General features: G+C 49.1%; 1 protein-coding gene across 2 annotated transcripts; it reads right to left on the bottom strand.

Moving 5' to 3' along the window:
* Window positions 1-20,743: 20,743 nt before the first annotated feature.
* Window positions 20,744-63,538, bottom strand: LOC120398651 (fucolectin-like). 2 transcript variants are annotated; one of them, XM_039526207.1, is made up of 4 exons: window positions 63,237-63,538; window positions 29,888-29,979; window positions 29,138-29,435; window positions 20,744-21,019 (listed from the first exon to the last, which is right to left on the bottom strand). In XM_039526207.1, exons 2-4 carry the CDS (start codon window positions 29,970-29,972, stop codon window positions 20,860-20,862), a joined length of 543 nt encoding a protein of 180 aa, XP_039382141.1. In that variant the 5' UTR covers window positions 29,973-29,979; window positions 63,237-63,538; the 3' UTR covers window positions 20,744-20,859. The 2 variants fall into 2 exon arrangements, with proteins under 2 accessions (XP_039382141.1, XP_039382140.1); XM_039526206.1 differs by lacking the exon at window positions 63,237-63,538 and adding an exon at window positions 35,052-35,194.
* Between the last annotated feature and the right edge of the window lie 238 nt (window positions 63,539-63,776).

Genomic DNA, 63,776 nt, shown 5'->3' with positions numbered 1-63,776 from the left:
TTCCCGTGGGTCTGCCAATATAGGAGCACTGCGTGTTCTGTACTGCAAGATTCATGAGAACAGTGCAGAGTTCGGCAGGCTCCATGCTTCTGGCAGAGATGGCAGAGGCTGAAAAGAGCCGCAAGAGTTTCTTGGATTTCGTTTTTAAAAGGTGCAAAACTTATGGGATACAGCTGGCATTATGGGATGGAGAAAGAGGCATGCTGGGAACTTGACTCATAGCCAGGGCCGGCTCTAGGCACCAGCGTTCCAAGCATGTGCTTGTGGCGGCACCTTTCAAGAGGCAGCATTCCAGATTTTTTTTCTTTTTCCTGGGGCGGCAAAAAACCTGGAGCCAGCCCTGCCCATAGCTCCCGGAGTGAGGCATTTCTATCCCAGAAGACACTGTGAACATTTCCCAAAAGCCATCATACCACGTGGCAGCGCGTGGCACACTGGGATACCTATCCATTGTACAGCGCACTTTGCATCGACACAAGCACTCCTAGGGAGCCTGTGCAGCGCCGATACAACCCGCCAAGTGTGCACGTGCCCGAGTGATACACAAATGCAATGGGCTGTACGTTGGCATAACTTGCATTGAGCATGGCTTGCAGTGCAGACATGGCCTAAGTCACCGGGGAGGGAGGCCTCATAGAGTCCACTCAGCTGTTAGGTTTCATGGTGTATAAGGCCAGAAGGGGCCATTAGAGCATCTACTCCGATCTCCTGTATAGCAAAGGCCATTACGTTTCACCCAAACCCCCCTGTATTGAGTCCAATGACTTCAGATAAGCTAAAGCATTTTAGTCCTGAGGACGTTACACTGAGGGGTGCCTCAGAGAACAGGAGAGACAGAGGTGCCACCAGTACCCAAGGCAGCTGCAATGGCAGGGAACTGGTTCGGTGATACCTGCCCGGGTGATCCACACCCCACGCTGCAGAGGAAGGCGTTATGGAAGTGTTGGTGGATTACCAGGGACACGTCACCAGTATCACGGTGGGCAGGTCAGGGAAGGTGCTTGATGCTCGCACTTTAAGAACACAGGACTATTCAGGAAGCTGAAAGCAGGTCCCTGCTGTGGCCTTTTATTCTATTTAATATTAATCAGACTTCAGTGGGTTCAGCTGCGATGGCTACAGTCTCGAGTTCAACAGGGTTATCTCTGTTTGTTCTGGATCTAGAGCTCATAGGAACACATGAAATCATAGCCAAATAACACGGACAGTCACAAAAGTGTCTATCTTTTAGTAGTTCTATTAAAGTTGCCAACAAAGTTATAAATGTCACAGCCTAGACAATTCCTAGAGATAAGTACAATGCGCCCATTATACCTACAGACGTACTCACCTCCCCCTAGATGGTACTGGAGGCTGTTGGTCCTCTTACGGATTGATCATCAAGACGGGTGTGGTTCCTGCTGGAGTTTCCCAGAGGAAGCTCAATTGTCCTGTTCTGTGCACCCTTCTTTATCCTGTGAGTCTGTCTATACGTACATTCTGCGCATGGACATGGAAGTGTCAAGCCTCTCTTTCTTATTGGCCTTTGTCCCCTGGAAATAAAAGGGACTCTGAATTCTAGAGGCTGGGTAGGTTCTTGTTAACATTAACATGCCACCTTTATCTTGCGGTTAAGGCAGGTGCTAGAGACAATATTTGTCCTTACAGCATTATATAATGTAACTGCAGCAAAGAATCCTGTGGCACCTTATAGACTAACAGACGTTTTGCAGCATGAGCTGTCGTGGGTGAATACCCACTTCTTCGGATGTGAGTAGTGGAAATTTCCAGGGGCAGGTTTATATAGGCAAGCAAGAAGCAAGCTAGAGATAACGAGGTTAGTTCAATCAGGGAGGATGAGGCCCTGTTCTAGCAGTTGAGTGAAAACCAAGGGAGGAGAAACTGGTTCTGTAGTTGGCAAGGCATTCACAGTCTTTGTTTAATCCTGAGCTGATGGTGTCAAATTTGCAGATGAACTGGAGCTCAGCAGTTTCTCTTTGAAGTCTGGTCCTGAAGTTTTTTTGTTGCAGGATGGCCACCTTAAGATCTGCTATTGTGTGTCCAGGGAGGTTGAAGTGTTCTCCTACAGGTTTTTGTATATTGCCATTCCTAATATCTGATTTGTGTCCATTTATCCTTTTCCTTAGAGACTGTCCAGTTTGGCCAATGTACATAGCAGAGGGGCATTGCTGGCATATGATGGCATATATTACATTGGTGGACGTGCAGGTGAATGAACCGGTGATGGTGTGGCTGATCTGGTTAGGTCCTGTGATGGTGTCGCTAGTGTAGATATGTGGGCAGAGTTGGCATCGAGGTTTGTTGCATGGATTAGTTCCTGAGCTAGAGTTACTATGGTGCGGTGTGCAGTTACTGGTGAGAATATGCTTCAGGTTGGCAGGTTGTCTGTGGGCGAGGACTGGCCTGCCACCCAGGCCTGTGAAAGTGTGGGGTCATTGTCCAGGATGGGTTGTAGATCCCTGATGATGCGCTGGAGGGGTTTTAGCTGGGGACTGTATGTGATGGCCAGTGGAGTCCTGTTGGTTTCTTTCTTGGGTTTGTCTTGCAGTAGGAGGCTTCTGGGTACACGTCTGGCTCTGTTGATCTGTTTCCTTATTTTCTCGTGCGGGTATTGTAGTTTTGAGAATGCTTGGTGAAGATTTTGTAGGTGTTGTTCTCTGTGTGTGGGGTTGGAGCAGATGCGGTTGTACCTCAGTGCTTGGCTGTAGACAATGGATCTTGTGGTGTGCCCGGGATGGAAGCTGGAGGCATGAAGGTAGGCATAGCGGTCGGTTGGTTTTCGGTATAGGGTGGTGTTAATGTGACCATCACTTATTTGCACCATGGTGTCTAGGAAGTGGACCTCCCGTGTAGATTGGTCCAGGCTGAGGCTGATGGTGGGGTGGAAGCTGTTGAAATCGTGGTGGAATTTTTCCAGAGTCTCTTTCCCATGGGTCCAGATGATGAAGATGTCATCGATGTAGCGTAGGTAGAGAAGGGGCGTGAGTGGACGGGAGCTGAGGAAGCGTTGTTCCAGGTCAGCCATAAAAATATTGGCATATTGTGGGGCCATGCAGGTGCCCATAGCGGTGCCACTGATCTGGGGATATATCATAGAATCATAGAATCATAGAATTCAAGATCAGAAGGGACCATTATGATCATCTAGTCTGACCTCCTGCAAGATGCAGGCCACATAAGCTGATCCACCCACTCCTGAACTAATTCTCTCCCTTGACTCTGCTGTTGAATGCTCCAAATCATGATTTAAAGACTTCAAGTAGCAGATAATCCGCCAGCAAGCGACCCCTGCCCCATGCTTCGGAGGAAGGCGAAAAACCTCCATGGCCACTGCCAATCTACCCTGGAGGAAAATTCCTTCCCAACCCCAAATATGGCGATCAGCTGAACCCCGAGCATGTGGGCAAGACTCTCCAGCCAGACCCGCTGGAAAAGGCTAACAATATCCCAACATTGACCCTTTGTACTAATTACCAGTGTGGCACGTTATTGACCTATTGACTAAACCCGTTATCCTATCATACCATCCCCTCCACAAACTTATCCAGCTTAATCTTAAAGTCATGGAGGTCATATATTGTCATCAAATTTGAAATAGTTGTGTGTGAGGATAAAGGCACAGAGCTCAGCAACCAGTTGTGCTGTGGCATCATCAGGGATACTGTTCCTGACAGCTTGTATTCCATCAGCGTGTGGGATGCTTGTGTAGAGAGCCTCTACATCCATGGTGGCCAGGATGGTGTTTTCTGGAAGGTCACCAATGCATTGTAGTTTCCTCAGGAAATCAGTGGTGTCACGGAGATAGCTGGGAGTGCTGGTGGCATAGGGTCTGAGTAGAGAGTCCACATATCCAGACAGTCCTTCAGTGAGAGTTCCAATGCCTGAGGTGATGGGGCGTCCAGGATTTCCAGGTTTGTGGATTTTGGGCAGTAGATAGAATAGCCCTGGTCGGGGCTCTAAGGGTATGTTGATGTGTTCCGGTGTTAGTGTAGGGAGTGTCCTGAGTAGATGGTGCAGTTTCTTAGTGTATTCCTCAGTGGGGTCTGAGGGAAGTGGCCTGTAGAATTTGGTATTGGAGAGTTGTCTGGCGGCCTCCTTTTGGTAGTCAGACCTGTTCATGATGACAACAGCACCTCCTTTATCAGCCTCTTTGATTATAATGTCAGGATGGTTTCTGAGGCTGTGGATGGCATTGCGTTCTGCACGACTTAGGTTGTGAGGCAAGCGATGTTGTTTTTCCACAATTTCTGCCTGTGCACGTCGGCGGAAGCATTCAATGTATAGGTCCAGACTGTCATTTCGACCCTCAGGAGGAGTCCATGTGGAGTTCTTCTTTTTGTGCTGTTGGTGGGAGGGTAACTGTGTATCAGTGCGCTGTTCAGTGTTGTCCTGAAAGTATTCTTTGAGTCGGAGACGGCGAAAGTAGGCTTCCAGATCGCCGCAGAACTGTATCATGTTGGTGGGGGTGGCAGGGCAGAAAGAGAGTCCCCGAGATAGGACAGACTGTTCTTCTGGGCTGAGTGTGTGGTTGGATAGATTGACGATATTGCTGGGTGGGTTAGGGGTACCACGGTTGTGGCCCCATGTAGCAGGTAGGAGTTTAGACAGCTTACAGTCCTTTTTCCTTTGTAGAGAGGTGAAGTGAGTAATGTAGATCTCCTGTCTTATTTTAGTGAAGTCCGTTTGTATGGAAGTTTGGTTATTGATGAGGGTCTCCAGGTTGGAGAGCTCTTTTTCTGTAATGTAATGCTCTGTAATCTGTAATGTAACTGTAATCTTCCCAGCTATACTTTCACAATATGACCAGTTGGTACGTCTTTCCCATAATCTTTCGGGTTATTTCTCAGTCATTGACTTGCACCATCATTTCTTGTCCCAAGGCCTAAATAGCCAAGCTAAAGCCTTGCAGGCCTCAGCCCAGTTTCTTGCATTTCAGTTTGTCTTACTCATGTCTACTACATAGTTCCTCTAAATACTGATCAGTCTTGTACTTTTATAATCCTATAAATCAACTCCGATTAACATACAACAAAGATCTGTAATATAACATATTGATTAATCATAACAACACACAATGAATGGATACCAAACTAAAATCATCGGCTACACTGCCAGTGTGACCTGGGGGAAAATTCCTTCCTGATGCCAAGTCTGGTGGTCGGTTAAACCCTGAGCATGTGACCAAGACCAGCCAGCCAGACATTTAAAACAGGATCTGCTTTCTTGGTGTCTCCTTCCTTCATGAGCCTTGAGGAGGAACAAGGAGATTCACAGATTCCAGGGCCAGAAAAGACCACAACCAGTGGTGAGCTTGAGCCGGTTCACACCGGTTCGCGCGATCCAGTTGTTAAATTTAGCAGCCCTTTTAGAACCGGTTGTTCCAGGACAACTAGTTCTATTAGGGCTTTATTTAACAAAAGCTCCGGGCCAAGCTCACTTCCCCCTCCTCTCCTGCTCCGCCCCCCTTCTCCTCCCCCTCCCCCTCCCCTGCTTCCCGCGAATCAGATGTTCGCGGGAAGCCTGAACAAGCAGCAGGCAGGCAGGTAAGCTGGGGCCCGGGGGGGAGGGGAGGTGCGGCTGGCTCAGCAGCTCCCGGTCCCAGAGCGTGGCTCCCTCCAGCCTGGTCCCGGCCCCCGCCGAGTGCCCCCAGCTTTGCCTCCACAGCTCCAGCCCGGCCCCACAGAGCCGGTGCTGGTCCCGGCCCCCGCGGTTGCAGCTCGGGCCCCGTGGCACCGGTGCTGGTCCCGGCCCCCGTGGTTGCAGCTCCGGCCCGGCCCGGGGAGTCGGGCCCCGCGGCTCCAGCCCAGCCCGGCCCGGCCTGGGGAGTCGGGCCCGGCTCGGCCGAGCGGTGCCGGCCCGGGGAGTCGGGCCCCGCGGCTCCGGCCCCGGTGCCAGCCGAGCGGCTCGAGCTCGGCCCCGGTGCCGGCCCGGGGAGTCGGGCCCCGCGGCTCCGGCCGAGCGGTGCCTGCTCTGGTCCGGCCGGGCTCGGGGAGTTGGGCCCTGCGGCACCCGTCGTGGTCCTGGCGGAGTGGACCCAGTCCCAGCTCCAGGCAGTGTGGTAAGGGGGCAGGGAGGGGGTGGGTTGTGGGGGGTTGGATAGGCGTCAGGGCGGTCAGAGGGCCGGGCACCGGGTGACGGCCTGGGGGCAAGGGTCCGGGGGAGCAGTCAGGAAATAGCTGGGTTGGATGAGGGGGTGGGGGCACTCAGGGACAGAGAGAAGGGGTGGTTGGATGGGGTAGGGGTTCTGGGGGGCCATCGAGAATGAGAGGAGGGGTTGGGTGGGGCGGCAAGGGGCAGTCAGGGGACAGGGAAGGGGGGGATGGGTCAGGGGTCCCCGGGGGTGTGTGTCAAGGAACATGAGGGGTTGGATGGGGCACGACCCCCCCGGGGGGGGGAGGAGGGAACCGGTTGTTAATATTTTGGCAGCTCATCACTGACCACAACCATTCTGACCACAACCATCCTTACTTAGTGAGGTAAATAGAAAGGAGCATAAACACTGCAAAATTAAGTATAAAAATGTAATAAGAAAAGCCAAAGAGGAGTTTGAAGAACGGCTAGCCAAAAACTCAAAGGTAATAACAAAATGTTTTTTAAATACATCAGAAGCAGGAAGCCTGCTAAACAACCAGTGGGACCCCTTGATGACCGAGATACAAAAGGAGCACTTAAAGACGATAAAGTCATGGCAGAGAAACTAAATGGATTCTTTGCTTCAATCTTCATGGCTGAGGATGTTAGGGAGATTCCCAAACCTGAGCTGGCTTTTGTAGGTGACAAATCTGAGGAACTGTCACAGATTGAAGTGTCACTAGAGGAAGTTTTGGAATTAATTGATAAACTCAACATTAACAAGTCACTGGGACCAGATGGCATTCACCCAAGAGTTCTGAAAGAACTCAAATGTGAAATTGTGGAACTATTAACTATGGTTTGTAACCTGTCCTTTAAATCGGCTTCGGTACCCATTGACTGGAAGTTAGCTAATGTAATGCCAATATTTAAAAAGGCCTCTAGAGGTGATCCCAGCAATTACAGACCAGTAAGTCTAACGTCAGTACCGGGCAAATTAGTGGAAAGAATAGTAAAGAATAAAATTGTCAGATACATAGAAGAACATAGATTGTTGGGCAAAAGTCAACATGGTTTCTGTAAAGGGAAGTCGTATCTTACTACTATTAGAGTTTTTTGAAGGAGTCAACAAACATGTGGACAAGGGGGATCCAGTGGACATAGTGTACTTAGATTTCCAGAAAGCCTTTGACAAGGTCCCTCACCAAAGGCTCATACGTAAATTAAGTTGTCATGGGATAAAAGGGAAGGTCCTTTCATGGATTGAGAACTGGTTAAAGGACAGGGAACAAAGGGTAGGAATTAATGGTAAATTCTCAGAATGGAGAGGGGTAACTAGTGGTGTTCCCCAAAGGTCAGTCCTAGGACCAATCCTATTCAATTTATTCATAAATGATCTGGAGAAAGGGGTAAACAGTGAGGTGGCAAAGTTTGCAGATGATACTAAACTGCTCAAGATAGTTAAGACCAAAGCAGACTGTGAAAAACTTCAAAAAGCTCTCACAAAACTAAGTGATTGGGCAACAAAATGGCAAATGAAATGTAATGTGGATAAATGTAAAGTAATGCACATTGGGAAAAATAACCCCAATTATACATACAATATGATGGGGGCTAAGTCACCTACCCCCCATGAATCTATCTAGCTCCCTTTTGAACCCCAGTGAGTCAATACATGTAGTGCCCCTCTTGACAAACAACTAAACCCACTCAAGGCCCCACCCAGAATGCTGTGGAAATGAAACACAACCTCCCTCAGTGCCCTGAACATACAGAACTTCACCACTTACAAGCTGCCTGAGATTTTGTGCAAACAAGGAACTCTTTATCAGGGGAAGGAGAACAGTTCAATGTGAAATAACAGTCACAGGATAGATACACAAATAAAGAGTAAAATGCCTGCCCTGCCCTCCTTTGGCAGTCGTCCGTCTAACTCCCTTACCACGTGCCCGTGAGAAGCTCTCCCAGGTGAGAGTCCCTTGGCCACACCACCTCGCTCATCCACCAAGCCCTGCTCATGGTTGGCATCAGGGAGTAGCAGTCATCCAAATGCCTGTTTGCAGCTCTGTCTCCAGTTCCAAGGCAGCTGCTCGTGTAAAGGTGCCACCACCTAACCCAGCTCAGTGATTCAGCTTTATTAAGATGCTGGCTGGGTAGGGAGGACCTCACCAGAGTAAACCTGCTCTCCTGCAGTGGCTGTTCTCTGTGTTCTTTCTTGCCATAAAGTCCCTGCAACAACTATTGTAGCAAACTCCTCACTCTTTATTATCTCTCACAGCAAAATCTCCAGAGATGGGAAAACAAGAGCACACGTGATCTTTCAGCAGCCTCCTAGCTGTTGTAAATGAGTTTACTCCCCCTTGTGACCCACTCTGGTTGGGCTCATTACCCCCAAAATCCAAATTCCTAGATAGTTATGGTGACCACCCAAAAGCCAATAGAAGAATTGTGGGTAAGTTGCCTATACAAATGAAGCTCTGTGACAACACTTTTCAACAACAGAGGGACTAGAGAGTTCTTCCCCCTCAGGAGCTCCTGGCCGTAGGGTTTACTTGGAGAGGGGATGTGGTCAGCTGGGATACGAGTCGCTGTCTTTTCACAGTCTAGTATTGAAATGTCTCTTGTGGTTTCAGGATTGTTCACTGTTCAGTGATGCTTTATGGGTTTGTTCCCAACTCATTGTCCAGAAAACACCTTAGACCAGGGGTAGGCAATCTATGGCACGGGTGCCGAAGGCGGCACACAAGCTGATTTTCAGTGGCACTCACACTGCCTGGGTCCTGGCCACCGGTCCGGGGGGCTCTGCATTTTAATTTAATTTTACATGAAGCTTCTTAAACATTTAAAAAACCTTATTTATTTTACATACAACAATACTTTAGTGATATATTATAGACATAGAAAGAGACCTTCTAAAAAGATTAAAATGTATTACTGGCACACTCTTAAATTAGAGTGAATAAATGAAGACTCAGCACAGCACTTCTGAAAGGTTGCCGACCCCTGCCTTAGAACATCCCAGATGGTGCTAAACTGCTTTTGGCTCCAGCTCTGACCTGAGAATTAGAGGTGGGTGATTTATTTTTTCAGCTAACAGTAAATTCACTGAAACATAGAATCATAGAATATCAGGGTTGGAAGGGACCTCAGGAGGTCATCTAGTCCAACCCCCTGCTCAAAGCAGGACCAATCCCCAACTAAATCATCCCAGCCAGGGCTTTGTCAAGCCAGGCCTCAAAAATCTCTAAGGAAGGAGATTCCACCACCTCCCTAGGGAACCCATTCCAATACTTCACCACCCTCCTAGTGAAAAAGTTTTTCCTAATATCCAACCTAAACCTCTCCCACTGCAACTTGTGACCATTACTCCTTGTTCTGTCATCAGGTACCACTGAGAGCAGTCTAGATCATTCCTCTTTGGAACTCCCTTTCAGGTAGTTGAAAGCAGCTATCAAATCCCCCTTCATTCTTCTCTTCTGCAGAATAAACAATCCCGGTTCCCTCAGCCTCTCCTCATAAGTCATGTGCTCCAGCCCCCTAATCATTTTTGTTGCTCTCCGCTGGATTCTTTCCAGTTTTTCCACATCCTTCTTGTAGTGTGGGGCCCAAAACTGGACACAGTACTCCAGATGAGGCCTCACCAATGCCAAATAGAGGGGAATGATGACATCCTTTGATCTGCTGGCAATGCCCCTACTTATACAGCCCAAAATGGCTTTAGCCTTCTTGGCAACAAGGGCACACTGACTCATATCCAGCTTCTTGTCCACTGTAACCTCTATGTTCTTTTCTGCAGAACTGCTGCCCAACCATTCGGTCCCTAGTCTGTAGCAGTGCATGGGATTCTTCTGTCCGAAGTGCAGGACTCTGCACTTGTCCTTGTTGAACCTCATCATATTTCTTTTGGCCCAATCCTCTAATTTGTCTAGGTCCCTCTGTATCCTATCCCTACCCTCCAGAGTATCTACCCCTCCTCTCAGTTTAGTGTCACTGCAGACTTGTTGAGGGTGCAGTCCACAACATCCTTCAGATCATTAATGAAGATATTTAACAAAACCGGCCCCAGGACCCAGAATTAGTCACAAATTTGACATGAATTCACCAATAGGGGGTTTTTTGGAGAAAAGAAGTTCGTACTGAGGCACCATTCACAAAATGAATGGAGGAGCTGACGTCCCTGGCACCTGTCTTATAAACTTGAGGCCAGTAGTTAGGATTAGCATTGTCCTAACAGAAAGGAACTGATCACAGAACTAAAAGTCAATGGTAACTTAGGTACAAGTGATCATGACTTGATCACATTTAAAATGTGCAAACAGAATAGAGTCCAGACCAGTAATATACATACTTGGTGCTTTACTAGGGCCAATTTCACAATGCTGAAAACAATTATGAGTGAAATCAACTGGGAGGAAAAATTTAATCAGAAAAATCTGAATAATTGGGAATCATTTAAGAACATCTTACTACGATAGGTCCAAAAAGCCACAATTCTGCAGTGGAGGAAGAAGGCCATGCTGGTTAAAAAACCAACCTGGTTTAGAGAGGAAGTGAAGGCAGCTGTAAAAAAGTAATAATAATAAAAATATACAACAAATAGAAGAAAGGGGAAATGATAGTAATGAATATAAATCAGAAGTTAGGAATTGTAGAAAATTGATAATGGCAGCCTTGGGATACAAGGAGAAATCTAAGGCCGCCAGCATTAAAGACAATCGGTTGTTTTTTAAATATACTGTATTATGAAGAAAAATAATCTTCACAATGGTATTGGTCCATTACTAGATGGAAATGGGAGAATTATCAATAATAATGAAGAAACAGCAGAGGTGTTCAATAAATATTCTTGTTCTGTATTTCGGGGAGAAAAACAAATGATACACTCTCATCACACAGTGATAACTCTCTTTCTTATGGCTGACCTGGAACAACGCTTCCTCAGTTCTCGTCCACTCACACCTCTTCTCTACCTACGCTACATTGATGACATCTTCATCATCTGGACCCATGGGAAGGAGACTCTGGAAAAATTCCACCACGATTTCAACAGCTTCCACCCCACCATCAGCCTCAGCCTGGACCAATCTACACGGGAGGTCCACTTCCTAGACACCACAGTGTAAATAAGTGATGGTCACATTAACACCACCCTATACCGAAAACCTACTGACCGCTATACCTACCTTCATTCCTCCAGCTTTCATCCCGGGCGCACCACAAGATCCATTGTCTACAGCCAAGCACTGAGGTACAACCGCATCTGCTCCAACCCCTCAGACAGAGACCAACACCTACAAAATCTTCACCAAGCATTCTCAAAACTACAGTACCCGCACGAGGAAATAAGGAAGCAGATCAGCAGAGCCAGACGTGTACCCAGAAGCCTCCTACTGCAAGAAAAACCCAAGAAAGAAACCAACAGGACTCCATTGGCCATCACATACAGTCCCCAGCTAAACCCCTCCAATGCATCATCAGGGATCTACAACCCATCCTGGACAATGATCCCTCACTTTCACAGGCCTTGAGTGGCAGGCCAGTCCTCGCCCACAGGCAACCTGCCAACCTGAAGCATATTCTCACCAGCAACTGCACACCGCACCATAGTAACTCTAGCTCAGGGACCAACCCATGCAACAAACCTCGATGCCAACTCTGCCCACATATCTACACCAGCGACACCATCACAGGACCTAACTAGATCAGCCACACCATCACCGGTTCATTCACCTGCACGTCCACCAATGTAATATATGCCATCATATGCCAGCAATGCCCCTCTGCTATGTATGTTGGCCAAACTGGACAGTCCCTACGGAAAAGGATAAATGGACACAAACCAGATATTAGGAATGGCAATATACAAAAACCTGTAGGAGAACACTTCAATCTCCCTGGACACACAATAGCAGATCTAAAGGTGGCCATCCTGCAGCAAAAAAAACTTCAGGACCAGACTTCAGAGAGAAACTGCTGAGCTCCAGTTCATCTGCAAATTTGACACCATCAGCTCAGGATTAAACAAAGACTGTCAATGGCTTGCCAACTACAGAACCAGTTTCTCCTCCCTTGGTTTTCACACCTCAACTGCTGGAACAGGGCCCCATCCTCTCTGATTGATCTAACCTCGTTATCTCTAGCTTGCTTATATATACACACCTGCCCCTGGAAATTTCCACTGCTTGCATCCGAAGAAGTGGGTATTCACCCACGAAAGATCATGCTCCAATACGTCTGTTAGTCTATAAGGTGCCACAGGACTCTTTGCTGCTAACACTCTTTCTGTTCCACTAGTATCTCTGTAGTATGTTAAACAGAAGCTAATAAAGTCAGACATTTTTAAATCAGCAGATCCAGATAGCTTGCACCCAAGAGTTTTAAAAGAGCTGGCTGAGGAGCTAGCTGCACTGCTAGCATTGATTTTCATAGGACTTGGAGCACTGGGGAAGTTCCAGAAGACTGGAAGAAAGCTAATGTTGTGCCAGTTTTTTAAATGGTAAACAGGATGACCAGCGTAATTATAGGTCTGTCATCGATCCTAGGCAAGATAATGGAGCAGCTGATTAGTCTAAAAACGTAAGTGTGAATGGGGAATTGTTATTGGGTGGCTCTATTTCCAGCAGGGTTCCTCAAGATTGGTTCTTTGCCCAATGATATTTAGCATTATTATCAGTGACCAGGAAGAAAACAAAAGATCATGACTGATGAAGTTTGCAGATGACAAAAGTTGGGGGAGAGGTAAATAATGAAGAGGACAGGTCACTGATACAGAGCGTTCTAGACTGCTTGGCAAACTGGGTGCAAGCAAATAATTTGTGTTTCATCACAGGTACTCCTGGGGGAATTCTGCACCAAAATATAAAAAATTCTAGGCACAATAATTCTGCAAAATTCTGCATATTTTATTTGTCAAAATGACACAATTTTATCATGCCGGTTTCAATTATTTTGGTAATTTATTTCAAAATATCTGTCAGCAACTGTCTGTAACAATACAGACAACAAAAAAAGATTCAGGAAATGTTTTTTGACAAATACATTCCTTACTGGGCATATTAATGCAGAACTTTGAGTAAGAATTCATTTAAACTACACTACAGAAATGTATGTCCCGCACCCCTCAGAAGCAGTGCAAAGGCTTTGGGGAGTCAGGAGTAATTGAGGAGCTGAGGGAGAGGGAAGTAACTGCTGGGAAAGAGCCTGGGTGTGAATTTGGAGGGTTGTTGGGTGTGGGCAGGAGAAGTCTGGAACATTTTTGGGTGGGATGGGGAGGGATTGTTACAGAGCCTCCCCCATGCAGACCCTGGCTGATCCCTAGCCACTCTCATTCAGTCAGGCACATCTGCCCCTCACCCCATGGGTCCCTGCACCCCCGTGTCCTATCCCTATGTGTCCCTGCACCCCCACTCAGCCACCCCTTCCCCTCATCCCCATGTGTCCCTGCACCCCCTGTCATAGGTCTCACCCCCACTTAGAGCTGTTGGGTTCCAATATGGGGACCTGCATGAATTTATCTCTAAACTAAAATCCTAGTTTAGATCTAGTAAAAGCTGCCACCACCCAATCAGGTACGTGGATTGGGACACAGTCCTTCCCCAAAATCCTTGGGGATCCCAAGAGCCCCAAATCCATGGAGTTCTTACACCCAGGAGAAATAAACCATTCCCCCTGCTTCCTCCCCCCTCCCTTTTCCTAGGAGAGATACCGGGATCCACTACAGAGGGATGCTTCCCTCCTCCCCTTTCCCTGAGAATCCACCCAAGGAAAGATCAACCAAGTTCTTAACAGAAAAGATTTATTAAAGAATAAAAAGAAAGTAACTTGTCTCTGTAATCCAGGATGGAACAATACACAGAGTCTAACCTATAAACCTGGAGAGCATTCCCCCTCCCCCTTTCTTTCTCAGTAAAAGCAAAGTAACAGCAAACAGGAATAAAGAATTTCCTTCAGCAAACACACAATTGCAAATGTAGAAATCAAATTATAAGACTAATCCACCTTTCTAATTAATACTCACTATTGATTAGTAGGAACTACTCCAGGAGAACTTGGAGACATGACTGGCCTCTCTTAGATCCAAAAAGAGAACTCTCTAACAAAGAACACAGACAAAGGCTTCCCTCCACAGAGATTTGAAATTATCTTGTCTCTGATTGGTCCTCTGGTCAGGTGGTCATCAGGTACTGCATGTTAACCCTTTACAGGTAAAAGAGACCTTAACCCTTAACTATCTGTTTATGACACCCCCACTCCAACCTGTCCCCCCACTCGCCCTTCTGAACCCCAGTCTGTGACTCCCCAGCAGCCCCATATGCCCCATGCTCTCCATCCCCGCATGCCCCATGCCCTCTGACATGACCCCAAGGGCAGGGCACTGTAAGGGATGTAACGTCTTCTCTTCCCTATCCTCAGCTGGGGCTGCTCGTGCCCAGGAGTGGCTACTCCCTGTTCTGGTGCCACGGTGGCCCCTGGTGGGCGAAAGGCGTAACTGTAGCACTTCAGGGCAGAATGTATTTTCTGCTATGAAAAAAAATCTGTGCAGCACATGAATTCTGTGCATGTGCCGTGGTGCAGAATTCCCCCAGGAGTGTACAGGTAAATGTATACATCTGGGAACAAAGAATATAGGCCATCCTTACAGGATGGGGGTCTCTAGCCTGGGAAGCCGCGAGTCTGAAAAAGATTTGGGGGTGGCTGAATATGAGTACCTGGTGTTATGCCATGGCCAAAGGAGTGAATGCGATCCTGGGATGCAAAAAGAGGCAGTTACTCACCTTGTGCAGTAATGAAGGCTCTTCGCAATGTGTCCCCGTCCTTATGGGTGCTCCATTGTAGGTGCTTGCGTCTTGGCGCTGCTGATTGGAGAACTTTGGTAGCAGTGTCCGCTCAGCCTGCACATGAGCTGTCTCCCCTCATGCCCTGCCTTGAGGATAGCCTCCATGCATGGGCTAACCCACCTCAGTGCTTTCTCTGGCACCAGGGAGTATGTTTGGACATTGCCAGGGCCCCCACCATGTCAGGAACCATGGGATGAGAAGTTAAATTTCAGTGACAGGAGATGGGGTTGGGGCAGGTGACAGAGGACGGGTGGAGTTTGATAGGGTGGGATTCAATGACAGAGTTGGGTTCAGTGATGGGTCGGGTTCAGTGATGGGTGGTGTTTGGTGATGGAGGCGTGGGGATAGATGAGAAGGTGGGGTTGGGTGATGGGGTCAGAGTCAATGACTGTTTGAAGGATGGGGGATGGGGTGGGGTTTAGTGATGGGTTATGATTGAGATCAGGCTGGCCTCACCCCTTGCCTGGTGCCTACAGCCAGGAAAGGGTAAATACCCCATATCACACCCACAACATGTGTGATGGTGCTGTCCATGGGAGCCAACTAAGGTCACTCAATCAAGGTGAACTGCAACCCAAATGAGGCAAACAAACCCCAGAAGCTGGTGGTTATTCCAATACTTAGATTTACCAAGCCAGCACAAAACAGCTTCTATAGTACCTCACTGGTTACTTAGAAGTCCAAACCCCGCAGTTCCCTTAAAGTACCCAGCCTTAGGCCTCCGTCCAGACACACCTGTCAGATATGATGATGATTCCTGAAAATCTTATCTCATCATATAAAAGAAAAGGTTCTTCCAATCCCAAAGGATCAGCCACATACCCAGGTCCAATTATAACTTAGATCTTACCCAAAATACATGCTATAGCCAATTCTTATTAACTGAGCTAAAATTTTATTAAAAAAGAAAAGAGAGAGTGTTGGTTAAAAGATCAATACACAGACAGACTTGAATTCAATTCTTGAGGTTCAGCTACACAGTAGAGATGAGCTTGTAGTTGCCAAAAGTCCTTTCAGATATCGTTCATAGGTTATAGTCCAATGTCCATATTCAGGGTGGCTTCAGTCAATGACTGGGGATCTCAATCCTTGTGGCTTAAGGTTTCCCCCTCTTGAAACCCAAAGCAGATCTGAGATGAAGCAGGATCGTGTCCCAGGCTTCTTATACATTTCCAGCAGCCTTTTGGCCTGAGAAAACAATAGGCTTAACTCCTTCTCCCCAACATCCTGGCAATTAGCACAGAGTAATTTATCCATTAAACAGTTCAGATACAGGTTACCACAACCTTCAAAGAGACACATAGACAATAATACTATTTCCCTCAAGTATCATCATAAATGTTAATATTCCTTTTTTGATCTTTGAATTAAAACTATAGCAATAGACAAGACTTGTTTGCTTACATCACAAGACCTGAGCAAACATCTACCCTTGAGATCTCTAACAATGCAAACTTACATTTCAAAGCTCTAGTCATTTACATATCTTCCTAACCAGTCCTTAAGGTTCACCCATGGGTCAGGTCAGTCTGTGAGTTGATTAACTCTTTCTGGCCCTGTCACCTTTCAATGAAATATTATGTAACCCTCCTGCCCCTCTGAGTTGGCAGCAACAAGGGCCGGGTTCAGTATCCAGAGGTTCCGTTTCAATAACACAATGCAAAACCGGCTCAAGCCCCCACCCAGTGACCTGGGACAATTACATACCCCCGCCCCCCGGGCGCCTCTAGGAGGCAATACTTCCCCTCTCGCAAGCACGGAGTCTGAGTGTAGCAAAATCCTTTTAATAAAGGAGGGAAACAATGCGGCATCACCATTGGAGAAACACCACAAACCGGATTATAACACAAACCATAAGCAAAAAAAAACAACCCAATCCACCTCCAAGTACATTTGGCACTGTCCTTTCCCCCTTAGGGTCTTAAGTCCAATCACCCCAAAGTCCAACAACCCAAAAGTCTCTGTCTCTGGTCAGTGCCACCCCAGAGTTCAAAAGTTTATCTGCAGAGTTTTACCCTCACCCCAGCCTGGGTGGAAATGGGGGGGGGGTGCACACAGGGTGTTAAGGGGCACCTTACGTGGGCCAGGGCCGACTGCTCCACCTCTCCGTGGAGTTCTGCTGCAGCCTTCACCACAACTGGCTCCAATCCACCAGCTGTGCCGCTCCTCCAGCCAACCCGTGAACCACGTCAGCCGTCCCTGCAAACCGCTCCACTCTGCTTACTATTCCATGGGCTGCTCCAACGTGCTGCAAACTGCTCCACTCTGCCAGCCGCTTAGCGATAGATCTTCAGGCTCCCCCACTAGTTAACACAGCACTCAATGATCTCAGCTCAGTAAGCTTAGCTCTTTTAGTGATTTCAGCTTGTAGTAGGGGAGCCCCGGTGCTGGTGCACCATTGGCCCAACGTGAATTCAGGTCAGCAGCCTCTAGATGGACTCCTAAGGGATTCAAAATTAGCTCTGCTCTTCAACAGTGGAGAGAGACCAATGTGCAATTGGTGTTCCAGACCCTCAAAAGGGGCCCATACCATCAGATACACACACCAGTCCCCAACTTCTCTCTATTCACTGGCTTTTGGCACCCATGTCCCTTGTCTAGCAAGTGCTACTTAATGGATAGTGAGACATCTCTGTCCTAACGCAGTCTCATAGTTCCTCATTCACATAATCAGGGTGACAACACTTTATTCCTCCTGCCCCAATAATCAAAGAAATTGGGGATCCCAGAGCTGTCAAAATAACCATCCCAGGCTGCCATGAACTATGCTAGGTGGGGTGGGTGTGCCAGTGCAAATACCTGAAATTCCTTTCCACACTCCCCATACTTCACCACCAGATGTCAGGGTAGAGCTCATCCTGACTCTGCTTACAATTATATTACACTTATAACGTCACAACATGATCCTTTTTCAGGGTCACATTCAGGCTTCCCCATGGATCAGGCCCCTCAGACCCTGTGCCACAGGCTCCTGCAGAGCCGAGCCCGCCTGTATCCCTGTACTGGGGCCATTAGAGATGGAGAAACACCAGCAGCACTATTCCTGAAGAGTGTGTGGATGTGTTTTTGCCCAGTGAATAAATGGAATTAATCACATTACAAGATCAAGCAGCAGAGGCCTCTGCAGATATGGGGTGGAGATGAAAGATAAGCTAGGCATGGCACAACTCCTAAACAAATACTTTGCCTGAGTTTTTAATAATCGTAATGAAGAGCTCACAGGTAGGGGCTGGGTGGCTAAAGGGAATAAGGATACAGAAGTCAAAATTACCACATCTGCGATGGAATTAAAACTCAAACAGCTTAATGGGACTAAATTGGTGGCCCGCATAATCGCCATCCAAGAATATTAAAGGACCTGGGTCATGAAATTGCAGGCCCAAAAGCAAGGATTTTTAATTAATCTGTAAAGTCACTGGCTTGAACACTGAGCTTGATAAGTTTCTGGAGGGGTGTGTGACGTTATTGATATAAATTGGGACCATATAGAACATGGGTTGCAACCAGGTCCTGCAGTGGCACCAAATCTTAGATAAAGGGGGTCATCTAAGGTGTCTAAGACCAGATTATGGGTTGCTGATTATAATTATGCTGTCTATATGTCTGTATCATTTGTAGTTAAAGTTATAAGTATTGGCTCTGTAATGTCTATAGTTTGTATTCTGCTCTGCCTCTGGGAAGTGTCCCAGACAAGCTGATGTTAGCCCGGCATAGCTGGATTGATGGCCCATTAAAGGGCCATCGGCTACACAATTGACCCATGGAGAGAAGGCAGACATGCCTTGTGACTCAGCAAAGTATGCAGGGACTGGCCCATGTGACTCTAGGCTCCATGTTGCTGTAAATTTCCACAGTGAAGACAAAGGGATTCTTACACCTGGAAAAGTCTATATAAGGCCAATGCCTCATCTCCATCTTGTCTTCAATCCTGCTTCTGACCTCTGGAGGGACTTTGCCACAAACTGAAGCTCTACACCAGGGACTGAGGACCCATCCCAGCGGGGGATGTTCCAGAGACTTAATCTAAACCTGCAGTTTACTCCAGCACTGCTGCAAGACTGAACTAAGAACTTTGCCATTACTGTATGTAATTGATTCCATTTAACCAATTCTACCTCTCATCTCTACCTTTTTCCCTTTGTAAATAAACCTTTAGATTTTAGATTCTAAAGGATTGGCAACAGCGTGATTTGTGGGTAAGATCTGATGTGTATATTGACCTGGGTCTGGGGCTTGGTCCTTTGGGATCGAGGGAACCTTTTTCTTTTATTGGGGTGTTGGTTTTCATAACCATTTATCCCCAGGACGAGTGCACTGGTGGTGATACTGGGAGACTGGAGTGTCTAAGGAAATTGCTTGTGTGACTTGTGGTTAGCCAGTGGGGTGAGACCAAAGTCCTTTTTGTCTGGCTGGTTTGGTTTGCCTTAGAGGTGGAAAACCCCAGCCTAGGGCTGTAACTGCCCTGTTTAAGCAATTGGCCCTGATTTGGCACTCTCAGTTGGGTCCCGCCAGAATCGCTCCGTCACAGGGTGGTATGATGGGACTGCCTACAATGGCACGTAGCTGAGCTGCGGCTGCCAGCAGCAAATATCTGCAATGGCCGGTGATGGGACACTAGCCAGGGAGGGCTCTGAGTTACTACAGAGATTCTTTCCTGGGTGTCTGGCTGGTGGGTCTTATCCACATACTCAGGGTCTAACTGATCACCACATTTGGAGTCAGGAAGGAATTTCCCCTAGGTCAGATTGGCAGAGACCCTAAGGATTTTTCACCTTCTTCTGTAGCATGGGGCCTGGGTCACTTGTACGTGTAACTAGTGTAAATGGTGGATTCTCTGTAACATGTGATGTGAGGACGTCAGTAACTCAGCCAGAGGTTAGAGGTTAGTTCCAGGAGTGGGTGGGTGAGGGTCTGTGGCCTGCGATGTGCAGAAGGTCAGACTAGATGATCATGCTTGTCCCTTCTGGGCTTAAAACCTATGAGCCATTTGCCCACAGCAGAGTCACAATACAAAGTGCCAGGAATGTCTGCGTCTGCTCAGCAAACACGGCTCTCTGGGATAGCAGGAGGCTGGGGGCAGGACTGAGGGGCATCGGCCGAGCTGTGGGGGGGACGCCAGGATGATGACAGCAGACGTACATCATACTGTTACCACGGGAACTTGGCCGGACTCTTCCACACATTGACAGTCACCTCGCTGCCCAGGCTCGGGGCTGGGCACCGCTTTGCTGCTGCTGCCTGGCTCACGTTCACTGTGCACAATATAAGGGTGAAATTCAGCCCTGGCATAAGTGGCTGCAATCCCAGGGCCACCAGTGGAGTTGTGCCCAATTGCACCCGCCTGGCATCTGGCCCCATATCAGCTGTCAGCTCTGCTCTTCCACACTCCTGGGGCTCCTCAGGGTCAGAGGCGTCCCAGCATGGCCCAAGCAGCTGCAGAGTTTGTGGATGGACAGGCCAAAGCCAGCCCCGCTCTGCTGATGGCCCAGGGCTAGCAGTGACAGCAGGGCAGCTGGAGTTCGGGGGAGGGCTGTGAAGGAGCATTGGGTTGAAGGGGGAATGGAGAACAGGCGCCTCAGCCCCAGGTTGGAGAAGGGGCAGGGGAGCGGGTTGTACTCAGAGGGGGGAGCAGGCTGGGGAATGGGCATGGGAGGAGGGAAGGTCTGGAAGCAGCAGCAGAAGAGCTGGATTAACCCAAAGCCCATGTGGGGTTTGGAGCCAAGGCTCCACTGGCTCATGTGGGATCAGAATCACATGGCCTGTAGGGGCAGGGAAGGGGAGGGGAGACATGGCCAGAAGGGTGCGGGATGGAGACAAACGACAGGAGAGGCAGGAAGGGACCAGTGGAGTTTATTAGGTGACAGCGGCTCATTCGTGAACCAACCTCCCCTCTCTGCTCCGAGCACAGGGCAAGGTGCTTCCCCGCACCATGGACTGTCACTCCAGCTTCCTAGCACTTATCCCCCAGCTGGGTGCCATAGACCTCGACCTCACACACGGTGAGATACTCTGCCCTGCCCGGGATGGTGACGGTGACGTAACGGCCCTCCAGCCCGTTGCAGCAGATGGTGCTGAGGGATCCTGGTCTGGTGTCGGTGATGGTCCCGCAGCTGCAAAGAGCAGAAGACAAGAGCGAGAGGCTGAGATTAGGGAGCACAGGCGAGTTGGCAGCAGGACTGACGACCCTTTAACTCTGAGCCTGCAGAGGCCAAAGCACGGAGTGAATGACGGACTGTAAGAGACGGGGTGTGTCCCTTTCCCGTCACAACCCAATTCCCACTAGAAATAAGGTTCACATTTCATCAGCCAGGGTCATTAACCAAGGGAGCATTAACCGAAGGACATGGTGGATTCTCCTTCCCTTGGAGTCTTTAAATCAAGACCGGACGTCTGTCTAAGGGCTTGTCTACACTGGCAAGTTTTGTCACCAAAAACTATCTTTTGGCGACAAAACAGCGATAGCACACACACGTCAATGGGCCTTTTTAAAAAAAAACAACGCCCGGTTTTGGCGACAAAGAACTTCCACCCCTGCAAGATACTTTTGTCTTTTCCCCTCCCTTTACTGTCGACAAACAGCCAGTGTAGACACCGCAGGGTTTTTTTTTTTATTTTATTGGCCTCCAGAAAGTGTCCCACAATTCCCATGCTGCCACTCTGGTGAGCTGTTTGAACTCTACTGTCCTGCAGCCAACCCGCCACCCCCTTGCAAGCCCCAGGAATTTGAAATCTCATTTCCTGCTTGCTGGCTTCCCAGGTGGCTTTCCACGTGAGCATGGCTGGCTATCGCACCAAACGCGCTCCCGCTTGGACCACCACCGAGCTGTTGGATCTGATCAGTATATGGGGAGAGGAGTCTGTTCAGTCACAGCTGCGGGCGAGCCGTAGGAATCAAGTCACATACAGGCAAATTTCTCGAGGCTTGTGCGAAAAGGGCTCTGATCGGGACACGCAGCAGAAGATAAAGGAGCTGAGGCAGGTGTACCACAAGGCGCGGGAGGTGAACCATTGCTCTGGTGCCGCACCTAAGACCTGCTGCTTCTATAAGGAGCTGAATGCTATCCTCGGTGGTGACCCCACCTCCATCACCGATAGCCCCATGGATACTTCGGAGGCAGCAGAAAGAGGGGGTAACCCGGAGGCTGAAATTCTGGATGAAGAAGTCGAGCTAGAAGAGGATGTGGAGCTCCCAGCGGGGTCGCCCGGTGAGGCAGGCTGCCAGGAACTTTTCTCCACTCCAGAAGTGCTCAACGGGGAGCAGGAAAGAGATGAGACGCTAGGTACGTTGCTGTGGCTTGTGTAGGGAATCAAAACGTGGGAGGCAGGTAGTGTTTTCTGTGAGCTGGACATTGCCCTGTGTAGCTAATCTGCATGGCCAATCAGGGTGTCGATGGACATGGAGACCTGCAGGGGATCCTCCAGAGAGAGGCTCTGGAAAGTTTCCAAGAGGTATTTGTTAATCCTCTGCTACCGATTCCAAGGGACTGCAGCCTTGTTAGTTCCCCCATTGTCGGAAACTGTCCCCTGCCATTTAGCAACCACTGGAGCTGGGACCAAAGCGGCACATAGTGAGCTGCATATGGAGCGGGGTGAAAGCCACAAGCATGCAGTAGTTGGGCCCTGGTTTCCCTGGTTACCTGCAGCGGTGAGATGTCAGCCAGCAGTGACAAAGTGAAAAAATGTAGGATAATTTTAGGATGCATTCCCTGCAAAGCTGCCCTGCAAGCCGTGACCGTTTTGTCCATACGCACAAACGCCTCCCCCCACTCCCAACACTCACCATGATTGGGGTGCCTGTGGACAGGGCCGGCTTCAGCTTTTTTGCCGCCCCAAGTGGCAAAGCGGAAAAAAAAAAAAAGATAAAGCCGTGATCGGTGGCACTTTGGCGGTAGCTCTGCCACCGCCGCTTCATTCTTCGGTGGCGGGTCCTTCCCACAGAGAGAGACTGAGAGACCCGCTGCTGAATTGCCGCCAAAGACCTGGACGTGCCACCACTTTCCATTGGCTACCCCAAGCACCTGCTTCCTTCACTGGTGCCGGCCCTGCCCGTGGAGCCGTGTGCCTGCCTAGAGTCTCAGGGTATGGCTACACTTGCAGCTGTGCAGCGCTGGGAGTTAAACTTGTCTTCGCAGAGCTGAGTAGGGAAAGCGCCGCAGTCTGTCCACACTGCCAGCTGCCAGCGCACTGTCATGACCACATTTGCAGCGGTGCATTATGGGCAGCTATCCCAGCGTTCAAGTGGCTACAACATACTTTTCAAAAGGGGGAGTGGAGTGTGACAGGGATTGTAGGGGGAGACAAAGTGGATTTTTGGAGTGCGGACACTGTGTCAGCTCCCTGCCTTGCCAGTTCCGACCCTGCTCCCTCCTCCACACCTCCCTCACTCACTGAAAGCAAGCAGCAGCTGTTTGTTTTTTCTCACCGACCAGATAAGCAGCCGCTCCCCGAAGGGGACCCTTCCCCTGCCTCCCCCTCCCCCGCACGCCGCCTCTCTCTTCAAGCAAACATTAGCTGTGGGCGTTCCAAAGGGAGCACCCCTGCCTGCCTCTGCTCATTCACAGCAAACAGGAGCTGGGTTTGTTTTTTTGATAAGCAGCTCCCGGGGCCCGGAGTTCACAACAAAACAAACAGAGGCAGCACAACAAAACAAGGAGAGGAACTTTCACTTAAAAGGATTATGGGGAGTTTCCAGAGGTCAATCACTGCGTAATAAGGTTACTCCCCGTTTACACTGGAGCACCAGCGTCTCAGCCACTCCGCAGCAGCTGTTAATCCTCTCGGGGAGGTGGAGTACCTGCAGCGCTGTAGCCACGGAGATACAGCGCTGTCTGTGCCTTGCCAGTGTGGACGGGGAGTGAGTTACAGTGCTGTGAGCGGCTTTATTGCGCTGTAACTCTCAAGTGTAGCCAAGGCCTCAGAGAGAAAGTGATTTCTGCGAGCAAAAGGCCCTTGTTACTGAAATGTTTCAGCCGTTTGCTGGAATGTAACAATCGCTCTTCTGTTCAGCACAGACCTTGAGGACCACACCGTGCACCCCCGCCGACAAGCTTCGGCAGATAAGAACACTAAGCGCAGCAGAGAAGACATGTTCCAGGAGGTGCTGCAGCACGGTGAGAGACAGACCCGGGAACACAAAGAGTGCTGGGGAGCCGAAAGGCAGGACAGAAAAGAGAACGCTGCATTTGCTAGGCGAGCGACAGAGTGGATGATAAAAGTTATGGAGAGTCAGACAGAGATGCTCAAGTCTCTGATAGAGCTGCAGACTGAGCAGATCCCTGGTGCTCCACTGCAGCACATGCAGATGCACAATTCTGTGCCAACCCCACCCTCCTCGATGCCCACACATTCCTCTGCACTGCACAGCACTCCTGAGTTTCCCCGTCACTCCACCCCCTCTCAGCTTGCACAATGAGAGCTGGAGTGACACACACTTGTGAGGTTTTACCTTTTTTAACAATAACCAAAGGCCGAGGTATTTAACGGTCCAGCGTTTTTATTCTGTGTTCTACAAAAGCGTATAGCAATCAATTCACCCTCGGGAACAGGCTTCTAAAGCATTTTGTTGCATGGATTTTGGGCCCCAAAATTGTACATGGATGCACCAGGGAAGCAACTTCAAAGCACACATGTTACTGCCCCTCCTTGTGAAAGTGGTTCCTCAAGGCCTCTCTGATGTTAATAGCAGCCCTCTGGGCTCCTCCGACAGCCCTAGCATCTGGCTGTTCAAACTGTGCAGCCAATGCTCGGCCTCAGTGCTCCACCCCTGAGCAAACATTTCACCCTTAGGCCTGGTCTTCACTATGACTTTAGGTCAAATTTAGCAGCGTTACCTCGATTTAACCCTGGATCCATCCACATGATGAAGCCCTTTTTTTCGACTTAAAGGGCTCTTTAAATCGATTTCTGTAGTCCACCCCCGACAAGGGGGTTAGCTCTGAAATCGGCCTTCCTGGGTCGTATTTGGGATAGTGTGGATGCAATTCGACAGTACTGGCCTCCGGGAGCTATCCCAGAGTGCTCCATTGTGACCGCTCTGGACAGCGCTCTCAACTCAGATACACTGGCCAGGTAGACAGGAAAAGTCCCGCAAACTTTTGAATTTAATTTCTTGTTTGGCCAGCCTGGCAAGCTGATCAGCACAGGTGACCATGCAAAGCTCACACAGAGCTCATCAGCATCATGTGCACGTTGCCAGGGCACATTGCGCGGTCCGTACTTTGTGAGAAGTTTGTGACCATGTCTATATCCTCATCACTCTTGTCACTGTGCTGCCATCACATCCTTGCCTGGTTTTGTGCGAAACAATCGTCTGCCATTGCTCTGATGGAGGGAGGGGCGACTGACAATGTGACTTACAGGGAATTAAAATCAACAAAGTGGGTGGCTTTGCATCAAGGAGAAACACAAACAACTGTCACACAGAATGGCCCCCTCAAGGATTGAACTCAAAACCCTGGGTTTAGCAGGCCGTTGATTTCACAAAACAAATTGGGTCAATTTCTTGTTTTGATCCACTCCATCTATCTTTTACATCTTGGCTGGCAGCAGACAGTGCAGTAGGGCTGCTAGCCATCGTCATCTCCTGGTGCTCGGCAGAAGATGGGAATGACCTGGCTGAGTTACTCCCATGTCTGCCCAGGCGCCCCGACTGATCTCATCAAGGTCGGCTAAAAGAGCACCCTGGAGTACGATGACGATGGCTACCAATCGTAATGCACCGTCTGCTGCCAAAAGGCAATGAGCTGCTGCTGTGTAGCAATGCGGTCCCATGTGTGCCAGCACCCAGGAGACATACGGTGACAGTGAGCTGCACAGGCTCCGTGCTTGCCATGGTAAGGCGTCTGCTCAGGTAACCCAGGAAAAAAGGCGCAAAACGATTGTCTGCCGTTGCTTTCGCGGAGGGAGAGAAGGAGGAAGAGGCGGCCCTGACGACATGTACCCAGAACCACCTGCGACACTGTTTTTGCCCCATCAGGCATTGGGATCTCAACCCAGAATCCCAATGGGTAGTGGAGACTGTGGGATAGCTACTCACAGTGCAACGCTCTGGAAGTCAACGCTAGCCTCGGTACTGTGGACGCAGTCCGCCGACTTAATGCACTTAGAGCATTTTGTGTGGGGACACACACAATCGACTGTATACAAATGATTTCTAAAAAAACGACTTCTATAAATTCGATCTCATTTCATAGTGTAGACATACCCTTAGAGTCACACAGATTGTGCAAAGTGCAGCACACGGCTATGACCACGGGAATATTATCCTTGGTAAGGTCTAGCCTGACATTGAGACACCTCCAGCGAGCTTTCAAACAGCCAAAGGCACATTCGACTACCATGCGGCACCTGCTCAGCCTGTTGTTCAAACGCTCCTTGCTGCTGTCCAGGTGCCCTGTGTAAGGTTTCATGAGCCAGGGCTGTAAGGGGTAAGCCGGGTCTCCCATGATTACTATGGGCATTTCCACATCCCCCACTGTGATCTTGTGGTCTGGAAAGAAAGTCCCCGCCTGCAGCTTTCTGTACAGGCCACTGTTCCTGAAGATGTGTGCGTCATGCACCTTTCTAGACCAGGCTGCATTGAGGTCCGTGAAACACCTCCAGTGATCCACAAGTGCCTGCAACACCATGGAGAAATATCCCTTCCTACAGATGTATTCTGAGGCAAGGTGGTCTGGCACTAAAATTGGCATGTGTGTGCCATCAATCGGCCCACCACATTTAGGGAAACCCATCTCTGCAAAGCCATCTACTATTTTATGCACATTTCCCAGAGTCACGGTCCTGCACAGCAGGATGCAATTTATTGCCCTGCACACTTGGAGTACTACAGCTCCAACAGTGGACTCTCCTACTCCAAATTGATTTGCAACTGACCGATACCAGTCTGGATTCACCAGCTTCCACACAGCGATTGCAACACGCTTCTCTACCGAAAGGACAGCTCTCAATCTGGTGACCTTGCACTGCAGGTCGGGAGCCAGCTCGGCACAGAGCTCCAGGAACGTTGCTTTACACATCCTAAAGTTCTGTACCCACTGGTCTTCATCCCACGCCTGCATGACAGTGCGATCCCACCAATCAGGGCTTGTTTCCCTCGCCCAAAAGCGATGCTCTACCGTATGCAGCTGCTCTGTGAATGCACGAAGTACTGCTAAGTAGCTGCTGTCCATATCACACTCGGGTGCCTGTGATTCATTCTCTGTCAGTAACTTTACGAGTAACTCTGAGAGTAACTGTGCTGCCATGTGCGATGTCCTCACAACAGCTAACAGCGCATGCGAGAGAAGTGCGGGATCCATCTTCTCTCACTGCAGATGCTGGTGTGCACTACAAAAGAATGACAGCTGGAAAAACGGCGCGAAAGGAAGCCAGAAACCACTGGAGGGCTGGGACACAAAGTGGTGCATGATGGTACATTTTGCACGTCCCAGGATGCACCACGCTCTGTTTCCGCATTCCCACAACACCTAGCGACGGATGGTGTCGCCAGGCACTGTGGGATATATACCCACAGTCCTTTGCTCTCGCTGTTGCCAATGGTGCCCCAAATGTGGACATGAGCTCTTGACAGAGGGAGAAAATGTCGACACACTTTGGCAACTTTGTTTTTGTCGATTTTTCCTCGTTGACATTAGTTTCATCGACAAAGCTTGCCAGTGTAGACAAGCCCTAAAAGATACACGGCAGCTCACAGAGAAATTGTGGGCTCAGTGCAGAATCACTGTGTGAGGTGTCCTGGCCTGTACGATACTGCAGGTCAGACTAGATGATCGGAAAGGTCTCTTCAGGCCCTAGAAATCTATGGATCCCAGGAAAATCAGTTCCTGTTGCCTTGGATGAGATGGTTCTACACGAGGATCAGCTGCGAGTGCAGAGAGAACACGCAGGAGCCTGGAGGGATTATTCTACCCTGCCTTGCCCTGCAGGGGTTGCTGTGCTCAGTGACATGCGGTTCCCCTCCATCCAGGAACTCAGACTACCCCTGGCACAGCAGCCACAGCCTCAGGCAGCTCCTAGGTTAAGACAGAGGTGAAAGTAAGCCAATATGGCCCGGTACGGGGTATTGGCAAGAGCCGGTGCACCGTACTGGGATGGATAGGCTTCTCCTGGTGGCAATTTAAAGGGCCTGTGGCTCCCAGCAGCGGCTGGAGCCCCGGGCCGTTTAAATTGCCGCCAGAACCCTGCTGCCGGAGCCCTGGGGAAGTGGTGGCAGGGTTCAGGCGGCAACTGAAAGGGCCCGGGGCTCCTGCCGCAGCTACCACTTGGGGTCTTTAAATCATCCCTGGAGCGCTCGGACAGCGGCGGCGGCAGGGCTCTGGTGACTATTTAAAGGATCTGGGGCTGCGGCAGCCGCTACTGCCCCAACCCTTAAAATAGCCACCCGAGACCCGCCGCTGCCTCCCCAGGGCTCTGGCAGCCTGGCTCCACGGACGATTTAAGATCTCCGGGAGCCACTACCACCCCGGGCCCTTTAACTCGTCCCCGGAGTCGCTACCCAAGGGCTCCGGCAGCGATTTAAAGGGCCCAGGGCTCGGCCGCCGCTACTGCCCCAGGCCCTTTAACTTGCCGCTGGAGCCCCTGGCTGCTACCCCAGGGCTGCGGCAGCAGGGCTCTGGGGACAATTTAAAGGGCCCGGGGTGGTAGTGGCAGGCGGAGCCCCAGGCCCTTTAACTCACTGCCCAAGCCCCTGGCTGCCACTGCTACCCCGGGGCTCCGGCAGCAGGGCTCAGGTGGCGATTGAAAGGGCCTGGGGCTCCCACTGCCGCTACCCTTCAAAGCTCCACCAGAGCCCGGGGTAGCGGCAGCAGCCGGGTGCCCCCTCCGATGGCAATTTAAAGGGCCTGGGGCTCCACTGCAGCAGCGGCTGGAGCCCCAGGCTCTTTAAATCACCCCCTGGGCTCCCAGCCGCTGCAGCTGGTAGCTCCGGGGCTGATTTAAAGGGCCCGGGGCTCCCAGCTGCTGTTACCACAGCCCCAGGCCCAGGCCCTTTAAATCCTGATTTAAAGCACCTGGGGATTTAAAGGCCCCGCCTCTTCTGGCAGAGACCACGCCTCTTCTGGTTGAGGCCCCGCCCCTCCTACGGACTCTGGAGTACCGGTAAATCCTTTAAGTCACTTGCACCCCTGGGTTGAGAGACCACGCCCTGGCCTCGGCTGGCAATGAGACCCAACCCCCGAGTCTGAGCTGGGAGGAGTTGTTTCACTCCGGAGAACGGAGAAGCAACTCACATGGGGTCGTGCTTGCCATGGTCAGCCACGGCATCTCCCACGCGGATCTGGGCCCCCTCGAGTCTCTCCCCACAGCAGTCCTCCCTGTTCTTCACGATCACCGCGGAGACAGACTGACGACTGCCCAAGTCCACGTTCCACCACGGTTCTGTGTCGAGCTGGGTGTGGCTGCAGGAGCCTTGTAGCCACTTCCCATCGCGTTTTCCATCCACGGCCTTTCCAGCCACGGCTTTTCCTATCTCTTCATTGTCATATGTGGAGGTCTGAGTGGCCGGGCGCCCCAGCGCCAAGTTCTGAGCTGGAATCAGAGGGCGAGAAGAGGGGAGGTGGGACGTGCCCATCACTGGGGGGGCTCTAGATGCCCTTTGTCCCACATGGAGCCAGAGCCGCTTCCCGGCAGTGACACAAACCAGCCACTGCATGAGAGCCAGGTTCATAGTGGGAGCCATGGCCCCCAGGGACAGGAGTGACAGCAGGTCTCTGCTGCGATCTCACCCAGGCAGAACCGCTCTCAGCCTCTTTTGTCCCATACCCAACTGGAGCTGCTCCCCAAGGCAGGGATGGGGCAGGATGTTCAGATGGAGCCTCCCCAGTCTGCCCCCTCCCCCCTCCGCCAGCTGGAGCCCCTGCCCAGGTCAGCGGTGGGAAGGGAAGGATCTCCTGGGTTTCTACTGTCTCACGAGGCAGAGGTTGGGGCCGAAGGGAATGGGGTATAAAATAAAAGAGAACAACATTGTGCCAGCTCCTTACCCCCTGGTGGTGGGGTGCAGCCCTGAGACACCGCAGTCCCTGCAAGGATCCCGATCATCATCAACGGACGCCAGAGGAACTCCATCCTTGCACTGTCAGCATAGGAGATCACATGACTGTTTTAATCAGAACAAACTACAGCCATAGCAAGGTTCAGATGAGCACCTCACACACACTGGATGGTCCTCATTTTAGAGAGGGAAACTGAGGCACGGGGAAACAGCAACTTGTAGCAAGTAAGGGGCTGACCTGTGACTAGAACCATGGTTCATTGAAGTCTATTTCCCTCCTCTGCCCACTAGACCATCTTACTGTGTTTATGACAATGTCTTCTGGTTAGTTTCCACTTGGTTTTGGGGGACAAAAGATGGCTTTATCCAGTGAACCTGTCTCAGGGTGGCTAGATCTTTTAATATAGGTCCTTATCCATCAGTCAGTCAGGCTCTGTATGCCAGTCTAATTATGGCTTGGTCAGTTACAGCTCATCCAAAAATCATTAAAAGTTAAAGCTGAGAAATTTTATCAAATTATTTCTAGTTTCTCTGGAAATTCACCTGTTAGTAGAACCACAGGTACCCTAATTATGGTTGAGAGCACATATCGGTCATTCAGATAAAGTATCTTACAGAGCTGTTGTAATGATCCAAAAAACAAACCTTAAAAACCAAAGAAATTCACAACTAGGGTTAAATCTAAAAAGATACAAACATGTAAAGGTGTGAAAATACACAGTTAAGGCACCCAGACAACTTTAACTCTACCCAGTAGTTGTCCCAGGAGGAAAAAAAATCTAATGTGCCTTTAACAAATCAGTTTAATGTTATCTGAGTTCCTCCCCACTAAAATGCCTTAATCATAAGGGTGTGGGGTTTGCATAGTGGCACAGCAGGGAAGAATTAAGATGTCTGCTGACAAAGAACATTTCTGTAATAAAGAATAACAGGAAAAAGGTATAATAATCATATACTAGACTATTAAAATGTAACCCAGGCACAAGATTGCAGTGAGTTTTAACTGTATGGAAGTTTTGACAGGGCAAAGTTAAGGTTGTTTGGGTGACCTTAACGTATCTGGAGTTCTTTTAAGTTTAATCGTAATTGTGAATTTCCTGATTTTATGATGACTGATTTTCAGATAATAGCATCATCCCTATAATGTGTTTTACCCTGCATTACTGATACGCTCTCTCAACTACAACTCTAATGTAGTTTCTGGTTGGAATTTTCCTTATTTTTTTTTTAAATAAAAAGTGTCGTCCATGATGTGACGAAGAGGGAATTGTCTTTAATATTTCTATGAATGAGATGCGTGGCAGTGACTTACTCAACTAGGGACTGTTACCCAATGGGCACAAAAGGGTTAAAAAGCTGCTCTAGGGGCAGAGCAGGAGACAGGCGGTGCTGGGTCACTAGTTGTCTGGGGTGGTGTGAATGGGTCATTAAGGGACTGGCTGAAACCGACCCAGGTCAATGGAGGATCTGGAAAGACAATGGAAACCCCCAAGGACTGAACAGTTGACACCTATCCACCGGGCCCTCCAGCAGGTGGAACTTGCAAACTCAGCCTGAGTCTGCAGGAAGAGTACAATGGACCAGGAGGTGGCAGGCGGCTAGGATAAGACCTGGTCTTGGGAGAATCAGGAGCTCTCACCTGGGACTGAGACACAAAGGAACTGCACCTTAACTGCAGGATTGTCTGGCTATGTGGACTCTCTCCTCACGCCCTACGCTATCAGCACTCCCAGCTATCTTCGAGACACCACTGACTTCCTGAGGAAACTACAATCCATCAGTGATCTTCCAGAAAATACCATCCTGGCTACTATGGATGTAGAAGCCCTCTACACCAACATTCCACACAAAGATGGACAACAAGCCGTCAGGAATAGCATCCACGATACCATCACGGCAAACCTGGTGGCTGAATTTTGTGACTTTGTCCTCACCCACAACTATTTCACATGTGGGGACAATACATACCGTCAAGTCAGCAGCACTGCTATGGGTACCTGCATGGCCCCACACTATGCCAACATTTTTATGGCTGACTTAGAACAACGCTTCCTTAGCTCTCGTTCCCTAATGCCCTACTCTACTTGCGCTACATTGATGACATCTTCATTATCTGGACCCATGGAAAAGAAGCCCTCAAGGAATTCCACCATGATTTCAACAATTTCCATCCCACCATCAACCTCAGCCTAGACCAATCCACACAAGTGGTCCATTTCCTAGACACTAACTGTTCTAATAAGCAATGACATAAACACCACCCTATACCAGAAACCTACTGACCACTATACGCACCTACATGCCTCCAGCTTCCATCCAGGACATACCACAGACAGCCTCCCAACCTGAAGCAAATACTCACCAGCAATCGCACACCATACAACATAAATACTAACCCAGGAACCTATCCTTGCAACAAAGCCCAATGCCAACTCTGTCCACATATCTATTGAAGTGACACCATCATAGGACCTAACCACATCAGCCACGCCATCAGGGGCTCGTTCACCTGCACATCTACCAAAGTGATATATGCCATCATGTGCCAGCAATGCCCCTCTGCCATGTACATTGGCCAAACCGAACAGTCTCTACGCAAAAGAATAAATGGACGCAAATCTAACATCAGGAATTATAACATTCAAAAACCAATGGGAGAACACTTCAACCTCTCTAACCACTCAGTGACAGACTTGAAGGTGGGAATTTTGCAACAAAAAAACGTTAAAAACAGACTCTAAAGAGAGACTGCTGAACTCCAATTAATATGCAAATTAGATACAATTAACTTAGGTTTAAACAGAGACTGGGAATGGTTGGGTAATTACACTAATTGAATCTATTTCCCCATGTTCAGTTCTCCTCACACCTTCTATGTATCATCACAATTATCACTTCAAAGGTTTTTTTTCTCCTGCTGATGATAGCTCATCTCAATTGATTGGACTCTTCCAGTTGGTCTGGGTGCTTCCACCTTTTCATGTTCTCTGTATGTATAAATATCTCCTGTCTGTGTGTTCCACTCTGTGCATCCGATGAAGTGGGCTGTAGCCCACGAAAGCTCATGCTGAAATAAATTTGTTAGTCTCTAAGGTGCCACGAGTCCTCCTGTTCTTTTTGAGACAGAGAGAGGATCCCAGGATGGTTCCTTTAGCAGCATGGCTCAAGGGAGCCCTGACTTGGCCAGCAAGGCCTGTGTGTTCGCCATTGCTTCCCTCTGCTAAAGTAAGGACTTTCCAGTGCTATCATCCAGTTGACTAAGAAAGCCTGCTCTGTGCTGAAATGCTGCCTGGTGTCGCTGCAAGTACTTGCTGAGTTGCACTGATCCCTGGAGAGGGCAAAAGTCTCTGACCAGGAGTCTATCTCCGTTGGACTCGCGGGGCAGAGCTCACAGTGTGAAACAGAAGTGCTGGAGCCCAGAGGCTCCGTCTCAGAGGCACTGAGGTGTGTGGCCTACCCAGGGCCGTCCCTACCCATCCCTCTTTCCCATGGCCCCCATCCCTGCTCCACCCCAACCCCACCCCCATTCACCCCAACCCCTGCCCCCTCCTGTGCCCCTAACCCCTGCACTGTGTGTGCCCCCTTCACCCCAACCCCTGCCCCCTCCTGTGCCCCTAACCCCTGCACTGTGCCCCCTTCACTCCAACCCCTGCCCCCTCCTGTGCCCCTAACCCCTGCACTGTGCCCCCTTCACCCCAACCCCTGCCCCCTCCTATGCCCCTAACCCCTGCACTGTGCCTCCTTCACCCCAACACCTGCCCCTCCTATGCCCCTAACCCCTGCACTGTGTGTGCCCCCTTCACCCCAACCCCTGCCCCTCCTGTGCCCCTAACCCTGCACTGTGTGTGCCCCCTTCACCCCAAACCCTGCCCCCTCCTGTGCCCCAACCCCGGCACAGTGCCCCTTCACCCCAACCCCTGCCCCTCCTGCACCTCTAACCCCTGTACTCTGCCTTCTTCACCCCAACCCCTGCCCCTCCTGCGCCCCTAACCCCTGCACTGTGTGTGCCCCCGTCACCCCCACCCCTGACCCTCCTGTGCCCCCACCCCCTGCTCTGTGCCCCCTTCACCCCCACCCCTGCCCCCTCCGGCGCCCCTAACCCCTGCACTGTGCCCCCTTCACTCCAACCCCTGCCCCTCCTGTGCCCCTAACCCCTGCACTGTGCCCCCGTCACTCCCACCCCAGCAACCACCTGTGCCCCAAACCCCGGCACAGTGCCCCCGTCACCCCAACCCCAGCCCCCGCCGGTGCCCCAACCCCTGCACTGTGCCCCCTTCACCCCAACCCCTGCATCCCCTCCTACATCCATGTGGGGAAACTGACCGGGGTGCACAAAGCAGCTGGCATAGCTGCTCGCAAGGTGCAGGTGTCACTGTATGACCTGGTAAGATTGGAGCTATGGGAATGTCCCCATGAGCTTAAACTGTGGCTGCTGGACTGGGAGCCTAAGGATCTGCACAGCACAGGCCAGTTGGCAGATGAATCTACAGACAAAACAAAGGGTGACTGGCCCAGGCTGGGGTCCCAGGAGGGCACATAGGTGGCACCACGAAGTGGGATTCAAATAAATGCTAACCAGGGGTGATGGTCGATGTGGGTAGACCACCTCCAAGGGAGCCCCAAAACCTAAGCTGTAGTATCTGTAACCGGACGGGGCACAAGTGGGTTTACTGCCCGAGGCTGGATGAAATGGGGTTTAAACGGACCATCGAAGGGTCAGCTCGGTGAACACCCAGCCGGAGGAAAGCGGTCACACAGCCAGCTTCTCGCCTTGTCTTCTGACTGGCCTGAGCACTGGCCAAAGATGTGAGAATTGACTCACGATCCCTCCTAGACAACGGGGGTTAACCTGTCAGAAAATCCTGCCTGGTCCTCGTGCATCTACATCACTGAGAGAAATTCCCTTGGGCAGACGTCCAATCACCATTGCAGTCCCACTGCCACCCTCCTTTGAGGACTCAGCTGGAGCCTGGCTCTGTTGCTGGCTCATGGCACTGGGGTGAATTGCACCCTCACTGAGTTGCTAGCTCAGTGCACGTCCTCTGGGAAGGGTTTACATCAGGAGGCTCATGTCCTCGCTTGGCTGAAAGGAAAGGCAGGTACAAAGCTACTGACCAGCTGGGGAAAAGGGGAAGAGGGACTCTCCAGCTCACCTGGGCAGCTCAGTGACCAATTTTGTGAGATAGCCAGAAACTTCAGTTCGCTTCCAGGTGCTTCAACAGCTACAGCCTTGTTCCCTGATATTGCCACGGTCTGTGGGTGACTGCGCTTGGGAAGCGAAGTCCAGCTGCTTTTATTCAGTTCCCGATGGGCGGTTCAGCGCCTGGTTATTAGTTTACAAGCTGACATGGACCAATGAGGATGTGACCTGTGCTTCTGATGAGGAGTCAAGTTTGCCTAATTTGAATACAAGCTGTCCCCCCTCTGTATGTAACCTTTCTACCTTGTGGTTAACAGTACAATTAGGGCCAGGTTCAAATATATCTAATGCCTTGTATACCTTGCCAAACTAAATCCAGCTGCTTCCCCAGAAACCTGGGTAAACTAAACACGCCCCCTTTAACAAACAACTTAATCTGCCTAATCCTCCAGACACCCAAGAATACTGAATGTGACCTTTGGGTTGGCTAGAGTTTACTTCATTGCAGGGCCGGCTCTAGGTTTTTTACCGCCCCAAGGGAAAAAAAATTTTGGGTGCCCCCCCACTCCAGCCCTGGGCTCCCCCCACCCCACACTCTCCTGCTGCCCCAGCCCTGGGCTCCCCCCACACCCACACCCCCTGCCGCCCCAGCGCTGGGCTCTCTCCCCACCTGCACCCTCCTTCTACCCCAGCCCTGGGTCACTGGTAACGCTCCCAGGGCAGGTCATTCAGCAGGAATTTTGGATGTGCCCAGAACACAGACAGGATTGGTTCTCATATGGTTACAGAGCTGCAGTAAAGTGGAACAATTTTCAGCTTGTGTGATTGGAGGATATCTGGATGCATATTAGAAGACTGTCCTCCATAAATGAGGAAAAGTTGAGCTGCCTTTATTATTCTTTTGTTCCACTCTTTCTTTCTATGGGGAATTTGCCAATGCAATATCACTGTCTTCCTTTTAAACAAACAAAACTTTAAAAAAGGGGGGGTGAGGGGCAATAGCTGTTGAAAATAGCAATTCCAGTCCTAAAAACCACTGGGAAGCATTTCTTGCTTCTTCATTTCTTATCCTACTTTTTCTACATCAAATTACAGTGGATCAGTATATTTGATTTGGGAGAAATGAAGTAACAGCTGCCGAAACTGAGCTTGAGCACTCCTGAATGTTGAGGTGTTCAAATCCGGAAGGCAGGTGCTAGATTCCCTTTCTGAATATTAGCTAAATCTGGAAAGGAAAAGTCAATTTCTGCTTCCATGGCTCAGAAGTGGAAATCCTCCTACGTGCCTGGTACTGCATCTAAAGCTGCCCAGGTCCCGTAGAGCCTCCCCTCCCTTACTTATCATTTTAAATTCTAGTGGGATCCACGTACCTCCCTTGCTAGGCTTCAGATAGAGAGGGGCACTGTCCATTTAGTCCACCCAATTCCTTCTTTGGGGGCTGCAAGGTGAGGTCACACCAGTATCCCTAAGCCAGTCTGGGGATGTCTTCTGAAGGGAATATCTGGGCCAAAGCCTTCTACTCCGTGGGCACACTTGTTCCCCATTCACAGTGCCACCCCTTTCACTCGCAGCATGGCTCAGCTACCTCGCGACTTTGGGTGATTCTTTGGGTTGCTGGACTTAAGCCCTGAGGGGAAAAGGACGCTGCCAAACTTACTTGGGGGTAGGTCTTTTGCTCATGGCTTATGTTATGAATCCTGTTTGTGGTGTTTCCCCAATATAATGCTGCAGTTGGAGGCAGGTTTGAAAGCTCGAAGCCTCTGGTAATTGGCTGAGCCTTAATCAGTGGGCGGGGCATTCACTCAGGCCAGGCCAGGGCTTTATAAAGCCGCGCACAAGCGACCAGGGAGCTTTGCGAACAGGGGCTGCTAACAGGGAGTTTCGCAAGGGAGTTTAGAAGGGGAGCAGGAAGGGAGTGGGAGCCCCTCGCCAGCCCTAACCCCTTCCCCGTGCCCCCCCCCTAAAACCTATAAACCAAACTACATTCAAAACCTCTTCCTTTAAACCACCCGTTCACTAACTAGGAGACAATGCAGGCAGAAGCCCAGCAGCAGAGTGGGGGCTATCCAGTTTATTGCACTGACTGTCGCATGTATGATTACCTGCCCTGTGGCCGGGTGGCGTATGTGTGCAGTCGGTGCAAGGAGCTCCTGACCCTCAGAGACCATGTACGGACTTTGGAGGCCAGGGTGGCGGAACTGGAGGAGCTGAGAGAGGCAGAGAGGTATGTTGATGAGGCCTTCCGGGACACTGTAGAATTGTCCCACCTCCGCTTAGACAGCTCCTGTGCTGTTGAGGAGGAAGAAGGGCCCAGGGAAGTAGAGCAGTCAATGGGAGCAGAGGGAAACCTTCCCATAGTTGGGACCCTCCTTCCAGATGGTTCTGGGGTTGCCTCTCGCACTGAGGTTGCCTCTCCGGGGGAGGGAACTCCAGTTTCTAGGAAAAGGCAGGTGTTAGTAATGGGAGATTCGATTATTAGAAATGTAGATAGCTGGGTCTGTGATGACCGGGAGAACCGTATGGTGACTTGCCTGCCTGGTGCGAAGGTTGCGGATCTCTCGAGGCATCTAGATAGACTTATGTGTAGTGCCGGGGAGGAGCCGGTGGTCGTGGTACATGTAGGTACCAATGACATAGGGAAGGGTAGGAGAGATGTCCTGGAAGCCAAATTTAGGCTGCTAGGGAAGAGACTGAAATCCAGGACCTCTATGGTGGCATTTTCAGAAATGCTCCCAGTTCCACGCGCAGGGCCAGGTAGGCAGGCAGAGCTGCAGAGTCTCAATGCGTGGATGAGACGATGGTGTAGAGAGGAGGGGTTCACGTTCATTAGGAACTGGGGAAACTTCTGGGATGGGAGGAGCCTATACAGGAGAGATGGGCTCCACCTAAACCAAAGTGGAACCAGACTGCTGGCACTAAACATTAAAAAGGTTGTAGAGCAGTTTTTAAACTAGGAGATGGGGGAAAGCCGACTGCTGCAGAGGAGCGTGTGGATCGGACACAGACTTCTCTTAGGGGAGAGTCTGATGATAGAGAATCTCCAGGTTATAGTCAAGAGCAGAGGAATGAGAAGTATAATGTAAGGGCCGGATCAGATGATAAACAATCACATAAAAAAGAATCTGGCACATCAGAAAAAGGCAGGCTAATAAACAGGGACAAGTTTTTAAAGTGCTTGTACACAAATGCCAGAAGTCTAAATAATAAGATGGGTGAACTAGAGTGCCTTGTGATAAAGGAGGATATAGATATAATAGGCATCACAGAAACCTGGTGGACTGAGACCAATCAATGGGACACAATCATTCCGGGGTACAAAATATATCGGAAGGACAGAACAGGCCGTGCAGGGGGAGGAGTGGCACTATATGTTAAAGAAAGTGTAGATTCAAATGAAGTAAAAATCTTAGGCGAATCCACAGGTTCCATAGAGTCTCTATGGATAGAAATTTCATGCTCTAGTAAAAATATAACAGTAGGGATCTATTATCGACCACCTGACCAGGACAGTAATAGTGATGATGAAATGCTAAGGGAAATTAGAGAGGCTATCAAAATTAAGAACCCAATAATAGTGGGGGATTTCAATTATCCCCATATTGACTGGGAACATTTCACTTCAGGACGAAATGCAGAGATAAAATTTCTCGATACTTTAAATGACTGCTTCATGGAGCAGCTGGTACGGAACCCACAAGGAGAGGCGACTCTAGATTTAATCCTGAGTGGAGCGCAGGAGCTGGTCCAAGAGGTAACTATAGCAGGACCGCTTGGAAATAGTGACCATAATACAATAGCATTCAACATCCCTGTGGTGGGAAGAACATCTCAACTGCCCAACACTGTGGCCTTTAATTTCAAAAGGGGGAACTATACAGAAATGAGGGGGTTAGTTAGACAAAAGTTAAAAGGTACAGTGACTAAAGTGAAATCCCTGCAAGTTGCATGGGCCCTTTTTAAAGACACCATAATAGAGGCCCAACTTCAATGTATACCCCAAATTAAGAAAAACAGTAAAAGAACTAAAAAAGAGCCACCGTGGCTTAACAACCATGTAAAAGAAGCAGTGAGAGATTAAAGACTTCCTTTAAAAAGTGGAAGTCAAATCCCAGTGAGGCAAATAGAAAGGAGCACAAACACTGCCAACTTAAGTGCAAGAGTGTAATAAGAAAAGCCAAAGAGGAGTTTGAAGAACGGCTAGCCAAAAACTCCAAAGGTAATAACAAAATGTTTTTTAAGTACATCAGAAGCAGGAAGCCTGCTAAACAACCAGTGGGGCCCCTTGACGATGAAAATACAAAAGGAGCGCTTAAAGATGATAAAGTCATTGCGGAGAAACTAAATGGATTCTTTGCTTCAGTCTTCACGGCTGAGGATGTTAGGGAGATTCCCAAACCTGAGCTGGCTTTTGTAGGTGACAAAACTGAGGAACTGTCACAGATTGAAGTGTCACTAGAGGAGGTTTTGGAATTAATTGATAAACTCAACATTAACAAGTCACCAGGACCAGATGGCATTCACCCAAGAGTTCTGAAAGAACTCAAATGTGAAGTTATGGAACTATTAACCAAGGTTTGTAACCTGTCCTTTAAATCGCTTCGTACCCAATGACTGGAAGTTAGCTAATGTAACGCCAATATTTAAAAAGGGCTCTAGGGGTGATCCTGGCAATTACAGACCGGTAAGTCTAACGTCGGTACCGGGCAAATTAGTTGAAACAATAGTAAAGAATAAAATTGTCAGACACATAGAAAAACATAAACTCTTGAGCAATAGTCAACATGGTTTCTGTAAAGGGAAATCGTGTCTTACTAATCTACTAGAGTTCTTTGAAGAGGTCAACAAACATGTTGACATTGGGGATACGGTAGACATAGTGTACTTAGATTTCCAGAAAGCCTTTGACAAGGTCCTCACCAAAGGCTCTTACGTAAATTAAGCTGTCATGGGATAAAAGGAAGGTCCTTTCATGGATTGAGAACTGGTTAAAGGACAGGGAACAAAGGGTAGGAATTAATGGTAAATTCTCAGAATGGAGAGGGGTAACTAGTGGTGTTCCCCAAGGGTCAGTCCTAGGACCAATCCTATTCAATTTATTCATAAATGATCTGGAGAAAGGGGTAAACAGTGAGGTGGCAAAGTTTGCAGATGACACTAAACTACTCAAGATAGTTAAGACCAAAGCAGATTGTGAAGAACTTCAAAAGATCTCACAAAACTAAGTGATTGGGCAACAAAATGGCAAATGAAATTTAATGTGGATAAATGTAAAGTAATGCACATTGGAAAAAATAACCCCAACTATACATACAACATGATGGGGGCTAATTTAGCTACAACGAGTCAGGAAAAAGATCTTGGAGTTATCGTGGATAGTTCTCTGAAGATGTCCACGCAGTGTGCAGAGGCGGTCAAAAAGCAAACAGGATGTTAGGAATAATTAAAAGGGGATAGAGAATAAGACTGAGAATATATTATTGCCCTTATATAAATCCATGGTACGCCCACATCTCGAATACTGTGTACAGATGTGGTCTCCTCACCTCAAAAAGATATTCTAGCACTAGAAAAGGTTCAGAAAAGAGCAACTAAAATGATTAGGGGTTTAGAGAGGGTCCCATATGAGGAAAGATTAAAGAGGCTAGGACTCTTCAGTTTGGAAAAGAGGAGACTAAGGGGGGACATGATAGAGGTATATAAAATCATGAGTGATGTTGAGAAAGTGGATAAGGAAAAGTTATTTACTTATTCCCATAATACAAGAACTAGGGGTCACCAAATGAAATTAATAGGCAGCAGGTTTAAAACAAATAAAAGGAAGTTCTTCTTCACGCAGCGCACAGTCAACTTGTGGAACTCCTTACCTGAGGAGGTTGTGAAGGCTAGGACTATAACAATGTTTAAAAGGGGACTGGATAAATTCATGGTGGCTAAGTCCATAAATGGCTATTAGCCAGGATGGGTAAGAATGGTGTCCCTAGCCTCTGTTCGTCAGAGGATGGAGATGGATGGCAGGAGAGAGATCACTTGATCATTGCCTGTTAGGTTCACTCCCTCAGGGGCACCTGGCATTGGCCACTGTCGGTAGACAGATACTGGGCTAGATGGACCTTTGGTCTTACCCGGTACGGCCTTTCTTATGTTCTTATGTTCTTATTGTTTCCCTCCTTTATTAGAAGGATTTTGCTACACTCAGACTCCGTGCTTGCGAGAATTGAAGTATTGCCTCCTAGAGGCACTCGGGGGTAGTGGTATGTAATTGCCCCAGGTCACTGGGTGGGGGCTCGAGCCTCCATTGCATTGTATTGTGGATAGCTCAGTGGTTTGAGCATTAGCCTGCTTAAACTCAAGGTTGTGAGTTCAATCCTTGAGAGGGCCACTCAGGGATCTGGGGCAAAACCAGTACTTGGTCCTGCTAGTGAAGGCAGGGGGCTGGACTCAATGACCCTTCAGGATCCCTTCCAGTTCTAGGAGATATATATATCTCCATTAATTTAATTTAAAACAGAACCCCTGGCCTTGTTGCTGCCAACTCAGATGGGCAAAAGGGTTATACCTAACTTTAAATTTTTGTGTGGCTTAGTGTTGTGGCATGACATACTGTTTGAAATAAATGTTGTAAGCAAGAGACTCCAAGGTATTGATCTTGATATATCTGGAGCAATGGAACAACTGGACAAAGCAAAGTGATATCTGCAGCCTTACCGGTCAGATGAGCGATTTCAAAACAGTCTGAAGAGTGCACAGAAGTTGGCATAGGAACTTCACACTGAAGCTATTTTTTCACCCATTCAAGAATACAAGAGTCACCGAAGAAGAAGACGTTTTGATTACGAGGCACGGGATAATCCCATAAGAGACCCCAAACAACAATTCAAAGTTGAATTCTTTAACCAGGTGCTAGATTGTGCAATACAGCCAGTGGAAGAACGTTTCATGCAGCTCAAGGAACACAGCAGTATATTTGGGATGTTGTATGATATTCCCAACTCCTCACTATACCTGAAGAAGACCTACACCAGCCATGCAGGGCACTAGAGACAGTGTTGACACCTGATGACATGCGCGATATTGATGCAAGTGATTTAGGTGATGAACTGAAAGCCCTTTCAAGATACATTTCAGCAGGATCTACTCCAAAGGCTGTTCTGGAATAGATGTGCACAAATAAGATGACCACCCTCTTTCCAAATGCTTTTGTTGCTCTAACACTTCCTTTAACAGTTGCCAGTGGAGAACGCAGCTTCTCCAAGTGGAAGTTAATACAAACACGTCTACGGACACAAGAGAGGCTGGTCGGCCTTGCAGCCATCTCCATGGAGCATGAGCTGGCCCAGACTGCGGATCTTCCGGAAGCAGTTCAAATCTTTGCAACCAGGAAGGCCCGGAAAGCAGCACTTTGATTGTGCAAACAGAGACAAATGCCAGTGTTTCCTATGCAGACTAGAAAAGTTACATTTGCTGTTCAGGCGTTTGAAAGTTAAGTGCTACTTAAAATTTTTGAACAAGACATTTTAAGTTGTTAGTTCTCCTTTACTGGGGTAGGTAGCAGAGCAGGACCATGAGAGGAACAGAACAGGAAGAAGGCAGAATTGAGACCTTTCAAAGTTTTGGCCCAAGCGAGGGGGCATGGGGGCGTCATTTGAGCTCCCTGCCTCAGGTGCCAAATTGTTGTGGGCCGGCCCTGCTCCCAGCGGAGAGTGGGGAGCCAGAAGCCTAGGTGCAGCCGGGCTCCCTGTGAGGAACAACAGGGAGCACGGAGCTCCAGGGGTATCTGGGCTTCTGGTAGGGAGCAGGGAGCCCGGGTGGCAGCCCAGCTGAGAGCCGGGAGCCGGGAGCAGCCAGGGCTGCCCGGGGGGGCAAGTGGGGCAATTTGCCCCGGGCACTGCAGGGGCCCCCACGAGAATACAGGATTCTATAGCATTGCAACTTTTTTTTATGGAAGGGGCCCCCGAAATTGCTTTGCCCCAAGCCCCTGAATCCTCTGGGCGGCCCTGGGAGCAGCAGGGCTCTAGCTGGAGCCCTCCACCCACCTCCGGATGACAGGGTGGGGCTCTCAGCAGGGAGCCCACCAGCCTTTCCTGTCAATTTCACAGCTCTGGCAGGGAATCTGCGAAAATTGACAAGAATGGCAAATAGAGCTGAACCTCACCCAGGGACCATAATGTAACTAAGGCCTGTTCTACACTACGCGTTTAAACCGGTTTTAGGAGTGTTAAACTGATTTAACGCCACACCAGTCCACACTAAGAGGCCCCTTATATCGATTTTAATGGCTCTTTAAATCGGTTTCTGTACTCCTCCCCAACGAGAGGAGTAGCGCTAATATCGGGATTAACATATCGGAATAGGGTTAGTGTGGCCGCAAATCGACGGTATTGGCCTCCGGGTGGTATCCCACAGTGCACCACTGACCACTCTGGACAGCATTCTGAACTCGGATGCACTGGCCAGGTAGACAGGAAAAGCCCCGCGAACTTTTGAAATTCATTTCCTGCTTCCCCAGCGTGGAGAGCTCATCAGCACAGGTGACCACGCACAGCTCATCTGCACAGGTAACAATGCAGTCTCCTGAGAATCGAAAAAGAGCCCCAGCATGGACTGCACGGGAGGTACTGGATCTGATCGCTATATGGGGAGAGGATTCAGTGCTAACAGAACTGCGTTCCAAAAGACTAAATGAAAAAGTATTTGAAAGAATTGCAAGGTCTATGACGGATAAAGGCCACACCAGGGACTCACTGCAGTGCAGAGTGAAAGTCAAGGACCTCAGACAAGCCTACCAGAAAACCAAAGAAGCAAACGGAAGGTCCGGGGCAGGGCCAAAAACATGCCGCTTCTACGCTAAGCTGCATGCAATTTTAGGGGGCTGCGCCACAAGTACCCCACCCCTGTCCGTGGACTCCGAGGTGGGGGTGGTAATGTCTGCCATGGCTGAGGATTATGTGGATGGGGAAGATGACGATGAAGAAGAGGAGGACGAGCTAGCAGAGAGCACACAGAACTCCATGAGCCCCAACAGCCAGGAGCTTTTTCTCACCCTGACGGAATTACCCTCCCAAGCAACTATCCCAGACAATGACGCCATGGAAGGGACCTCTGGTGAGTGTACCTTTGCAAATATCAAACATTGTTTTTTAAGAAAGCGTTTTTTAATGATTGATTTGCCCTGAGGACTTGGGATGCATTCGCAGACAGTATAGTTACTTAGAAAAGTTTGTTAACATGTTCGGGGATTGAGCGGAAATCCTCCAGGGACATCTCGATGAAGCGCTCCTGTAGGTACTCCAGAAGCCTTTGCAGAAGGTTTCTGTTCCGCCCACCATGGTAGGACACTTTACCACGCCATGCATGTAGCAAGTAATCAGGTATCATTGCGTGGCAAAGCATAGCTGCGTATGGTCCTGGTGATTGCTGGCATTAAGAACATAAGAACATAAGAAAGGCCGTCCCGGGTCAGACCAAAGGTCCATCTAGCCCAGTATCTGTCTACCGACAGTGGCCAATGCCAGGTGCCCCTGAGGGAGTGAACCTAACAGGCAATGATCAAGTGATCTCTCTCCTGCCATCCATCTCCATCCTTTGACGAACAGAGGCTAGGGACACCATTCTTACCCATCCTGGCTAATAGCCATTTATGGACTTAGCCACCATGAATTTATCCAGTCCCCTTTTAAACATTGTTATAGCCCTAGCCTTCACAACCTCCTCAGGTAAGGAGTTCCACAAGTTGACTGTGCGCTGCGTGAAGAAGAACTTCCTTTTATTTGTTTTAAACCTGCTGCCTATTAATTTCATTTGGTGACCCCTAGTTCTTGTATTATGGGAATAAGTAAATAACTTTTCCTTATCCACTTTCTCAACATCACTCATGATTTTATATACCTCTATCATGTCCCCCCTTAGTCTTCTCTTTTCCAAACTGAAGAGTCCTAGCCTCTTTAATCTTTCCTCATATGGGACCCTCTCTAAACCCCTAATCATTTTAGTTGCTCTTTTCTGAACCTTTTCTAGTGCTAGAATATCTTTTTTGAGGTGAGGAGACCACATCTGTACACAGTATTCGAGATGTGGGCGTACCATGGATTTATATAAGGGCAATAATACATTCTCAGTCTTATTCTCTATCCCCTTTTTAATGATTCCTAACATCCTGTTTGCTTTTTTGACCACCTCTGCACACTGCGTGGACATCTTTAGAGAACTATCCACGATAACTCCAAGATCTTTTTCCTGACTCGTTGTAGCTAAATTAGCCCCCATCATGTTGTATGTATAGTTGGGGTTATTTTTTCCAATGTGCATTACTTTACATTTATCCACATTAAATTTCATTTGCCATTTTGTTGCCCAATCACTTAGTTTTGTGAGATCTTTTTGAAGTTCTTCACAATCTGCTTTGGTCTTAACTATCTTGAGTAGTTTAGTATCATCTGCAAGAAGCATACGTTCTTTATCTCGCTGTGTTATCCTCAGCAAAGTGATATTGTTCAGGGTAACCTGGTTGAAAATCAGGAATTTAAATAAGGGGGATGGCCATTTTCCTACTGGGTTCATGGACTGCAGCAGCTTAAAAAAAAATCCTTTCCTGCACGTAGCCAAGCAGGGGGAGGGGAGGGGAGGAGTGAAATGCCGATGATCTTTTTTGTGTTTGGTCACCGGCGATCTTCCCCAAGCTACCAGCCATGCAGTGGGTGGGGGGGGTGGGAAGGGTGTTGATTAGCAGGGAGCTAGCGTAGTATTAGCCATGCATTGGGGGAAGGGGTAAATCACTGCAGAAGCCGAAAGACAGTGGCTTACCATGGCCGCATGCACGCTGAATTCTGATGCCCGGACCTGTGTCTGTGAGATCTGTAACCCCAGAGCTGCAGGCACTCAGTATTAAGATGAAAAATGCGACCTTGTAGGGAAATCACATGTGCTATGTAAGGTGAATAGTGCTGTTCACTGTGAAAGAGTATAACCATTGTTCTGTAAAATGTATCTTTTTAAATACTTCTCTCCCTCATGCAGCTGCAAATTTTTCAAGCCTCCCTGCTCCATCCCAAAGGCTAGCCCAGATAAGGCGGAGGAAAAAGAAGACGCGAGATGAAATGTTCTTGATATTATGGAAGTTACACGCAAGGAAAGAGCTCATCTGAATGAGTGGAAGGACGTGGTATCAAATTACAGGAAAGATGCCAGTGAACATGAGGACAGGAGGGACACCCGAGATGAGAGGTGGCGGCAGGAAGACCGGCAGGAAAATCAGCGGTGGCGGGATGCAACTCTGGGGCTGCTGCGTGATCAAACTGACATGCTCCGGCGTCTGGTGGAGCTTCAGGAACGGCAGCAGGATCACAGAGTGCCGCTACAGTCCCTGTATAACCACCCTCAACCCTCACCATGTTCCACATCCTCCTCACCCAGACGTGTAAGAACGCGTGGGAGGAGGCTCCGTGCACCCGCCCACTCCACCCCCGTGGACAGCCCAACCAGAAGGCTGTCATTACTGTGAAATTTTTTTAATGGCCTTCTCCATCCCTCCTATCCTCCTCCCAAACCACACCCTTACTTCTCTCCCTCTTTTTATAATGAATTAATAAAGAATTCATGATTTTTATACTATAGTGACTTTATTTGCATAAGTAAGCTGTACTCGAAGGGGGAGGGTGAGTTGCTTACAGGGAATGAGTCAATCAAGGGGGGGTGGGTGTTCATCAACAAACACAGCAGTCACAGTGTACCCTGGCCATTGATGAAGCTCGTTTTCAAAGCTTCTCTGATGCGCACCGCTTCCTGGTGTGCTCTTCTAATCTCCCTGGTGTCTGGCTGCGCGTAATCAGCGGCCAGATGATTTGCCTCAGCCTCCCACCCCGCCATAAAGGTCTCCCCCTTACTCTCACAGAGATTGTGGAGAATACAGCAAGCAGCAATAACATAGAGGACATTGGTTTGGCTGAGGTCTGAGCGAGTCAGTAATGTGCGCCAGCGCGCCTTTAAACGGCCAAATGCACATTCTACCACCATTCTGCACTTGCTCAGCCTGTAGTTGAACAGATCCTGACCACTGTCCAGGCTGCCTGTGTATGGCTTCATAAGCCATGGCATCAAGGGGTAGGCTGGGTCCCCCAGGATAACGACAGGCATTTTAACATCCCCAACTATTATTTTCTGGTCTGGGAAGTAATTCCCTTGCTGCAGCCGTTTAAACAGAGTAGTGCTTCTGAAGACGCGAGCATCATGAACCCTCCCTGGCCATCCCACGTGGATGTTGGTGAAACGTCCCTTGTGATCCACCAGTGCTTGCAGCACCATTGAAAAGTACCCCTTCCGGTTTACGTACTGGGTGCCCTGGCACTCCGGTGCCAAGATAGGGATATGGGTTCCATCTATCGCCCCCCCACAGTTAGGGAATCCCAGTGCAGCAAAGCTATCCACTATGGCCTGCACATTTCCCAGAGTTACAACCTTTCGTAGCAGCAGCTTAGTGATTGCTTTGGCTACTTGCATCACAGCAGCCCCCACAGTAGATTTTCCAACTCCAAATTGATTCCCGACTGACCGGTAGCTGTCTGGCGTTGCAAGCTTCCACAGGGCTATCGCCACTCGCTTCTCTACTGTGAGGGCTGCTCTCATCTTGGTATTATGGCGTTTCAGGGCAGGGGCAAGCAAGTCACAAAGTTCCATGAAAGTGTCCTTACGCATGCGAAAGTTTCGCAGCCACTGTGAATCGTCCCACACCTGCAACACAATGCGGTCCCACCAGTCAGTGCTTGTTTCCTGAGCCCAAAATCGGTGTTCAATGGATAGAATCTGCCCCATTACCATCAGGACCTCCAAAGCGCAGGGGCCTGCGGTTTGAGAGAATTCTGTGTCCACGTCCTCATCACTGTCATCGTCGCGCTGCCGTATCCGCCTCCTCCTCGCCTCGGTTTGAAGGTCCTGGTTCACCATATACTGCACGAGAGTGCGCGAGGTGTTTAAAACATTCACGATTGCGGTATTGAGCTGAGCAGGGTCCATGCTTGCTGTGTTATGGTGTCTGCACAGTTCACCCAGAAAAAAAGGCGTGAAACGGTTGTCTGCTGCTTTCAGGGAGGGAGGGGTGAGGCTGTACCCAGAACCACCCGTGGCAATGATTTTTTTCCCCATTAGCCACTGGGAACTCAACCCAGAATTCCAAGGGGCGGGGGAGGCTGCGGGAACTATGGGATAGCTACGGAATAGCTACCCACAGTGCAACGCTCCAGAAATCGAAGCTAGCCTCGGACCATGGACGCACACCACTGAATTAATGTGCTTAGTGTGGCCGCGTGCATTCGATTTTATACAATCTGTTTTACTAAACCGGTTTCTGTAAATTTGGAATAATCCCGTAGTGTAAACGTACCCTAAATGTAACGTCCTTGTGGGAGGGAAAATACCAAAGAAGCCCACTGCAGTAGCATTTAACTTCAGAAAGGGGAACCACACAGGAGGAAACCAGTGAAACGAAAACTAAAAGAAAGTCACAAAAGAGAAATCTCTGCAAGCTGTATGAAAACCGTTTAAGAACAACATAATAAAGGCTCAAATTAAATGTATACCCCAAGTTAAAAAACATAGTAAGAGAACCAAAAATGTACCACCATGGCTGAACAACAAAGTAAAAGTAGCAGTTAGAGGCAAAAAGGCACCCTTTAAAAATCAGAAGGTAAATCTTACTGGAAAAAATAGAAAGGAGCCTAAATTCTGGCAAATCAGATGTAAAGTATGATTAAGCAGACCAAAAAAGAATTTGAAGAGCAACCAGCAAAAGACACAAAAGCTAACAAATTCAACAGTAATAAGTCACCAGGACCAGGCTGTATTCACCCAAGAGTCCTGAAAAAACTCATGTATGAAATTGCGCAACTACTAACTGTGATATGTAGCCTATCACTTAAATCAGCCTCTGTACCAGATGACTGGAGGGTAGCTAATGGGATGCCAATTTTTAAAAAAGGCTCCGGAGGTGATCCTGGCAATTACAGGCTGCTAAGCCTAACTTCAGTAGGCAAACTGGTTGAAACTACATTAATGAGCAGAATTATCAAACACAAACACAATATGCCATTTCTGCCAGGGTCTAAACAATGACATAAAGGACGAGTTGGCCTGGATTGACAGTTCAAATGAAGCCAAGAAAAAAGAAAGTACAAGTTCATCCCCAGCCTAGTCTGGTTCCATTCCAGCCTCTGCCCTGGTGACCCCAGGGCCACAGCCCACGCACATCGAGACAACACAAGATGCCTAATGGATTGGGAGAAGGCGTATTGGTGATGGAACGGCCTTTGCTTGCACTTTGGTGGGTAACACCATCTTGCAACCCAATGTCCCTTGAAATCCAGATCTGAAGTAGATCCAGAGAACTACCAGAAACTCCCCTGTCCAGCCCCATTAGAGGGGTCATGGCTGGATGTAATTACAGAATTGAGCTTCCCGAACAGATCTTGTCTCTGCCTACATGCATTTTAACAGCTGTGGTCTGTTGCCATCCCCACCTGCAAGTCTTGTTCCACCTCTGCATCTTGTCCACACCTGAGGTTAACAGCACCCAGCATGGTCACTTTGAATACCTCTGCATCTGAAGAAGTGGGTATTCACCCACGAAAGCTCATGCTGCAGAACGTCTGTTAGTCTATAAGGTGCCACAGGATTCTTTGTTGCTTTTGAATACCTCATCATGCCATTTGGTCTTTCCAACTCATTCCAGCTCTTTGTTAATGACATCTTTAGGGGTGGTTTGTGCCAGTTTATAGTAATCTACTTAGATGACATCCTCATCTTCATGGAAAACTAAGCTCCTCATGACCAACACATCCATTTGGTACTTGAACATTTTCGTTTGAATGGCCTGTACAAGAAAGCCAAGAAGAGTGAGTTCCCCTACACTTCAGTTGACTTTTCAAGGCTATATCATATCCCCCAATAGGATAAGTATGGAGTCACATGGCCTCCCAGATTTCTGCCAGGGTTTGCCAGCTGGCACCCGTTCCTGTGCAACAACTCCTGGAGCTGGTGAGCTGCAAGCTGCAGCCTTGGGGAGAAGCAGCAGCAAACAGCTGGGAGCTGCACAGAAGGGCCACTGAGGGTAAGGGTAGGGTGACTCAAGCTGGTTGGAGGGAGCAACCTTTAGATTGTGCCCCCCAACTAACAGCAGGTACCAGTTGTCTCTGGGGGCACTCACCTCTCGTGAGTGTCAGCTGGGTGTGATGCTTCAGTCTTTTTTCTCCTGATGCCGCTGAAGGTTGTTATCCTCACGAGGCAGGTCTTCAGTGGCTCAGGTCTCCGGGGTAGCAAAAGTCCCACACTAACTACCCTCACCAGGCTCTTCAGCCCAGTCTCTGGGCCCGTTAAATCCTGCCCTTTTCTCAGCCTTCTAGATTTGCCTTATCCCCTTCTTGGGACTTAGGCCACTTTGCCAGTGGTCGGTGGGGTAACCTGGGCTTACCCACGACGCTGGGTCCCAACCCAGGGACCTTGTAAAGAACAACCCCATACCACTGCCTCGTTTGCTGCTGCTCTTCCCTGGGCCTTTTCCCACATAGCTCATTTCTCTTCACCCTACCTCAGGGCTGAAGTTCTCAGATCCTCTTCCTCCTTGCTGAGTGCCAATGCCACCAAAACCTGCCCTCTTGTTCTCCCTCGAGCTCCTGTTACCAGCAGGGAGCCCCCTTCCTTTCCCCTGTCATCTCAGCCAGGAACTGACCTGCTCAGGCCCTGCACCTCCTTTTATCTGAGACATCTGGGCTATGACTGGCTGCTTCTGTGTAGCCTTTTCTAGGCTCGACTGGAGCTGAGACACTGGTATATTTCAGTCCTCTCAAAAGCTGGTGAAGCATTTGTCAGTGCCAGACCTCTGGCTGGACTAGGCTTGTGTGGCCTTAATAAAGATGAACAGTCCTCCCAAGGGTAGGCTATTGTGGACTTAGAATTCCCTGAAGAGGTCATTGGGTTTAAGACAGGGGTTCTCAAACTGGGGGTCGGGACCCCTGAGGGGGTCACGAGCTGTCAGCCTCCATCCCAAACCCCACTTTGCCTCCAGCATTTATAATAGTGTTAAATATATTAAAAAGTGTTTTTCATTTATAAGGGGGGGGGGGTCGCACTCAGAGACTTGGTATGTGAAAGGGGTCACCAGTGCAAAAGTTTGAGAACCCCTGGTTTAAGAGAAGAAATGATCCTGCAGCCGTGGTTTGCCCTGTCCCTAAAGGCGTTGTCTGTGTGAGAGAGAGACCAATTCCAGCCTTTTCAACATATTCCCTAATTACTGCAAGCAGCGGGGCAATGTCTGAGGATCCAGTCACTACGTGCAGCAACCTATGAAACAGAGAACACTTAAAAGAAGATATCTGAGTTCCCAATAGGAGCATGCAGGTGTGCCAGCAAAACCCCTCTGCTGTGAAGTGCTAGGACTGAGAAAAAACTGCTCATCCTAAGTATCTGCCTGAAAGACAGTCAAAAGTCAGCAATGATGATGGAGTGTTGATCTGCAGCACAGTCATAGCTTTGCTTGCAAGGAACAAAGAAAAGGTGTGTGACGGTGCTGCCCCTGGGAGCCAGCTGAGGTCACTCAATTAGGTTGAACTGCAAACAGAACAGGGCAGACAAACCCCAAAAGCTGGTGGATATTCCGATACTTAGATTTACCAAACCAGCCAGCACAGAACAGCTTCTGTAGTATCTCACTGGTTACTCAGAAGTCCAGACAATGCAGTTCCTTTAAAGTACCCAGCCTCAGGCCTCCATCCAGAAACACATGTCAAACATATGATAAGAAATTCTGAAAATCTTATTTCATCATATAAAAGAAAAGGTTCTTCCAATCCCAAAGGACCAAGCCCCAGACCAAATGATAACTTAGATCTTACCCAAAATACACACTTATAGTCAATTCTTATTAACGAACTATAATTTATTAAAAAAGAAAAGAGAGTGCATTGGTTGAAAGATCAATATACATACAGGCTTGAGGTCAATTTCTTGAGGTCCAGATACATAGCAGAGATGAGCTTGTAGTTGCCAAAAGTCCTTTTAGAAATAGTCCCTAGGTTGTAGTCCACTGTCCATATTCAGGGTGACTCCAGTCAGTGACTGGGGATCTCAATCCTTATGGCTTAAGGTTTCCCCTCTTGAAACTCAGAGCAGATCTGAGATGAAGAAGGATCGTGTCCCAGGATTTTTATACATTTCCTGCAGTCTTTTGGCCTGAGAAAACAATAGGCTTAACTCCTTCTCCCAAACATCCTGGCAATTAGCACAGGGTAATTTAACCATTAAACAGTTCAGATACAGGTTACCACAACCTTGAAAGAGACACATAGACAATGATATATTTGACTCAAGTGTTTTCCTGAATATTAATACCCCTTTTTTGATCATTGAATTAAAAATATAGCAATAGACAAGACTTGTTTGCTTACATCACAAGACCTGAGCAAACATCTACCCTTCTTTCTCTAACAATGCCGGCTGCATTTCAAAGCTCTATTCATTTACGATCTTCCTAACCAGTTTCTAAAGTTCGGTAGTGGGTCAGGTCAGTCTGTGAGGTAATTAACTCTTTCTGGACCTGTCTGTCACCTTTCAATGAGATATTATATTACATTCATAACGTCACAAGGTGTCTGCCAGTCATTAATGGTATAGTCTCACTACAGCAATGTGAGTTATGTCAGACAATAGCAGAGCTATCTGAGGAGGAGACCATTCTAAAACTCCTGTGTGAAGCCCAGGCCTCACCGATCGACCATTAAGGTTTGACTTTGGAGATTCACTATTGTAGGAGGAGTGGAAGGATCATCTGAAGAAGCTCAGAGAGACACAAAGCGTTCTCCCCCTCTAGGACTGGGTATAACTCTGGCTGATGGAATAAGAACAGTCTTGCTAATTGGAATACAAGTTCGACTCCAATCCTCTGTACCTCTTCTGCCAGGTGGCTAGGGACACCATTCCTGCCCATCCTGGCTAATAGCCATTGTTGGACCTTTCTTCCATTAATCTATCTAGCTCCCTTTTGAACCCCGTTATAGTATTGGCCTTCACAACACCCTCTGGCAAGGAGTTCCACAGATTGACACTGCGCTGCATGAAAAAATACTTTCTTGTGTTTGTTTTAAACCTGCTACCTATCCATTTCATTTGGTGGCCCCTTGTTCTTGTATTATGAGAAGGAGTAAATAACACTTCCTTATTTACTTTCTCTATACCTCTCATGATTTTATAGACCTCTATCATATCCCCCCTTAGACGCCTCTTTTCCAGGCAGAAAAGTCCCAGTCTTATTAATCTCTCCTCATACGGGAGCCATTCTATACCCCGAAACATTTTTGTTGCCCTTTTCTGAACCTTTTCCAGTCCCAATAGATCTTTTTTGAGATGGGGCAACCACACCTGCACGCAGTATCCAAGATGTGGGCGTACCATGGATTTATATAGAGGCAACATGATATTTTCTGTCTTATTATCTATCCCTTTCTTGATGATTCCCAACATTTTATTCACTTTTTTGACTGCTGCTGGTGCTACAAGTACTCCTGTTCTGATTTCAGAGAACTCTCCACAATGACTCCAAGATCTCTTTCTTGAGTGGTAACAGCTAAATCTTCCAAAAGTTCTATTATTTCCATCTGGAATGTTGCTTCGTCAGTGACTAAAGGGGGCTTCGGACAATCGGCTTCAGCACTAAAAGGGTCAATCAGAAATCTGATTTGAGGTCTTTTCCACTGCAAATCTTTACTCAAAACTGTCCTTAAGATCTTTAATCACGCTCGCATACCTAGCTGTGCTCTGTGTTAGGGGTTCTTCTGCATCTTCTTTTGATCTGGCTTGAAGTTGTGACATTGAGGGAAAGCGGGTCAGCTCTCCCTCAAGCATTTGTCTGTGAAACAACTGCAGTTTGTTCATGAACACAAATACGCTTTGCACTAGATCAGACAGCAACCGGAATTTTCCTTGTAAGTCCACGTTTAGTTTATCCAAATGCAGCATCATGTCTGCAAGAAATGCCAAGTCTAGAACCCACCCAGGATCTGTACGTTCGGAGTGTATTCTGTGCTTCTCCTCCATAAACAATTTTACTGGTTCCAGGAGCTCGAAAAAATGGGAAAGAACTTTACCTCTCGACAGCCATCAATCTGCACAGTGAAATGGCAAATCAGCAGGGGAGTCATCTTCATCCAGTTCTTCAATTAGATTTTGAAATTGTCTGTGACTGAGTGCATTTGAGAGAATGAATTTCACAATGTGTAAGACAGGTCTCATGACGTGATCAAATTTGAGATTTTTAGATACCAGTTGCTCCCAATGAATAATACAGTGAAATGTCCAAAATTCAGGAAAGCTCTTGTCAGACTTACAAAGCCCTACTAATCCATTCACAGATCCCCCACATGGATGGAGCCCTGTCCGTTGCACTGGCAGTGAGCTTCCGTAAAGGCAAGTGGCTTTTTGCAACTACCAACATCAACGCCTCCTTTAGATCTCATCCCTGAGTTCTGTCCCTTAGTGACACGTTATCAAGGAGTTCTTCCCTTACAACACAGTCGTCAGACACAGTGTAGACAAATACCGATAATAAGGTTTAACCTGTGCATGGCACGACTCATCCAAAACTTCACACTGCTGAAGTTGCGATTCGATGTCACTGTTAAGGTCGGAGATTCTGCATTCTATTGTGGGGCGGGAAAGCTGCAGGCCATAAATTTTCTTCTGTAGATTCTCGCTCTCTGGTGACAGGATTGAAATCACATCAGTGAGGCACATTTCTAAAGGCTCTCCTTTTTCGCACGGGCTGTGTGCCAGGCCACATAATAGGAGGCTACCGTTACAGTCTGCAATCGGTTGGCACATCTGGTGAAGAACTGGGTTTCTACACCCATTTGTTTTTTCAAAGTTTTCAGTTTTAAAGTGCGGAGTCCAGAACTTTGTGGGAATTCTTCATCCATATGCGCATGGCTAGAAGCGAAATGACGCTGCAAGTTTGAAGATTTGAACTTAGGGAGACACGTCTAGCAAAAAAAAAAAAAGCACTCCTGTTGGAAGCCTCGATTTTCATCTGTGTATTTTCTTTCCTGGTTGCACTTGCCGTCCATTGCTAGATGGTGTAAAAAAAAATTTTAATTAAAACTTTCCACACCAGCTAGTCACTGTGTGCTTTATTCAAGGAGATACTGGTGCAGCAGGCAGGAGGCACAGGGGAAGCAGGAGAGATGCTGATTGGGGGGGCTGCCAGTGGGCAGAAGATGCTGGGGGATGGTGGGTGCTGAGCACCCAGAGTCAGCTCCTAATAGGAGTTGCATATTATCTTCTGAAGCCACAGGTTGGCCACCCCAGTCTATATGGTTTATATTGTGACCTGATTCTCTGTGGGAGACGTCTGAAGGAGCTTGAAGAAAGTCTCCTGGAAGCGTTAGACCAGCTTGGAGCCTATGGACTAAGCCGTCAGCTGAGATACAGCCGTTCTGCATGTAAGCAGAGTCAGGATGAGCTTTACCCTGACATCTGGTGGTAAATTATGGGGAGTGCAGAAAGAAGTTTCGAGTATTCGCATTAGCATTTCAGTTATTTGCATTGGCACTTAGCATACCGCACAGCAGCCTGGGATGGTTATTTTCACAGCTCTGGGAGCCCCAATTTCATTGTTATTGGGGCAGGAGCAATAAAATGTTGTCACCCCGATTAAGTAAATGAGGAACTACAAAACTGTCTTATGATAGAGGGTTCCATTATCAACTAAATAGCACTTGCTAGACAAGGGACATGGTTCCAAAACCCAGTCAAGGGAGAGAGGCTGGGGACAGAGATCTGTACTGGGTGGTGCAGGCTCTTTGTGTGAGCCAGAAGCACCAGTTCCACCTATGCCTCTCTCCACTGAGGAATGTCAGAGTTAATGTTTGATTCCCTTAAGAGTCTAGATACAGGTTACTGAGCTGAACTCACTGGCACTGGGGCTCCCCTACTATGAGCTGGAATCACTAAGAGCTGAAATCACTGAAGAGCTGGACTTGCTGAGCTGAGAGCACTGAGTACTGTGCTAATGAGTGGGAGAGCCTGAAGCAATACCGTGGAGCAGAGCAGCTGGCAGAGCAGAGTGGAGCACTTTGTGCAGCCACTGGGTGAGTGGAGCTGAGCAGCTCGCGAGGAAGGCTGGAGTGGATCACAGGACAGCTGGTGGACCAGAGCAGCTGGCAGAGCGGAGCAGCCCACAGAGCAAGCGGAGCTGAGCTGTTTGCGGGGACGACTAGTGGAAGCAGAACCCCATGAAGAGGCAGGGCAGTTGGCCCCAAACCACGTAAGGTGCCCCTTTCTACCCAGGCTGCGGGGGACCTCTGCAGAGAGACTTTTGAGCTCTGGGGCTGCACTGACCCGGGGCAGAGACTTTTGGATTGTGGGACTTTTGGGACTGTGGGTGATTTGGGGGTTGCTGGACTCAAGGGCCCAGAAAGAAGGACCTGGCCCAATTTGATGGGGTGGGTCTTTGCTCACGGTTTGACCTATGAACTCTAGCTGAGGTATTTTCTCAATTTAATGCTTGTTGTTTCTCATGTTATTAAACCTTTTCTGCTACACCAAGACTCTGTGCTTGCGAGAGGGGAAGTATTGCCTCCTCGAGGTGCCCAGGGGTGTGTGCATAGGCGGCAGGTTTGTATAATTTTTGGTGGGGCCCAAAATGGCGGTGCCACCCCGCTCCCGCCCTGTAAGCCAATATAAAATGAAGCTACAACGCATCAGTGCCACAAGATTACAAGGGTCAATTAAAAGTGGAAAGTCAGAAGCAGCACTTGCCTACTTCAATATACAGTATTATATTTTGTTGCACCTGTTGTGATGAAGTGGGAATGTTCTTAATATTTTCTCTGAATACTGTGTGGGTGCCTCAGTTTCCCCTGCAAGATGCCAACTGAAGGTGTTGGGGACAAAGAGATCAGGTGGCCTCCTTGTCCAGAAGAGACACAGAGGCCAGAGGAGGGAGTGTCAGTTTGGAGCTGGCTGGGGAAATGGGGAGAGACTCAGAACTTGGTTCTGGGCTCCCCACCCCGCAAGATGGACCTGACCGAGGGGTTCTGTTTTCTGTACCAACAAGCTCTGTTTAAACTGTGTTCCCGTCATCTAATAAACCTTCTGTTTTACAGTCTGGCTGAGAGTCACATCTGACTGTGGAGTTGGGGTGCAGGGACCTCTGGCTGCCCCAGGACCCCGCCTGGGCGGACTCACTGCGGAAAGCGCATGGTGTGGAAGGGCATGCTGAATGCTCCGAGGCCAGATCCAGGAAGGTGTAAGCTTCTTGCCCTGGAGACAGTCTGCTCAGAGAGGAGGCTCCCCCAGAGTCCTGACTGGCTTTGAAGGAGTGGTTCCAGAGCATCCCAGCATCCCCTTCCACCCCATGCACTTCCCAGAAGTCCACACAGGCACTAACACTCCCTCCTCTGGCCTTTGTCAAGAAGGCTAACAGCATTTTGGGCTGTATAAGTAGGGGCATTGCCAGCAGATCGAGGGACATGATCATTCTCCTCTATTCAACATTGGTGAGGCCTCATCTAGAGTACTACATGCAGTTTGGGGCCCCACATTGCAAGAAGGATGTGGAAAAATTGGAAAATCCAGTGGAGGGCAACAAAAATGATTAGGGGGCTGGAGCACATGACTTCTGAGGAGAGGCTGAGGGAACTGGGATGGTTTAGTCTGCAGAAGAGAAGAATGAGGGGGGATTTGATAGCTGCTTTCAACTACCTGATAGGGGGTTACAAAGAGGATGGATCTAGACTGTTCTCAGTGGTAGCAGAGGACAGAACAAGGAGTAATGGTCTCAAGTTGCAGTGGGGGAGGTTTAGGTTGGATATTAAGAACAACTTTTTCACTAGGTGGGTGGTGAAGCACTGGAATGGGTTACCTAGGGAGGTGGTGGAATCTCCTTCCTTAGAGGTTTTTAAGGCCCGGCTTGACAAAGCCCTGGCTGGGATGATTTAGTTGGGAATTGGTCCTGCTTTGAGCATGAGGTTGGACTAGATGACCTCCTGAGGCCCCTTCCAACCCTGATATTCTATGATATTCTAAACTGACCACCAAATTTAAGTTGCGTGTTTTTCCGGTCAGGTGAGGACTCTGGGGCAGGGCTGGGGATAAGGAACTTGGGGTGCAGACAGGCTGCCCCAGGGCTAGGGCCAAAGAGGACTCCCCTCCACCCTCCCTGGCAGCAGCAAGCTCCAGGGGAGGGATCCCTCCTCTCCCCCGCAGTTCACTGCACATGCTCCTAGGTCCCTCTCAGGTCCAGAAAGCCCACTCACCTCCCCTATGGTGGGTACCGAGGGGGGAGGTTGCCATCAGGTGTGGCCTCCCCTGCTGCCACCCCTCACCATAGCCTCACTGGGGATGGGGCTGCCCCTTGCCCAGCATGGTGCAGGAGTGGGGACTGCAGGGTGGTAGCTGGGAAGGGGCACAGTATCACAAAATTCATCTAAGCCCCAGCTGCACAGGTCTAGGAAGCTCCCCTCCCCAGTGGTGTAGCCAGGTTCTAACATCAGGGGGAGCGAACACGTAAAAAAAGATGCCAGCCAACATATCCAATTACTAATCAGGTAGTTCTATAACAGGCTGCCCTGGACCCCATCACCCCCTGAAGCACAAGGTAGGGGTAGGCACCACCATGTTGTGCAACAAACACTTGACAAAATTACTGGACTTAGTGATGGACAATGCGGGCAGGTGGGTATTATGTCATTCAGTCATTCAACCCATAAAATTGCACACATTTTGCCTCAGTGAAATTAAATATCCAGAGAATTACTGGGCCTGTGATGATGACCAGGGCTTGCTCACCTGTGGCTCCCCCTCCCTGTGCTGTGGAGGCACAGCCAGGCAGGTGCAGCTCCCGTGGGCCCTGATAGCCACTAGACTGGGAGCCTCCCGGCCAATGGAATGGGCTGGGCTGGGGGGCGGAAGGCAAAGGGGGAGATTGTAGGGAGCTTTGGAGGAGGGGAGGGTTAGGGTTAGGGTCTGCTCTGCGGGGGGTGTTGCTATAGTCCCCTCAGGAAGCTCCCCCCATCCTGTGTATTTTATACCAGCCCCAGGGTGCCCATTGCTGCTCCTTTCCCCGCCCACGGCTCCATCTGTCTGTCCCCACAACCCCCCAGCTGTGTCCGTCTGTCTGTCCTCACAACCCCCCTGGCTGTGTCCTTGTGTCTGTCTGTCCCACAACCCCCGGCTGTGTCTGTCTGTCTGTCCCCCCCCCCTCCGCTGTGTGTGTCTGTCCCACAACCCCAGCTGTGTCCGTCTGTCTGTCCTCACAACCCCATGGCTGTGTCCTTGTGTCTGTCTGTCCCACAACCCCCGGCTGTGTCTGTCTGTCTGTCCCCACCCCACCCCTGCTGTGTGTGTCTGTCCCACAACCCCCCAGCTGTGTCTGGCTGGCTGCCCCCACCAGCCCTGGCTGTGTCTGTTTGTCCCCACCAAACCCCCCTCCCCGGCTGTGTCTCTGGCTCAGGCTGCCCCCACAGCCCACCAGCTGAGTGTGTCTGACAGGCACAGACCCTGCTGCTGCTCTGCTCAGGGCTCAGCCGCTGCCGGTGGCTGGCTCCCCCTCCCTGCTGTGGAGGTGCGGCCAGGCAGCTCCGGCACCGCCCCAGGCAGCTCCCATTGGCTGGGGTTCCTGGCCAATGGGCTGTGAGCCCAGTCGCTGCTGGGGCCTCTCCCAGGAGCTGCCGCTGCGGTGAGAGCGCCCGGCACTGCAACGCGGGGACCCCCGAAGCACAGGGCCTGGGGCCCAAACATTGGTGAAGCTGGGCCCAGCTTCAGGATTATTGGTGGGGCCTGGGCTCCACGGGCCCATAGAACTCGCCGCCTATGGGTGAGTGTAAGATTTTCCCAGGTCACTGGGTGGGGGCTCGAGCTGGTTTTGCATTATGTTGTGGGGAAGGGACCCCTATGTATTGACCCGGCCCTTGCTGCTATTGTTTCGGCCCGGCAGAAGGGTTACACGCAGAATGTCCATCATGTCGTTGGGACATAGTATCACAGGAGGGTGTAAGTACAGCCCCTGATAAAGCAGAGGCTCTTGCTACATGGCCATGCCTGTGAAATGACAAACAGCTCAAGCCCTTGCTAGGATATGGCTGATGCAATAAGAACGAACTCCCTAATTTGAGTATCAGAGGGGTAGCCGTGTTAGTCTGGTTCTGTAGAAGCAGCAAAGAATCCTGTGGCACCTTATAGACTAACAGATGTTTTGTAGCATGAGCTTTCGTGGGTGAACACCCACTTCTTCGGATGCAAGCAGTGGAAATTTCCAGGGGCAGGTGTGTATATATAAGCAAGCAAGAAGCAAGCTAGAGATAACGAGGTTAGATCAATCAGGGAGGATGGGGCCCTGTTCCAGCAGCTGAGGTGTGAAAACCAAGGGAGGAGAAACTGGTTCTGTAATTGGCAAGCCATTCACAGTCTTTGTTTAGTCCTAAACTGATGGTGTTAAATTTGCAGATGAACTGGAGCTCAGCAGTTTCTCTCTGGAGTCTGGTCCTAAAGTTTTTTTGCTGGAGGATGGCCACCTTAAAATCGGCTATTGTGTGGACAGGGAGGTTGAAGTGTTCTCCTACAGGTTTTTGTATATTGCCATTCCTAATGTCTGATTTGTGTCCATTTATCCTTTTCCTTAGAGACTGTCCAGTTTGGCCGATGTACATAGCAGAGGGGCATTGCTGGCATATGATGGCATATATTACATTGGTGGACGTGCAGGTGAATGAACCGGTGATGGTGTGGCTGATCTGGTTAGGTCCTGTGATGGTGTTGCTGGTGTAGATATGTGGGCAGAGTTGGCATCGAGGTTTGTTGCATGGGTTGGTTCCTGAGCTAGAGTTACTATGGTGCGGTGTGCAGTTGCTGGTGAGAATATGCTTCAGGTTGGCAGGTTGTCTGTGGGCGAGGACTGGCCTGCCACCCAAGGCCTGTGAAAGTGTGGGGTCATTGTCCAGGATGGGTTGTAGATCCCTGATGATGCGTTGGAGGGGTTTTAGCTGGGGACTGTATGTGATGGCCAGTGGAGTCCTGTTGGTTTCTTTCTTGGGCTTGTCTTGCAGTAGGAGGCTTCTGGGTACACATCTGGCTCTGTTGATCTGTTTCCTTATTTCCTCATGTGGGTACTGTAGTCTTGAGAATGCTTGGTGGAGATTTTCTAAGTGTTGGTCTCTGTCTGCGGGGTTAGAGCAGATACGGTTGTACCTCAGTGCTTGGCTGTAGACAATGGATCTTGTGGTGTGCCCGGGATGGAAGCTGGAGGCATGAAGGTAGGCATAGCGGTCGGTAGGTTTTCGGTATAGGGTGGTGTTAATGTGACCACCACTTATTTGCACCGTGGTGTCTAGGAAGTGGACCTCCCGTGTAGATAGGTCCAGGCTGAGGTTGATGGAGGGGTGGAAGCTGTTGAAATCGTGGTGGAATTTTTCCAGAGTCTCCTTCCCATGGGTCCAGATGATGAAGATGTCATCAATGTAGCGTAGGTAGAGAAGGGGCGTGAGTGGACGGGAGCTGAGGAAGCGTTGTTCCAGGTCAGCCATAAAAATATTGGCATATTGTGGGGCCATGCGGGTGCCATAAGCGGTGCCACTGATCTGGAGATATATATTGTCATTAAATTTGAAATAGTTGTGTGTGAGGATAAAGGCACAGAGCTCAGCAACCAGTTGTGCTGTGGCATCATCAGGGAATGATGATCATCCCTGATGATGCCACAGCACAAATGGTTGCTGAGCTTTGTGCCTTTATCCTCACACACAACTATTTCAAATTTAATGACAATATATATCTCCAGATCAGTGGCACCGCTATGGTCACAGACAGAGACCAACACTTAGAAAATCTCCACCAAGCATTCTCAAGACTACAGTACCCACATGAGGAAATAAGGAAACAGATCAACAGAGCCAGATGTGTACCCAGAAGCCTCCTACTGCAAGACAAGCCCAAGAAAGAAACCAACAGGACTCCACTGGCCATCACATACAGTCCCCAGCTAAAACCCCTCCAACGCATCATCAGGGATCTACAACCCATCCTGGACAATGACCCCACACTTTCACAGGCCTTGGGTGGCAGGCCAGTCCTCGCCCACAGACAACCTGCCAACCTGAAGCATATTCTCACCAGCAACTGCACACCGCACCATAGTAACTCTAGCTCAGGAACCAACCCATGCAACAAACCTCGATGCCAACTCTGCCCACATATCTAACACCAGCAACACCATCACAGGACCTAACCAGATCAGCCACACCATCACCGGTTCATTCACCTGCACGTCCACCAATGTAATATATGCCATCATATGCCAGCAATGCCCCTCTGCTATGTACATCGGCCAAACTGGACAGTCTCTAAGGAAAAGGATAAATGGACACAAATCAGACATTAGGAATGGCAATATACAAAAACCTGTAGGAGAACACTTCAACCTCCCTGGCCACACAATAGCAGATTTTAAGGTGGCAATCCTCCAGCAAAAAAACTTTAGGACCAGACTCCAGAGAGAAACTGCTGAGCTCCAGTTCATCTTCAAATTTAACACCATCAGTTTAGGACTAAACAAAGACTGTGAATGGCTTGCCAATTACAGAACCAGTTTCTCCTCCCTTGGTTTTCACACCTCAGCTGCTGGAACAGGGCCCCATCCTCCCTGATTGATCTAACCTCGTTATCTCTAGCTTGCTTCTTGCTTGCTTATATATACACACCTGCCCCTGGAAATTTCCACTGCTTGCATCCGAAGAAGTGGGTGTTCACCCACGAAAGCTCATGCTACAAAACATCTGTTAGTCTATAAGGTGCCACAGGATTCTTTGCTGCTTCCCTAATTTGAATACAAGTTCGACTCCGATCCTCTGTACCCCTTCTGCCAGATGGCAAACACAGCAATAAGTGGGTGAATACATGGAGTGTCCCTCTTGACAAACAACTAAACCCACTCAAGGTCCCATCCAGATTTCTAGGGAAATGAAACAGCCTCCCTCAGTGCCCTGAGCATACAGAACTTCACCACTTAACAAGCTGCCTGAGACTTTGTGCAAACAATGAACTCTTTATCAGGGGAAGGAGAACAGGCCAACATGCAATAACACAGTCATTAGATACACAAATAAAGGGTAAAATGCCTGCCCTGCCCTCCAGTAATTCTGGCAGCCGTCCATCTAACTCCCTTCCCACGTACCTGTGAGAAGGTCTCCCTGGTGAGAGCCCCTTGGCCACACCACCTCGCTTATCCACCAAGCCCTGCTCATGGTTGACATCAGGGAGTAGCAGTCATCCAAATGCCTGTTTGCAGCTCTGTCTCCAGTCCCAAGGCAGCTGCTTGTCCAGAGGCGCCACCACCTAACCCAGCTCAGTGACTCAGCTGTATTAAGAAGCCGACTGGGTAGGGAGGGCCTCACCAGTGTCCACCCCCCATTCCTGCAGTGGCTGTCCTCTGTGTTCTTTCTTCCTATAAAGTCTCCTGCAACAACCATTGCAGCAAAGTCCTCACTCCTTGTTATCTCTCACAGCACTGTTGTGTATTTGGTTGTCATGGTTTTTGTTCCTATGACAACTGAGTTAGATTATTAGGGGATAGCCCGGCCGGCTTCGGCCGGTTGGGTGAGCTCTGTGTCTGTAAATAAAATGGTAGTTTTGTTAGCTGTCTGCTGTCTGGCCTCAAGTGATTTCTTCCTAAACCGACTGCCCCCAAGGATATAACAAGTGGCGACGATGGATG

Source organism: Mauremys reevesii, linkage group 2, assembly GCF_016161935.1.
Source record: "Mauremys reevesii isolate NIE-2019 linkage group 2, ASM1616193v1, whole genome shotgun sequence".
Lineage (NCBI taxonomy): Eukaryota > Metazoa > Chordata > Testudines > Geoemydidae > Mauremys > Mauremys reevesii.
Note: the sequence above shows the minus strand (reverse complement) of the source record. Positions and strands in the feature narration are given on the sequence as shown.

Bases quoted from the DNA above. Each gene is read 5' to 3' on its own strand.
- LOC120398651 (XM_039526207.1), bottom strand. From the start codon at position 29,972: ATGGAGTTCCTCTGGCGTCCGTTGATGATGATCGGGATCCTTGCAGGG. The intron at 29,436-29,887 runs GTAAGGAGCTGG...CTCTGATTCCAG, and splicing joins CTGCACCCCACCACCAGGGG to CTCAGAACTTGGCGCTGGGG. The intron at 21,020-29,137 runs GTGAGTTGCTTC...TGCTCTTTGCAG, and splicing joins CATGGCAAGCACGACCCCAT to CTGCGGGACCATCACCGACA.